We start from the raw sequence: 52,688 nt of genomic DNA, 5'->3' as shown, positions 1-52,688 counted from the left end.
GCTGCACCAGACCAGTTAACCCTGGATGGGTTTGTGTGCCTGGTTGTACTCCTCTTCAACTTTGTCATTTGCTAGTGTAAACTACCTGCCCTGAGCAGGGAGCGGGGTATAAAGGAGGAGCCTAAGCTGTCACAAAGTTAACTTTCTAGTGTCCATACTCCTCCAGCACCAGGTGTATACCCATGGTTTCCAGGGTTCCCCATGGTATCAGTATATAATTCAATAAGCCTATGCATTGATTATGTGCCAGTCTCTGTCTGAAGCTGTATTTCCTCTATAAAAGCTTTTTTTTTTTTATTCAAAGAGATAATGGGGTCAATCCAATTAGGGATAAATTGGGTCCTTTGAGCTGTTCTTGCGGTGAACTCGCACTGCATACTTCAGTTACAATCAAATTCCAAACATTTGTTTTGTGCGCACCCCTGAGCAGGTGAGGTTGGGAAAATCTTTATTTAAGCTAAAAATGGGACACAGTACAGAACCTCTGGTAGAACTCTCCCAATGAAAAATCATGCACTTGGAGTGGCTTAACTAGCATAGTTTGGCCAATAAAGACATGTCAGTTTTCAAATGAATTTCTCAAAAAAGCTCAATAGTGTATTAAATGATGTGGGACAGGTATGTGGAGCTGTAAATGATATGGGACAGCTATGTGTGGGAGTAAATTATGTGGGACAAGTATGTGGAGGTGTTAATGATGTGGGACGGTGTGTAGAGGTGTGTATTGATGGGAATTGGATTTTTGAACTTGCAGATGAGATAAAACCATCTATTTGAACATTTTACAAACTTGTTTAAAAACACTGAAAAATTACTGTACACGCATTTTCCTGTATCCCAATATGCTAAAAAAAAAAAATCAGATATTTAACACCTTTTAAGAACCTCCAGTACTTAACTTATGGCCACTAACAGCCTTCTATATGGTACTATCTCAGTTGCCAATTTTGGGGGGTCCAGGATGGTTTCCCCTCTTTTTCATGCTCTTCTAGTTCGCCTTTAGTACACAATTCGCACAATCTTGCTGCGAGTAGCGCAAATTGGCATTTCTAATTGGATCTCTTGTTTCTCCGGACTGCGCATTAACGCAAAGTGTGTGAGTTTCATGAAATAAACTCGCAAGTGCAAACTGGCACCTAATTGGATTGAGACCTATATGTGCAGCATAACCCATAACCGAGCAGTTTTTATATACACTATTCAGTAGAACATTTATCTGCCCTGGAGCACCTGCTGTGTTGCTGGATGTAGTAAGTTGTCCTGATTAAGTCTGGTCACATGGACAACAATGGGCCTGATTCAGACCCACTCGCGAGCGGCTGTACGCTCGCAAGTGGGTCGATGGTCTGCACTGAGCATGCGCACGACGGAGGGAGCTCCGTCGTGCGCATGCGCCAGACACGACGAGCGAAGGACTTTCCTTCGCTCGTTGTGTCCGATCAAAGGGGGCGTTCCCACGGGAACGCCTCCCGTCAGAAGCCGGCCCACTGACATCACTAGTGATGTCAGTGGGAGTGATTTTGGCTCTGATAGAGCCAAAATCACTCTGGAGCTTGCGGTTGAAAACCTCAACCGCAGGCTCCGGCTCGCAATTTCGATGGTCGCGATGGTCACGACCATCGCGGCCATCAAAATGCACGCTCGTATAGCCTGTGGGTGGTGACCCACAGCTATACGAGCGTCCAGGAGGACGCTCCATGAAAAAGGAGCCCGGCCCTCATGCAGAGCGTGCGCTCTGCTCAGAGCGTACGGCTCTGAATGAGGGCCAATGTACCTTAGTAGTGCAAAAATCTGTTCCAGTCCCTCTTTTGTTACAGATGTTTCTTCATACATCTTACACGATGCAGTGTGACTTGCCTGGCATAAGTGAGCCGCCAGATCCTGTGTTACTCTGCTAGCGTTGGGCATCATTTTGGCCGAAAATGTGTCTACGGGGTCTATTTATCAAGCAGTGAAAAGTGTGGAGAATTGAACCAGTGGAGAAATTCCCCATAGCAACCAATCAGCTCCTATTTTTTATTTTATAGATGTACTTGATAAATGCTACTTCAAAGCTGATTGGTTGCTATGGACAACTTCTCCATTGGTTCACTTCTCCAAACTTTTCAATGCTTGATAAATAGACCCCTAAGTGACTAGGATGCACCCAGCAGACTGTGCTGATTAATTTAATATGCAACACTTTTATTCTGTGTGCACCTGAGTCATCTGTATATGAACCACAACAGAACGTGGAATAAAAAAAAGCTGCGGTCACTACATTGTAGCACTGCTTATACAGATTAGGAACTCAGCCGCACACAGATATACAAGAGCTGCATATCAAATTAATCAGCAGTCTCCTGGCGCGTCCCAGTCCCAACGCATTGCGACGTAGACACATTTTCAGCGATAAAAATAAAAGACGCCCTGTGCTGACAGAGTTTCACAGGACCTGAAGTGACAGAGGGGCTTTTTAGCAAGACTGCAGCAAAGATGTATAAGGACACATCTGTACTTACTTGATCATATTTGGGTAGATCAGGGTAGATGGGGAACCTTTTTTCTGCCGAGAGCCATTTTGATATATATAACATTATTTGCGGGCCCGTTGCAGGCCACGCTCCCTCCGTGTGATGTCTCAGGGGCAAAGCCATAAATCACCGGTGATTACAGCAATGCCGGGGAGCTGTAAGGGCAGCAGTGTGGCAGTCTGAAGCATCTGAAGGACTCTCCAGGTGGCACTGCTGCATAGATTCAGGCTGCAGGGTGTTATTCTAGGTACCCTGCTTGCCAGATGAGGCTACCAGAAAAAAGCTCAGAGGGCCAGACCAAATGATTCCGGGGGCCTTATACGGTCCCCGGGCCTGAGGTTCCCCATCCCTGCAGTAGATGTATTACATAACGTGCGCTGATACCACTTCTGAGCTTCTTACATCTCCCCCAATATCACTTGTAGAACCATGTAGTTTCCTGGTCAGATAAAGAAAATGCCCATAACAGCCTGTCTGATACTTCCCTGAAGCAAGTTAATCCAAACAAATTTTTTTTCTATATTCTTTTTATTACAGAACATAGATACTTGCAGCTTGATGACTTCTGTGTTACAGTTGTAGGCACCGTTCTGTCCTTATATAGCTTTAATTCTGTTTTTTAAAACAAGTGTTTGATCAAGACCCACATCATTGTTTTCAAAGGCAGGAACTGGAGAGTTTGGCTCATGGTGATTTTCAGTGAAGAGGTGAAGTCCTTCTACCATCAATGAATGTCTTTATTATTCTGCTGCCCTGTGAGATATATCCTCCTTACTGGCATTCACCTCTCTAAGCTTTTGGAGGTAAAAAGGACTTTATATATACACAGCAAGAGACTGTCCATGCAAGCTCACAAAAGTATTGTCTCTAAAGGTGATATTGCTGTAGCTTTATTGCCTGTGCGTTCTATATAATCTGACTTAAAAAATATAAACACATTTTAGAGCATTTCTTTTTGCGAAAAGAAGGTATTTATGCCCACCTTCGGTTGCATGCTTCCATCCTTTCAAAGAGGAATATTTTCTAGGGACGGTGACTAAATATTTATTTAAGGCATACAAAAAATATATGTGAATAGCTTTGGCAATTGGTTAAATGAAAAAAGCATAATGCAGTAGCAATCTCTCACTTATGGATTACTTCTTCTTTCAGCTTCTCCGCTAACTGCTTCCTTTTCTGTAAATTCTTCATTTCTTCTTCGGTCATCTTTTGCTGCAAATGTAAAAGGAAACATTGTGACCTTAAAGGAAGCCGATCTATTTCCGCACATGTTAGAAATATGGACACTTGGCATTATATTAATCCTTACAGATGTTTATAGAATTATATATACTGTTCTAGACAGGGCCATAACTAGGGTAGTGCGACCAGTGCCATGGCACAGGGCACCGCAGGGGGCACTGTTCAGGTCTGTCAATTTTCTGTTTATTATCATTCTCACTTGTAGCTTCCTCTTCTGTTATCTTCAGCAGCTCATGGCCTCCCCTATATCTTCCCTGGCCCTTCCTCATGAGGCCATGGCCCTTTTTTGGGTGCATTTCTTATGTCCTTATTGGAAAAAAAAAATCTGCCAATGCTCTTTCTGGCACAGGGCACTAAAAAGTCTAGTTATGGCTCTGGTTCTAGAACAATAAATTATATATATATATATATATATAATTCTAGAACACTAAGCACTTGTTGGGCCAACTTGGCAAAGGTAGACCATATAACAGTCCTAACATAAAAATGGTAATGTCCTTCACAACAGAGGAAACATATTTGCAACAAACATGCATTCGCAGAGATTGAGCAGCACAACCCTTTACATCCAAAACTGCATTCTTACGACGCCAAAATGTTGAATCTGTGAAACTTTGTGAATGTATCAAGTGGCTGTCCGGCATAGGTGCTCAGCCAAAGCACCAAGTCTGATCTTGTACGATGTGAACTCACTGTGACTGGGTGACCTCGTTCCTCCAGGTGATCATCGATTTTTGACATGGAATAGAGAGGGTGGTTACTTGTCCCTGAATAGGCTTACTCCACCAGTCCTACGGATTCCTTCTCACCATCAGTAACTGACTCCTCCCACAACACAGTGATTGTGTAACTTGTTGCCACCCCCAGGCTCTTACACCGGCACCTGAAATCGCTTGTTCCACATATACCAGCCTACATCTGGGTATGTGTGGACACGCTACTGTAGCTGGGTGTCAGCTTGGAGACACTGGGCTCAACCCAGAACAGCTGGAGAATGCAGTAGCATTTGACGCAATTTTGGTAGCCACAGGTTACAAGCAGATGCTGGCATCTTAAAGGCAAGATGTTTATTGCTCAATGTCTTGCTAAAGGTGCTTGGGACACACACAGCATATAGATGTTACAGAAGCACAATCCTCTCTGGCTGGTCAGAGGACTCAGAGACGTTCTTTTTATAGTAAGGGGACACAACACAGCAGGTTATAATACTGTCCATATACAGCGAAGACTAGAAGGCAAATGAGGAAACTGTATCCCAATATAAATACAACCTAGATTTCACAGGGCTGCTCAATTGCATTCTTCCTTTGATAAATTGAAGACCCAAATCAGTTTGCCTTAAACACAATCTGATTTACCACATAACTGTCTTTTTCCTTAACACCTTTTTAATAAACTCCACCATACAGGAATACCCAATGGAATGCACTGAATCTAAGGAAAGGTTTGATCAGTTAACACTAGACATTTTGCTATAGCCAGGATAATTACTTCCTATGTCAGAAAACATGATGATTCCTAGAAATGGCAATTCCTTAGAAAATAAAATGCTAAATAAATAATAAAAGTGCACAGTCCATACACTTAAAAAGGCATTTCTTGAATTCTAAAACTGTACAAGGAACATTACAATAACATGTTAAAAACACTAAAACATTTTCATCTGCAATTTCCTGAACTTTGCTAACACAGCCCTACAGGTCTGGCTGCAGAGCTGCACATAAACTTAAATAAATCAGTTTATATTTTAAAACATATACACATTTCTTCACGGTTTAAATACACCAGCCCTAGCTCTGGAATTTGCCTATGCCATGTCCCAGCACCATGCAAAAGGACAGCCTAACACTTCAGCCTGGGACTATGTGCTCCCGGCTGCAGTAATGAGCCTTGCCCCTGGCTAACACATTTACTTTACCCAGACGCAGCGCACCGGGAGTTAACATTCCTAGCAACATGGTTGCTGGACTTAGGGCCTGATTCAGAGCCGGACGCTCTTTGAGAGCGCTCGCTCTGAATCAGGGCGTCACTTTTTTTTTTTTTAAAGACCGCCTCCTGGCTGCTGGCATAGCTGTGGGTGACTACACACAGCTTATGCGAGCGGCCAGGTGATGCTCGCGATGGTCAAGACCATCGCAACCTTCACGCTTGCGACGAAACCCTTGTGGTAGGGTCTCGTGGCCGCAAGCCCCAGTGGACTTCCTGCTCTAATAGAGCAGGAAGTCCACCTACTGACATCACGAGTGATGTCAGTAGGGCCGCCCACAAACGGCAGGCGCTCCTGCATGAACGCCTCCGTTTGCCCAGCCACCCCCTCTGCCCGCCTCCAAAACGGGGCAAGCTGTCTATCACCATCGACAGCTGCCCCGCTGTGGTGCGAGACCCGTAGCGACGGAGTGCCAGTCGCTGGCCGGGTCTCGCGCATGCACATGCCGGCTCCGGCGTACGCAGTGGGGTACCATCGACCTGCTTGGGAGCGCTGTGCGCTCGCGAGTCTGAATCAGGCCCTTAGTTCATCGCACACTTGAACAAAAAGTAAAAACACATTATTAAACATACATTTTCAGGGCATGGCATTATTATAAATGCATTCACAGTACCTAGAGTAGATAGTTCATATGAAAATGGCACAGCAGCACATGGGATTAACCCACTCATTGCTGTGGCTGCCATCTTCACCACATAGGCCTGGACTTTGGCCACACTCATATTTTCAGGTTGCCCTGTTCCAGTGTAAGCCTGGTGAGTTATGGATGTAATCCACCTTACAATGGTCTACTTGGATTGTGGCCAACCTTTCTTGTGCACATCATAAAGGACCAAAAATTCATCCATCCTGTGTGCAACACAAGTGCCATGGACATAGGTGCTCATAGTCCTTCCGGACCACAGTCTAAAGCTGGAATCCTAATGTCGTGATTTAGGTGGTACTTGGAGACCACTTTGGACTAAAAGGAAGGTTTGCTTGTCTTCATGAAACACAACGAGACAGAGCCCCCATTTCCGAATGTGACCCACCTGTAGACATACCTAAAAGAAAGTTTGCAAGTTCTAAGTAAGGAACGTTAACTCTACCAAATCCAAAGGATCAAAAAGGAGAATCTTATAGATTTAGATCCGAAGGATATATATGGGTAGATGTAGTGAGGTTGCATGTGCATCACTCCTTGTAAGAAACTCTGCAATTCCAGTAAAAGTGGAACTTTCCACATAAGGAAAACCAAGATGGCTGAAACATGGGGGAGCAAGCCACCAGCGAGGCATTCAGATAAAACAGTTTGTCTGGTGAGGCAGCTGCAAAGACCAAAGGCACCAGGCCATGCATCCCACAAAGAAGGGTCACTTGCCAAGACTCTCAGCATGGCTGATCTCCACTATCCCCAAATGTGACGAGCTGCATAAGAATAACAATATACTGTGCCAAGGATCTCGTCCAGGCTAGTTCTGTTATCTCAGGGGAACTCTGTTGCAGGTGAACGTGGCATGCAGTACATAAGGCATCATCTGTATAGCCACTAATTTGCAGGGACAATTTCAAACGGGGAAAAAAAATAAATAATCAGGTTAAAACCCCCCAGCTATCTGTATACGTGACTGACATCTTTGGTAGCTTTAGTATTTGAAAAAGGTTACCTGTCTCGAACAAGAGGCCTGTTCTTCACTTTCTTCAGAACTCTGTGATTCTTTCTTTGAATCTAACTTCTGCGCTAAGAGTACTGCTCTTTTCTGTTTGAGATATTCAGCACGTTCTCTGAGCTGTTCTTTCTCTGATTGGGTCAAGCTCTGCACAAAAACATTATTAAACATGCTATAATTAAAATGCTTGTAATCTTTAATTTTGTTCTGGGTATTTCATATCTTCCAATCTATATAATAAGCGAGAAAGCGTGTATCTGTCTGTCTGTCGCCTGTTTGCCCTTTATGCACGGCCAGACTTTTGGACCAAGCTCCACCAAATTTGTCACGGTGGTGTAGTTTGATCAGGGTTAAGTTTTTGCCTAAGTTTGAACTTAGTCAGGGCCACACAGTCTCTAAAATTGGCAACTCTCTTAAATTACACAGTGGAAATTTATCAGTCTGCCAAAAACCTGTGAGATAGCTACAAATGTATCCTTTTCACCTCAGTCTGAGTAAACTTGATGACTCATGCAAGTTTATATTATATCCAGAGCCTCTGTGTTTACATGCAAGGGTTAGGCTGGGTACACAATGGAGCGACGAGCATTCGTTCAGACAACGGAATGAATGCCTGTGAACAGTATTAAAGTCGTCCAATGTGGACGCACAATGAAACGACGAAACGATTACACTTACGTCATTCATTAACAATGCACTGGCTGCTAGCGATATCGCTAGGTTTGATGTCCAGTACATCAAACCTGGTGATCATCGCTAACGCCTGCGGGAGCGCGCAATCATGCGAACACACTGAGCGATGTAGGCGATATGTCATTACGAAAAGACATATCGACCCGACATCACTCAAGTGTGTACCTGGCTTAACTAGAACTTTGTGGGCCACCTAGAAAGATCTTAAAAGGGTCCCCCCAGAGGTAAAAAAAACCCACCTACATTTGCCCCCACAAAGAGCCCGTTCATGTTATGCCACACAGACCCCATTCAGGTTATGCCACACGCTGAATCTGGCACCGGCCGTGAGCCAATCGGAACCCGCGGACCAGCAGCCAATCAGGAGCCGCCACTGTTGATTAGCTGCTGGTCCACAAGCTCAGATTGCCTCGCGACCGGCGCTGCAGTTTCTCCATGACTGCCTGCCAGTGTAATCAGCTGACGGGCCGGCACCAAATTAACATCGCCGACACCTGGGCCCCCCTAGATGGCCCTGACTGGACTGACCCACCTTGTGTGCGTGACTGTGTGCAGAGGGAGCAGTGGGCCACAGAGGCAGCTCGGGCACCATAGTAGCCACACCCCTTGCACCCATGGTAGTTACGCCACTGTTTGCATGCATGTTAGCAAACAGTGGGGTCCTTTTTAGGATCAATGGAATGGGGTTATAGGCGAGGACAATGTCAAATAAAGGTTGCAGGTGTACTTTAGGGTTCAGTCTTCAACCCGGGCAACGCCGGGTATCCCAGCTAGTTAATAATAAGAGGACTTGCAAACATTAATGTACATTTTTCAAAGGCATTAATATCAGGCGATCAACAAGCATTGTTAAAGGTAAATGCGCACTGACAAACGTTTGCATTACATCATTTTTAATGTCGCCTTTGTTAATGCTTAGTACAATAGTTCTAAAGATGCAGTCATTGGGCAAAATTTACTAAGCGGCGGTTTGACAGCGGTTTCTATTCTATTCTAAACCCCGGGGGTTTGGTGGTGGTTTTGCAGCGGTTTCTAAATGACAGCCCTGTTCTATTCTATTCTAAAATGTGTTTTGACTGTGGTTTGGCGGCAGTTTTGCTATCTGCAGATTTACTAAGGACAAAACCTCTGCAAAACTGCCATCAAAACACATTTTAGAATAGAACAGAACAGGGCTGTCATTTAGAAACCGCTCCAAAACCGCCACCAAACCCCCGGGTTTAGAACAGAATAGAACCCGCCACCAAACCGCCGGGGGTTTAGAATAGAATAGAACCTACCGTCAAACCACCGCTTAGTACATTTTGCCCATTAAGTGCATACTGTGTACTGCGTTACACCAGGTGTAGGGGAGATTTGTGAAAACACGTTGAATGCACCATTAGGCCTAAGCATGAGGACAGGTACAAGGTTTTGTCTAACAGGTGTCACTTTTCAATCTCATGGCGATTGAGAATTTTGAAAGTTGTAGTCCAACAACCGCAGGAAAATGGTAAGCCCTAATCTAATATAGGCAGAACTGCAGCATTGATTACGCTTTAATACATTGAAATTGTTCAAACACATCCTAAACAGGCTACTCTCCTTCTGAAAGTTTTCTCCAGGTTCTATTTCAGAGCAGGAAGCATCATCCTCTTCTGGATGGGTTTTCTGTGCTGCTCCTATCAATTTCTAGCTATCTGGATCGGGGCTGCTCCTATCTCCTTCTAGCAATCTGTATAGGGATTCAGTGCTGCCATCGTCCCTCTTAACAAACTTGATAGCTCATTCATGCTCCTGGTGATGTGGATAGCAACTCAGTGCTACTCCTGTCACATTCTAGTGATCTCAATGTAGAGTATGCACTGCGCTTCTCACCTCCTACAGATCTGGATTACGGTCAATAAACTGGGGGAGATTCAATTGGCCGCGAGGTTCCATCAAAACCTCGTGTGGTATTATAACGCAAGTTACCCAGGAAGGTAACTTTGCTCGAACTCCATAGAGGTGCAAGCAAAAAATCAGGAGAGAGGTTTTCCCTATCATAATTACCAGCTAGAAGCACAGTTGGAACTTTGCACTTAGTTTATACTCAAACAAAAAAAAACAATTAAGAAGATGAAAAATACTTACAGTGACAGAACCTTGTATCCCAGCCTCTTTCCTTGCTTGCTCCATCCAAGCCTCTGCAGCTTCTGTATTACTAAGGTCTTTAATCCTAACAGTCTGTAGTTTACATGGAAGATCTTGTACTTTCAGGGACTGTATTTTGGCCTCAACGGGTTTGGCTGCTTCTGTTGGAAGATAAACTGTATAATGAAACCTTAGTACAAATGACACGGTATGTCTATATTATTATATATATATATATATACATATATATATATATATATATATATAGCTATCTCCACAAGTATCCTGCACTCTCATCAGAAAAACGTTTTATGGTGGTGCACTCCAAGACCAGTCCGAGATCCAAATATACATGGGTTGTATCCAGCGTTTCTGGAGGGAGGCACTCACCAACTTACATCAATTTAAATAATTTATTGAAGCAATAATAGAGTATTCATAATCCGGCACAATATAAACAATGTCATGTCAACGTTTCGGTTATACTTAATAACCTTTCTCAAGACAGTTGCTGTAGTTTGTATAGCAATATCAGAAAAACAGGAGATATGGTAAGAACGTACCTTTGTTATCTCCGTTTCTACGAAGTCCTTAGGGTCCACAGGGATACCTTGGGGTATAGGTCTTGGCTCCACAGCCATGGGCACCACAGAGTTAAAGATGTCCTCCCAGGATGCACTGGGCCCCCTCCTATACCCCGCCCCCAGGCCAAGGCACCTCAGTTTTAGTATCAAGCCATAGGCCGGGAGAGAGGAAAAAGGAAGAAGAAAGTCTGGAACACACAAGATTCACATTCTCATAGAAAAGGGAGACAGAAACTGGTGACCAGAACACCCCCCTACGGAAGCACAGGGCGTCAGGGTGGGCGCCCTGTGGACCCTAAAGACTTCGTAGAAACGGAGATAACAAAGGTAAGTTCTTACCATATCTCCTGTTTTCTACCTCAGGGTCCTTAGGGATCCACAGGGATACCTTGGGGATGTCCCAAAGCAGTATCCTTCAAGGGAGGGGACGCTCCTGTGCCGAGAGGAGAATCCGCCGCCCGAAGGAAGCATCCTGAGAAGCAAATGTGTCAAAAGCGTAATGCTTGACGAAAGTATGGACAGAGGACCACGTGGCCGCCTTACAAAGCTGAATAGTTGAGGCGCCACGTTGAGCTGTCCACGAAGGTCCCACAGATCTTGTAGAATGAGCTTTCACAGAGGGTGGCACTGGGAGTCCCTCGTGAGTGTATGCCTCAGAGATCGCCATGCAGATCCAGCGTGCCAAAGTCTGTTTATTGGCAGGCCAACCCCTCCTATGAAATCCATATAGGACGAACAAAGAGTCCGATTTTCTCAAAGAACTGGTACGGTCCACGTAAATCCGCAGAGCCCGTACCACATCCAAAGAAGCCTCACCAGCTGAGAGATCAGATGATTTAAAGGCTGGGACCACAATTTCCTCGTTAATGTGGAAACTAGACACCACTTTAGGAAGGAATTCAGGACGGGTACGAAGTACCGCCCTGTCCGAATGAAAAATTAGAAATGGGGGACGACACGAAAGAGCCCCCAAATCCGACACCCTTCTGGCTGAAGCAATAGCCAGAAGGAACACTGTTTTTGCCGTAAGCCATTTCAGATCCACAGAACCCAGAGGTTCAAATGGAGGATCCCGTAGCGCCTTCAGGACCACAGCCAGATCCCATGGAGCTACTGGATGGACATAGGGAGGCTGGATGCGAAGGACACCCTGCATAAAGGTACGGATATCAGGCCGCGTGGCAATCCTTCGTTGAAACAAAACCGACAGGGCAGAAACATGCACCTTCAGTGAAGCAAGGCGTAGACCTAAATCCAAGCCTGCCTGAAGGAAAGCCAACACTCTCGATATTCTAAACTCGCGAGGATCGTACGCTTTAGGGCGACACCACTCAAAATAGGTATGCCACACCCTGTGGTAAATTCTAGCTGAAGCCGGCTTACGAGCATGTAACATGGTATTGACCACCGCTCTAGAGAAACCCTTGGACCTCAAGAGCCACGCCGTCAAAGATAGCCGACTCAGGTCCGGGTAGAGACAAGGACCCTGAGACAATAGGTCCGGCCTCTGAGGTAACAGCCAAGGAGTGTCGATGGATAGACACTGGAGATCCGAGTACCAACTCCTTCTGGGCCACGTCGGGGCCACCAGCAAGATCTTGCCTCCTTCCTGCCTGAACTTTCGAATTAATCGAGGCAGCAGGGAGAATGGAGGAAACAGGTACGCGAATTGGAAGTTCCACCGTGCCGACAGAGCATCCACCAGGAGAGCTCCCGTGTCTCTTGTTCGGGATCCGTACGCCCACAGCTTGTGGTTGTGTCTGGAGGCCATGAGGTCTATTTCGGGAAGACCCCACTTGTCCACCAGGAGTTGGAACACCTCTGGGTGAAGAGACCATTCCCCCGGGTGTACATCGTGGCGGCTGAGGAAGTCCGCCTCCCAGTTCAGCACACCCGGAATGAAGACGGCCGAAATGGCCGGCAGATTGCCTTCTGCCCAAGTCAGAATGCGGGACACCTCCTTTAGAGCCGCTTGGCTTCGAGTTCCTCCCTGACGATTTAGGTAAGCCACCGTGGTGGCGTTGTCTGACTGAACCTGCACAGGTTTCCCTAGCAGGAACGGTCTTGCATGTTGCAGCGCCCTGAACACTGCTCGAATTTCCAATATATTGATTGGCAGGTTCGATTACTCCGACGTCCACCGGCCCTGGAAGACATGTGGGCCTGTCACAGCGCCCCAGCCCCGAAGGCAAGCATCCGTTGTTAGAAGGACCCAATCCGAAATCCAAAACGGACGTCCCCTGCTGAGATGAGACTTTTGTAACCACCCCAGAATCAGACAAACCTGGGTCAGCCTGATTAAGGACCTGTTGCGGGGGATACTGCATTACTATCGGTCCCGGAACTCCCAGAACAGGAGGCGGGACTACCGCCTGCTGTGCAAACCCCAATTGTGGAAACGTAGGAGGGGCTGCAAGCCTATTTACAAGAACAGTCAGGGCTTGTACAAAACAAGCCCAAGGTGGTTCCTGAGAGGTGCTGGGTACAGCAGAGTTACCAGGGACAGCCAAACATGCAGCACATAACCCATCCTGGAGTACCGACCCCTCCCCCACACCTGCTTTACATCTGGAGCAGGAAAATAGGAGAGGAACAGAGTCCTCACTGGACATAGTGGTATGTGACTCTCCTCTCACAGAAATAAATCATAAACTGTGAGGTAAATTCCTACCCTGACAGTACTGGCACTGAGAGGGCTGGTCAAGAGGAAGAAATAGGGATAGCTAAAATGGCTGACAGGAGAAAAATCAGGCACACAGAGCTAGCATAAAGTCACATACAATGCAGAAACGCTGCACTAAGTGCACTATCACTTACACAGACTTACAGCCTGGCAGTGATAGCGCTACATACGCTGACCTTTACTGGAGGAGAGGTATGTAAGGGGCACCCCAGGCTCCGCACCGTCACCACAGCGTCTGCATAAAATGGCCGCCGGAGGATGAAGGGAGGCGGGCCTGAGGAGGATCACTGCCTCAGCCCGCCAAAGCCTTAATGTAAGGCGCCGACAGCAGTGATGGGGAGGAGCCTCCTGTGCGCTACAGGGAAGGCATCCTCCCCTGGCAGGCCATTAACCCCCCGGGATGCTGGAGCGTGTTCCGCAATGCTCCAGCCCCGTATCCCTGGTGGTCTAGTGGAGAGCGCAGGCATCCGCCTGGCTCCACTATACTGCCGTCCCCAGGGAGCCCCCAGCCCTGGGAACGCCGGACTGTGATTCAGCGGGCGCCTACCGCAGACGCCCGCTGCTTACCTGCTGCCCCCTGTAGGTCCGTCCACAGTCCCAGGCCCCCGGAGGTTCCGCTAGCAGGAACCCCCCAAGAGCCCGCCGAGCTCCCCGGATCACTACCGGTGGTCGGCGCCGGCGGGGGTGTCGGAGCGGTAGCATGGACGTCCGCTGGACAGTCCTATGCTACCGCTCTTGAAGATCTTCAGGGGCTGTTACACAGCCCCCCTCTGCGATGACCCAGCTTCCCGGCCGGGCACCTACTGAAAACTGAGGTGCCTTGGCCTGGGGGCGGGGTATAGGAGGGGGCCCAGTGCATCCTGGGAGGACATCTTTAACTCTGTGGTGCCCATGGCTGTGGAGCCAAGACCTATACCCCAAGGTATCCCTGTGGATCCCTAAGTACCCTGAGGTAGAAAGACCATTTTTGTAGCTCAGTCTTTCCCTACTCCAGTCCTCACAGAGCACTAACAGTACATGCCTCCAGCTCTCCTGACAAGATCACAAGTGATCCAACTCTCAGCCTTCAAGTTTCAAACAATTGGCGCAGTACTAACTATTGTAATGTGGCATATAAAATGGATGCTAAAAAACAGAACACAATTCTACTCAGAAACATCTGTAAACCATGAAAACAAGCTTCTCTTTCTTCTTCAGGGTCCATAGAGATACCATGGGGTAATGTGGTTGGAGAGATCCAGGCACCAAACAATTAAAGCTGTCAGCTCCCAGGATGCCTTGGGTCCTCCTCCATATATACCCCGTCCCTAGCCACAGGCCTCCAGTTGTTCGTTTGGTGCGGCAAGATTCAGACGCACCTTTGTAACAGGGGGCAGCTCAGGCAGTCCTGAGCTTTATTTTAGGTTTTATCTTCTATGTTTTTATGTTGGCAGTACCGAGCTTCTTAATTAAGACGCATGTACTGCGACTCCATCTACCTCCACCGGGCCGCAACACCAGTAACAGGGCTGATTTCAGTGGGTGTCGGTTGAGCTTGATAGCAGCGATGCTGGGACATCTACATTAAGCTAGGTCAGTAATGAGTACACAGAATAAACACTGAACGATTCCCAGAAGCTCACTGATCATGCCCTTGCTGATCAATACTCATAAATATTTTTACCTGCCCCGTAGACAGCTAACTACATGCAAACATTATATTTTTATCATCATACTTTATTCATATACCCGAACATAATATGCTGCGCTTTGCAGAGAAAGTTTAATCACTCACATTAGTTTACAATCTAAATGCTCTACTGCAAAATAATGTCCATACTGAAGAAACTTTGCAGTTTTGGGAAAGTGACAGGTCCACTATCAATGATTGTGAATTCAGCTCATTATGGTTTAATAGATTTTATTATATGAAAGTCAAACTTTTCATCACACAGGATTAACTAAAATGCATTACCTGTCACTGGTGCTGTCATTTTAACATCTGTGGATGTTTTGGGGGATATTTCTCCTAAATTAGATGCACTCGTTTCCTGACAAAAGAAAAAAAAAACATTAAGATATCTATATTGCAGATTGTACAATTTTTCTTTATTAAAGAATTGACTTACCTTCTGGCGCAGCTGTTCCTGTTCATATTCTTCTCTTGATATCCTAGAATTTTAGATATAAACACATTTGCTGTGCTTTGCACATGAACTGCATCAGTACAAATCATACTTTAAAAGTACAGTTTGTATGGTAAATAAAAGATTCAAAATGCAAGAGATTTGAATCGAAGTTTATCACAGAGTAGTTGTAGCAGCTTTTCATATACTACAAATATACGACACAAGTGAATAGTAGAAGGATCTATTGATTGATCATGGAATCATTCCTGTCCATAAAAGCCATTATAGTGTATTCTACATAAACTAATACAAATCATTAATGTTAAACATATTAAAAAGACTAATGCAAATTGTATTAATTGCAATAGCAACTCAGGCTTCCTTCTGATGATCAAGTGCTCTTCCTGTCTCTCCTTAGTGCACAGCTAGACCAATCAGTGCCACAGTAACTAAAACATGCACGGGTGTGCTAAGAATGCCACTTCTATGTGTTAGCCTTGCAGCTTCCTTCCCCAAACACTACAGTGTGCTGTTCGTGACAGCCAACACAGCCGGGATATATTAGAACTGGTTCCAGACATTTAAAAAATTCCAAGAACAGTGTTCTATATTGTGCTTCTGCAGCTAATAGCAGTATCCAGGGCACAATGATAACCAGTGTTTTTAGTGGATGTGTCGGCAATCATAGTATAGTATTAGAACATTGTCATGGGAGTGGTGAACGCATGGAGAAGGGAAGAGGCCTGGTGCAATGGTCTGGGAGTCTTAGGATGGTGGTGCAAAGCTTTCAGGGTAAGCCACAGACTTGTAATGCAATGGTTTGGGTGGAGGGTCAATCTGGTTTTAACATACTGTGGGGTGAGAGGGTTACATGCAGCAGGCTGGTGGTAGTAAGTGTAGCAAAAGGCTTGTTTATCATGGGGAAGAAGTTTAGCATGATCTCGTTTGACTAGCGGCAGAACCCAGTAAAAATAATAAATGAACAATTGTAATCTACAAATGACAGATGAGTGTAGGATAATTTAGAAGTGCATGCCAAGAAGGCTTGCTAAGGCTTCTAAGATTTTCCTAAATTGTTGTCTTTTATCAGAGCAAATGGATTAGGCAGAATCATCGGTACACTTCAGCATATAATGTGTGCGTGAAGTACTTTATGATATAAAATAATTATATATATATATATATATATATATATATTAGGGATGTGCAGGCTCGGTTCTACTCGGTTCCGTTCGTTTTTTCTTACCGAATCTTATTGGGTTTCAGCTGTCACGAGTTTTGGATAGCCAATAAGATTCGGTAAAAAAAACCGAACGGAGCCGAGTAGAACCGAGATATATATATATATATATACACATACACACACACACACACACACACACACACCAACCTACACCGTACTGTGCAAACGTTTTAGGCAGGTATGGAAAAAATGCTGCAAAGTGAGAATGCTTTCAAAATAGAAGTGTTAACAGTTTATTTTTAGCAATTAACAAAATGCAAAGTGAATGAACAGCAGAGAAATATAAATCAAATTAATATTTGATGTGACCACCCCTGTGGCGTCACAAGTGGGGTGCGGGCTGCACCCGGGTGTCACCCGCCGAGGGGTGACACCAAGGTGCAGACGCCCTCCGTGACAGGAGCCGGGCGCTGCACTGTATAATTAAGTGCTGCACTCTGCTCCTGACACTGTGAGGGAGCCGGCTGGCACAGCACACACCTCCGCCCCCTCCCCCTTGCCTTCCAGTGATAACGGGACCACGGGGGTTTGGCGTTGAGGCCATGCCCCCTTTTTGGCACCACACGGCTTAGCCGCACAACACAATGTCTCTCCCCGCACTGGGTGACACCGTGGGGAGGGACGCCACTGGACCACCCTTTGCCTTCAAAACAGCATAAATTCTTCTAGGTACACAGTTTTTGAAGGAACCCGGCAGGGAGGTTGTTCCAATCATCTTGGAGAATTAACCAGATCTTCTGTGGATGTAGGCTCAAATCCTTCTGTCTCTTCATTTAATACCAGACAGACTTGATGATGTTGAGATCAGTGCTCTGTGGAGGTCATATCATCACTTCCAGGACTCCTTGTTCTTCTTTACGCTGAAGATAGTTCTTGATAACATTGGCTGTATGTTTGGGGTCGTTGTCCTGCTGCAGAATAAATTTGGAGCCAATCAGACGCTTCCCTGATGATACTGCATGATTGATAAGTACCTGCCTGTATTTCTCGACATTGAGGACCTCATTAATCCTGACCAAATTCCCAACTCCATTTGCTGAAATGCAGCCCCAAACTTGCAAGGAACCTCCACCATGCTTCACTGTTGCCTGCAGAAACTCGTTGTACCGCTCTCCAGCCCTTTGGTGAACAAACTGCCTTCTGTTACAACCAAATATTTAAAATTTTGACTCATCAGTCCAGAGCACCTGCTGCCATTTTTCTGCACCTCAGTTCCTATGTTTTCATGGATAGTTGAGTCGCCTGGCCTTGTTTCCACGTTGAAGGTATGGATTTTTGGCTGCAACTTCCATGAAGACCACTTCTGGTCAGACTTCTCCGAACAGTAGATGGGAATACCTGTGTCCCACTGATTTCTGCTAGTTCTGAGCTGATGGCACTCCTGGACATCTTCTGATTTCGAAGGGAAGCATGATATGTCTTTCATCTGATGCACTAAGTTTCCTTGGCCGACCACTGCGTCTACGGTCCTCAACGTTGCCAGTTTTTGTGTTTCTTCAAAAGAGCTTGAACAGCAGATCTTGACAACCCCAGTCTGCTTTGAAATCTTTGCCTGGGAGAGACCCTGCTGATGCAGTATAACTACCTTGTGTCTTGTTGCTGTGCTCAGTCTTGGGGGTATATTTACAAAAGGGAGAGTTTTTAGAAATGGAGATGTTGCTCATACAACCAATCAGATTCTACTTAACATGTATACCCCTTTTACACCGGCTGAAAAACCAGTGACCCGGGGATCCTACCCGGCTAGCTTGCCTTGCAGGGTTGAGCAACGGTCGTGCCCGTGTCACCCTGCAATGTAAACAGCGCGGCCCAGGTTATGATGACCCGGGTTGCGCCGAATGCCGCCTGATTGGCCGGCTTCAGTGGTGCTTGGACATGACATCATCTCCAAGCGTCCACTGCTGGGCCGACCAAAACGGAGCAGCACACCCCACCCGCCCTCTTTGCCTCTAGCCGGCTACGAAGTAAGGTAAGTAGGTCGCGGAGGGGGAGGGAGGGGAAGAAGCGCTGATCACCTGCGCCGGAAAGCCAGGTCAGTGCTGACCCAAGTTCGGTGTGAACGGTGTCGACCCGGGCATATCCCGGGTTGGCACCGCAGTGTAAAAGGGGGGCTGTCCCGGGTTGGAAACGTGTTCCAAATCCCGGGTCAGACCCTGGACTTTGGTGTAAAAGCGGTATTAACTAGCAGCTTCTAGACGATACTAGCTAGAATCTGATTGGTTGCTATTGGCAACTTCTCCACTTCTAAAAACTCTCACTATAGTAAATATACCCCTTGGTGTATGACTTATGACATGAAACTGTATTCCACAACCTCACCTTTGTAGCAGAGTTTGGCTGTTCCTTGCCCAGTTTTAAGCCTCCTGCACAGCTGTTTCTGTTTCAGTTAACGACTGTGTTTCAACTGACATATGAAAAATGATGTTCATTATCACTTGTTTGGTATGATTGGTTAATAATACACCTGACTATAATCCTACAAAATCCCTGACTTTGTGCAAGTGTACCTAAAAGAATTGATGCGGTTTTGAAGGAAAAGGGTGGTCACACCAATATTGATTTGATTTTGATTTCTCTTCTGTTCATTCACTTTGCATTTTGTTAATTTGATAAAAATAAACTATTAACACTTCTATTTTTTAAAGCATCCTTACTTTGCTGCATTTTTTCCACACCTACCTAAAACTTAGGCACAGTACTACATTATATATATATATATTATATATATATATATATATATATATATATATATACATATATACGCCCACAATTTCTTTTTTTCTTTTTTTACCTCAAGGCCTCGGATATTAGTTTCATCTCCTGTTGCTCAAGGTCAGAAATAATATCTGTACCGTTCTGCAGACATTCTGGAAGTACACCTGCATGGGAAAAACATTAAGGATATTATATCATATAATAGGAACATTTTAAAATAAAAGTTACAAGGGTTAATTTAAGCCTTTTATGATATTGGGGATTTAAAGCTAAATACAAAATCCTTTTCTTTTGTTTGTTTGTGGAAACAGTTAAATGAATAATAGAAAGAGCAATGTATTACCATTTCTTTGTTGTATTATTTGAATTGCTTGTAACTGCAGTTCAATATTCTTCTGTAGCATCATTTCTTTAAAGATAGCAAAATCTTCTACAGCTACCACAGGCTGCAACATACTCTATAAATAAGGACAAGACCATTCGGATTTATTAAAGAAAGGATTGCTATGGAGTTTGATGGGACATTAAATATGAAAGTTAGTTTTATTCTCTGATACTTCTGACCCGTCACTTTAACGCTTCTCTGGTGTAGTTCACAAGCAACATCACCGACTGATCTCCATGTGGATGAAGAAACCTAAGGTCAATGAGCAGATTACAGCCGCATTATCTCCTAATCTACATTATCTTTCAAAGATTGTCCGAAGAGGTTTATGGTGAGATAAAACACAGTGCGTGCTGTCTTGCCCTAATTGGAAACAATATATATATATGACAGATTCTCCTCTTTTCCAAAGTACCTTAAGCTTGGACTTTTAGAGAGAATACATTAGACTATACGAATGACACGCAGTGGAATTTGTTATAGTGACAAAACAGATCACTGACAATAATATTTGCATGAAATATATTAGTATCATTAAAATGGTTGTGTATACTAATGTCGAAAAGTACTAAAAACATGATTTAAAAAAAAAAAAGACAAAAATATACTGGCAGATGTTAACAGCTGCGTCATGCCACCATCATCTACTGGAAAAAAAAAAAAAAGAAGAATATTTGCCTTGTACAGAAAAAAAAAATGTGGCTATGTCGATGCACCATTCACCAGTGAAAGAGACTTCTATTCATCTTGTTATGCTAACCTCGACTCACAGAGCAATATAGCTACGAATTCTAGAGGAATCTAATCCAGTAACAAGCACACGGAGCATTATAATGCCTGCGTGCTCCAACATGGACAACACATCCACAATAATGGCCGTATGGATGTACCCCAAAGCTTTTAAGATGTGGTTAGCAGAAATACTCTTTTCCTACAGGGTTATGACCCTAAAACTAACTGAGCACTCTTATTGAGGGCAGGCTATAACTTGTATTTTATTTTTGTAATGAAAAGTGAAAGCTTTATGCATGAAAAGGCCACTATTTAAAATTGGTTATCCATTACGACTAACATACAAATAGTGGCTGTGTCCCTCAGAGATGTTACCACAGTGGGAGCAGACAGTCGGAGGAAGGAGAAGCTAATCAAGTCTCTTCACAGTCTGCTCCAGGTGGAACGCCAATACAATTATGCTGCTTGTAAAGAAATACCCGGCTCCGATGAGCACTTCAAACCAATTGATGTACTAAGAGGCCAATTGGGGTATAAAGGGGGAGGGAGCCAGAGCTGTAGCGGTTTACAGTAAAATGCCCAGTCTCCTTGTGACACTTTCTACACCCAATGTTTCCCATGGCATAAAGGAGAGATATAGATATATATATATATATATATATATATATACATACACACACACAGTACCAGTCAAAAGTTTGGACACACCTTCTCATTCAATGGTTTTTGTTTATTTAAATTATTTTCAACATAGTAGATTAATACTGAAGACATCAAAACTATGAAAGAACACATATGGAATTATGTTGTAAACAAAAAAGTGTTAAACAAATCAAAGTATGTTTTATATTTTAGATTCCTCAAAGTAGCCCCCTTTTTGCTTTGATGACAGCTTTGCACATTCTTGGCATTCTCTCAATCAGCTTCATGAGGTAGTCTCCTGGAATGGTTTTCCAACAGTCTTGAAGGAGTTCCCAGAGGTACTGAGCTCTTGTTGGCTGCTTTTCCTTCACTCTGCGGTCCAACTCATCCCAAACCATCTCAATTTGGTTTAGGTTGGGTGATTGTGGAGGCCAGGTCATCTGACGCAGCACTCCATCACTTTCTTTCTTGGTCAAGTAGCCCTTACATTGCCTGGAGGTGTGTTTGGAGTCATTGTCTTGTTGAAAAACAAATGATGGTCCCAGTAAGCACAAACGGGATGGCATGGCGCTGCAGCCATGCTGGTTAAGTGTGCCTTGAATTTTGAATAAATCACCAACAGTGTCACCAGCAAAGCACCCCCACACCATCGCACCTCCTCCTCCATGCTTCACAGTGTGAACCACACATGCAGTTTCATCACAGCGTTTGATGGCTTTTGCAACTGCACTTGAGGATACATTCAAAGTTCTTGAAATTTTCTGTATCGACTGACCTTCATGTCTTAAAGCAATGATGGACTGTCGTTTCTCTTTACTGAGTTGAGTGTTTGGTGCCATAATATGGATTACAACAGTAGTCAAATAGTGGTATCCACTGTGTACTAACCCTACCTCTGCACAACACAACTGATGGTCTAAAACACATTAAGAAGGCAAGTAATTCCACAGATTGACTCTTGACATGGCACACCTGTTAATTCAAAACCATTCCAGGAGACTACCTCATGAAGCTGATTGAGAGAATGCCAAGAGTGTGTCATCAAAGCAAAAGGGGGCTACTTTGAGGAATCTAACATTTAAAACATTTTGATTTAACACTTTTTTGTTTACAACATAATTCCATATGTGTTCTTTCATAGTTTTGATGTCTTCAGTATTAATCTACTATGTTGAAAATAATTTAAATAAACAAAAAAACATTGAATGAGAAGGTGTGTCCAAACTTTTGACTGGTACTGTATATATAATATTAAATACATATTTTGGTTATTTATCGGTACATGCACAAGTTAGTTGCCACTTACACATTGATAGTTATTTTGAATAAGATTGTCACCTTTACTCCTGGAGAATGAGCAAGAGGAGATAAACACGCTTGTTGAAACTGCTCTTCATTAATCCCTACTTCTTTTAGATGTCCTTGAACCAGCTTTTCCACCTGTGGAATTGTATTGTTTGTCCATGATCAGTGTTAATATGTGTACATGACCATTCATTTACAGATATCAATGCTGTCCTTCAATCTAAAGGTTATTCTTGTGTCCCACCATTGGTTCAAAAGCAGGGAAGGTAGTAGGGTGCCTCTCTCTTTGAACAAGACCTTTAAGACTCCAGCATACGCATGATGCAGCCATCAGCTGTATTCACTTATACTGGGTACCTTTGTTTCACAGTTGAAGGAGCATTCAATGGGAGAATATGGATCAGATGAACTGAATGAAGATTCAGACTTGTCATTTTAGTAGAATCCCCATTCTCCTGTATCTGTCCTCTGTACATTGGTATGGCAGCATGGCGCCAATGACAGATTACAACAAAGACCAATGTACTAACATCAGGGAAAAGGGGTTAATTTAACATCATACACCCCAAAGGTAAGAAACCATTTTCAACTAACCAGTTTTGCCTACACTTCCAGAATGTCCAGGAGAGACTGCCCAATTTCAGGCAATTCTCCCAGAAGCCTAGGAGAGTAGACAACCCTCCTGGATTTTCCCACTCCTGCAGTGAAGTGTGTAGGACGGTGGCAGTGATGGCGCAAATTGCTGTGGAATACTGCAGGTCAGGGGTTCCCAACCACAGTTCTCAAGGCACACTAACAGTCCAGGTTTTAGGGATAGCCATACTTGAGCACAGGTGACTTAATTAGTGTCTCAGTTATTTTGTTTAAACCATCTGTGCACAATCATGGATATCACTAAAACTAGGACTGTTAGTGTGCCTTGAGGCCCGAGGTTGGGAATGACTGCTGTAGGTGATCAATTCTCCCATTGCAAAATACTGCAAAGTATGGTATTTTGCAGTAGGGGCGCTATTGCCGCTGGACCTCCTCTCCAAACTCTCCCAGAGGGGAGTCCCATCAAAGACCAAATGTAAAAGCCGGTGAGTTGTGGGCGGAGGCTAGATTTTGTGATATAGCTGCTAGATTAAAGAGGCAATTTGTTTGAGGCTAAAACCAAGATGATATTGCCTAAAAACAAATTGCTGTTTTAAATCTGGCTATATAGCCAAAAGCTCTAATAATAAACTGTTTCTAACGCGCTGACTTGAGGCTGCAGGTGAGTGGGGTTGTCAAACCCACTAAAGCTCAATAATGGTGAATAAGGTGATACACCTGAGCTATAAATTGGTATGAGAACATAGACAATGAATACAAATAAAAATAAGCATGTAACACTGATAGAAAATTTAAAGAGTTTAATACAACAATGAGAATACATATAAAATATGCTCAATATGAGCTGGAAAAGTGCTCTGAATAATAAACAGGGCTGACTGATTGATTTAGCAACAAATACTGGAAATAAGCATGAAATCCACTTGGATCCGCTCCTAGTGAAAAGTTATTACAATCATTGGTAATTAGGACTGACTCTCATTTTTCAAGGTATGTGGTTAATTTGGCAACAGAACTTTACCAATAATGGATATGTAGTTCCTGGGGGAATCCTCTGGCATCCAATCCATCAAGAAGGGTGTTGAAGCACAATGGTAAAGAGTATCCCCCAAAGCCGCATATATTCCAAGATTGAGAGATAAAAAAAAGTCCAACAAATATCCAAAGTGTCACTGGAGTCCGGAAAAGTGTATGGTCTCAAATGAATCCCAGTAATTCTCAACGAGTTTCCCTGAGCAATGGTCGCTCAGCTTCATCAGGAGTGAATATCCTGGGTCTCAAGCTGCCTTTAATATACCCACTCATTGATTGAATGATGCAGAACACTTGTGATTAAAAAGCATTAAGAGCTGTCCATCAGTATATACATTAGGCATATTAGTATAAATAAGGAGGCAATCCTATTTAAACATATTGGAATACATAATAATATATATCCTATATCGTAAATGTCATTACCCTTATTAGCCAAGTACTTACAAAGTAGCGGGGAGTATAATTTCTGTCTCCTATATTCCGATCACATGATCCTGTGCGATCATGTGTCAGGGAGCTAGCTATATAACACATCATGTACCCACATGATAAGTTCCGGTCACGTTACATGCCACCACGTGATAGGCTCCAGTCACGTGTGTACACAACGACACGCGGCAGAGAGCCTCATCACGTGTGTCCGTCTGACACTGTATTGCCGAAAACTCAGCATGTCATACGGAGCAAGGTCGACAATCATATAAGTCCCATATAATAATGATGGGTACTTCACTGGTATCTATATACTTTCTCAATGGAAGAGAAAGAGAGAAGGGGGAAGGGAGAAAATAAGCTGACAAATGTAACGTATCTGTATTACGAAAAAAAATGATATATAAAACTATAAATTAATATATGAAAATCATGATTCAAGATGCTCGTATTGAGCATATTTTATATGTATTCTCATTGTTGTATTAAACTCATTTAAATTTTGCTGTCCATCAGTGTTACATGCTCATTTTTATTCATTGTCTATGTTCTCATACCAATTTATAGCACAGGTGTATCACCTTATTCACCATAGTCAAAAGCTCATTTAGGCTAAAGTCGGCAATTATACATGTACCAATTGAAAAGCTCATCATGTACATCATGGCAAATAAACTTCAATTCATCTTAATGTTGAGATATATATATATATATATATACACATACAAATATATTGGCTGGCACTCCACATATAGCGTACAGGAATGGTGCCTTCCACAAGTTCCCTAAGGAACAGCACATGCAAAATAAAGACGAGAGGCGGCACTCACGGGTCTTGAATAGTAAGGATACGCCGACAACTGTGTCACTCTTATTCGACGTGTCAGTCAAATAGACTTTTATCAAGAACATGGTCTTGATAAAAGTCTATTTGACTGAAACGTCGAACAAGTGTGACACAGTTATCTGCGTATCCTTACTTTTCAAGACCCGTGAGTGCCGACTCTCGTCTTTATTTTGCATATATATATATATATATATATATATATATATATATATATATATATATATATATACAATATTTTTTTTACTAAAAGCGGACATTTGGCCAATGTGGTCACCTAACTGTATAATCTAGGGATGTGCAGGCTCGGATAGGTTTGAGTTTGCACGTGGAGTTCGGATTTTTCCCTCCAAAAAAACGGAACTCAGAAAGAGGCAAAACGTCATCTTGCACGGACGAACATAATCATTCCTGGACTTTTGTCCAGGAATGATGATGTTCGTCCGTGCAAGATGACGTTTTGCCTCTTTCTGAGTTCCGTTTTTTTGGAGGGAAAAATCCGAACTCCACGTGCAAACTCGAACCTATCCGAGCCTGCACATCCCTAGTATAATCATGTATTTATCTTCCATTCACATTAGGAATAGACCATATTTACCATTTCCTTGTACTCATTGTGAATCTCTGTGTATGACAACTTATTCTCTTCTTCATCATCAAAAACTGCAATCAGAAATGTCAGTCGTTTAGTCATTAAACCAAAATATATAAATGAAAATACTGAAAACATACAAATAATCTATATTACATGGAGAATTTGGAGAAGAACTGTCAGTATACCACAGTCTGCATGTAAGAAATGTGCAATCTTATGGGGGGTATCCACTGAACGATATACAAACGACAGCAGGATTGCGACATTGCAATCATGCTGTCGTTTATATAGCTAGTGATGTGCCTAGACTGAACGTTCACTCGTTCAGTCCCGACACATCCCTCATCCCCGCACATGCAGAACCTGACGAGATCGTCAGGTTGACCTGCATGTACGGGCGATGTCGGAAGCGACCCGCGGGCACGCGCATTGCGGGTCGCTTCCGTCCAAAACATCCCCGATGCATGCACGATTTGCAAGCGATTGCATGACAACGTTATCATGCAATCGCTTGTTTAAATCGCTTAGTGGATACCCCCCATAAGGGAAAGACCACCAACATTAAATATCTTCATTAAATTCTCACTTTGTGCAGGTTCTTGGCTCTACAAACTTCTCTCTGCTTTAACAATTAAAAGCCGGATGGGTGTTTCACACCCTCACCAACAGCTGGACACAGATTCAGTGAGGTTCCCCACCATCACTATACAGCAGAATGGAGGAAGGGCGATTGGAGTAAGCTTTGCCAAAGGTGGTCAAATAAGATAAATATATATATTTAAGTTAGAAGCCCCTAAATTAGAAAGGGACTGGTTTATGCATTTATTGCAGTTAACAGACAAAACGGTAATAAAAACAGCAAAAATATGATGTGTGAAACTTGCCTTTGAATAAAATTAATTTTAAATACTCAATTTACTGTCTTGTAGCAAATTGATGATTAGTTTTGGAGCTACAGGTCTGCAACCTAAAGAAAGGCTGACATTAACACCTAGTTTTGCATGAAAGCTCCCTTAGCATTATTTAATATAATACTTTTACAATTTAAATATTTAAATACAATGAGTCTGGAATGGCTGAGGTTAGCCTTTATGTGTGTAATACAGACATTCCTCACTTAACGACCGAGTTCATTTCCTACGACTTGTGCTGGGCATACCCTACCAGATAAAATGTCTGTCAGACCGACAGACATTTTATCTGGCCGGCTGCCAGCCGCAGAAGTCGCCGGCATACACTGTGAGATTTCTCTCACAGTGTATTCGGCAGACATCTGCGCTCCGCCCCCGGGGGAGGAGACATTTCCCTGTTCCTTCCGTAGGAAGGAACACAGGAAATGTCTGTCTGTCGGCTGCGCTGGGCATACACTGCCCGATGCGGCCGACAGTTTAACGGGAAATATCGCATTGGACGGGCATGCTGGACAATCCAGCATGCACGACCGAGCAATATTTAACCCTCGGTCGCCCCCCCACACGCTACAATTATCGCGGCGATCCACCGATATCGGGCGGATCGTCCCGATAATTGTAGCGTGTATGGCCAGTATTGGTCGTTAAACGAATCGGTCGTTAAGCGAGGACATATAGTGGCCGGAAAGTAGCTGGTCCCAGGCTGAGGGTGATATGTGCCTGTGTGTGCCCCACCTCCTCCGAGAGCACGCCGCCGGCCTTGCAAGGTGTCCTGTGTGTCTCGCGCCACAGCCAGGGCTTCCTCTTGTGGCAGAGTCTGTCTTTTTTTAATTTTTTTAATCACTGCAATTCAGTTAGTTGGTCAGAGCGCCGGTCGTAAGTTCGAATGGTCGCTAAGTGAGGAATGTGTGTAATATATATATATATATATATATATATATATATATATATATATATAAATATACACATACACACATCTAGGCTACCCATCAGCACACGTTTCTGTACAAAGCACAGTTCTATGCTGACTACATCTGGGTTTACCCATCAGCACATCCTGTACATAAATCACAGCCATCATTATACCACTTCCTCCAATAACAACATTCCCCCATGCGTCTGTCTGTCCCACTGTGGGCCCTGTTCCCAGCTGAGCATGCTAGGACGTGTAGTTAACTTCTAGCAGTGTTGCCACCTCTGCTCTGACCATCTGCGGACAGAGCACAGTCACGGCATCACGGGTGGGTGCGGGCAGAGACTCCGTACGAGCCCAGCTAGTACCTGAGCATTTCTGTTCTATGAAGTCGCCCACAGGTACAGTCCAGACGGGGCAGCTCAGGAAGCCCAGCACGCTCTCCAGCACCCACTCAGCGTCCTCCTCGGCCATGGGCGAACCTCCCTCAGCCGCTGGCCGGGGCCCCTCCTCCACTAAGGAAGCAAAAGCGGCTGGCAGCAGTGGCACCGTAGCCAGGACCCCGGATGAATCGTAATGGACCCGTGTGTGCGCGCTGGCCGGGGCGGGTGCGTCTCCATGGCGACCGACGTCATGGTGATGCAGTGTAACACCGCGGGGCCGCGCATGCTGCTCGGCTCCTGTCCTGCTGTAAGTACTGTATACTGTGTGTGTATCATCCATTTCATTTGGGACATATATAAATTAAACCGGTTCTGTGGCTGGTTAAAAGCAGGTGAAATTGTGTTCATACTTGGACTAAATCACTATGGGGTCTTTCTACTTCAGGGTCCATAGGGTATCCACAGGATACCTTGGGGTATAGGTGTGACGTCAGTCGCAGGGCACCAAAGAGTTAAGCTTTCAGCCTCCCAGGATGCACTAGGTCCCCCTCCTATACCCCGCCCCCGGGCCAAGGCACCTCAGTTTAGTTTGGTGCCCGGCCGGAGTCGGGTGCACCTGTTGGAGTGGGGGCTAGAAGAGCCCCTGAAGCTTATTCTTCATGCAGCTGTGGCTGCACAACTGGATGTACAGCATGGACAGTCAGTCCTGACGTCCATGCTGTCTTCCCTACACCCCGCCGGTACCAGAACGCCGGTACTGATCCGGGGATGCTGGTGGGCGTCTGGGGTCACAGCTAGCGGTGACCCCAGATGCTCCGGACCATGGCCGGATTCAAGGGGGACAGAGGTAAGCAGCGGGGTCCCGCGGTGGGTCCCCGCTGATCACATGGTCCTAAGTCCCCAGGCAGGGGGCTCCCTGGGGACTGGCTGCAGCGTGGAGCCAGGCGACCAACCTGCGCTTCCACTACCCCCTGGGACAGCGGACCGCAGCAGAGCGGTAGCGCTGCGGCGTCCCAGGGGTTAAATGCATGCCAGGGGAGCGCGCCTTCCCTGTCTCACAGCCGGCGCCTCCCCCGCTGCACACAGCCCTCTCTGCATGCTGCCGACTGGTCCTGTGGCAGCGCTCCTCCCCCAGGCCAGCCTCCTCTCTGCTCCTCGGCGGCCATCTTCTCCAGAACGCATGGTGAACGCTGCTGGAAGCGCTGGACGGAAGCATCGTGGTCTGGGTCCCCCCGCATACCTCTCCTCCGCTGTGGTCAGGTCTGTGTATGCAGCGCTGTGTCCTACCAGGCCCTGTGTCTGTGTAGTTGAGTGATCAGCGCTGTTAGTGCAGGAATTGTTATTTCTCTGCATTGTATGTGACTGTGCTAGCGCTGCTGCCTGTAATCTTTTCTTCATCTAAACTGTCAGCTTTATTACTGTCCCTGTTCTTTCTGCTAAAGCCCTTGCGGTGCGGTGCTGCAGGGTGGTCTCTCGCCTATTTAATACTTAATTGGTGAGAGAGGTCACATACGTGGTGCCATCATGTCTGAAAGTGATTTTCCCCTCCGGCTACAGTGTACCACGTGCAAAGTACCGTTAGCGGAGGGGGAGGGTAGCGCGGAGGGCCTTTGCCGGCAGTGTTTGTCCATGGCGCGGCCTATTACGGTTACAGCACCGGTACAGGAGCCGCCCTGGGCTTGTTTCGCTCAGGCGTTAACAGCTTTAGTGGGCCAGTTAGCTCCGCAGCCCGCGTTTACTCCGATGGGTTTGTCCCAGCAGTCTGTGGTGTCGTCACCCATGCAGGGGTTCCCACGACAATTGGTGGTACCCCACAGTCTCCCTATTTCCCCGCTCCCGGGTTCTCAGGAGCCAGCGTGGGTTAACTCCCTGACGAGTTCTGTACAGCACTTGTCGGATTTGTTGCAAGGGGAGTCTGTGATGCGGTCTCATAAAAGGCCGGTGGCGTCTCTGTCCGCTCCTTATGAGGATGACGAAGGGACGTCTGATGATGGGGAGATTCTAGATCCTTACGATCAGGAACCTCTCCATACTAAGGACGCTGATGCTAAGTCCAAAGTATATATTCCTGGACTTATTCGGGCGGTCCGCACAGCCTTGGTGATTGAGGACGAAGTTCCCCCAGCGGCTAAATCTAAGTATGCCTTTTTCAAAGATGTGAAGGGCGATGCCACAGTCTTTCCTCTTTCGGGTCAGTTGGTGGACCATTTAGAGGAGGCGTGGAAACAACCTGGCAAAAGATACCAGCCGCAGAGACGCCTGGCGGTGGCTTATCCGTTCGCGGATAATTATTTTGCGAAGTGGGAATCCCCTCCACAGGTGGATTCTCACGTGACCCGTCTTGTCCGTAGTGCCACATTGCCGATGCCATCCATGTCCTCCCTTAAGGATGCTACGGACCGCAAGGTAGAAATCTGCCTGAAGTCCGCTTATTCCCTTGCAGGGGGGGCAGCACGGCCGGCTATGGCCATTTGCTGGGTTGCCAGAGCGATGGAGCGCTGGGCGGATTCATTAGAGGCTTCTTTTGAATCCGACTGTCCGGCCGATCAGGCGGAGTTGATTGGCAATCTCCGTGATTCGGCCACCTACATCAACGAGGCGGCTCTAGACATTAGTACTCTGGTGTCTAGAATTTCTTCAGCAGCGGTAGCTGCTCGTCGCACCTTGTGGCTGCGATCCTGGAAGGCGGACGCAGATTCCAAGAAAGGTCTGGAAGCGTTGCCGTTTACCGGAGAAGTTCTCTTCGGTCCGGATCTGGATAAGATTGTGGCCACGCTGGCGGCAGCCAAATCTGCCTGTCTCCCGTCGGCCGCTGCTCCTTCTGGTTCGGGACCATCGTCCTTTCGGTCATCTAGGGCCCAGGGCAGGCCCAAACCACAGTCGTTTCCTCGACAGGCTGGCCCTAAGAAATCGGTCAAGCCCCGGAAGCAGGCATGGAGTACCAGACGTCCGGCCCCCAAGCCAGATGACAAGCCTGCGGCCTGACGGTCCGGGCCTCCCTTTGGGGGATCCCAGGGTGGGAGGCCGCCTGCTACAGTTCGCCCAGTGTTGGTCGACCACTACGACAGACACTTGGGTTCTGGAGGTGGTTTCTCACGGATACGCCCTCTCCTTCCGGCACAGACCCCCGGCTCGCTTCTTCACCACGGGTCTCCCATCAGACCGGAACAAGGCTACGGAGCTGCGGAAGGTATTGCACACTATGCTCCAGGCTGGAGTTATAGTGGCGGTTCCATTCTCCCAGAGGGGCCAGGGTTTCTATTCAAATCTATTTTTGGTACAGAAACCCAATGGGTCATATCGTCCGATTCTCAACCTCAAAGCACTCAACAAGTCTTTGCGGGTCCCGAAGTTTCGGATGGAGACCCTACGGTCCATCATTCTGGCGCTGGAACCTGGGGACTACTTGGTGTCATTGGACATACAGGACGCTTACCTGCATGTCCCTATTCTTTGGCGCCATCAACAGTTCCTCAGGTTCGCAATCAGCAGCGACCACTTCCAGTTTCGGGCGTTACCTTTTGGCCTGGCAACAGCACCACGTGTTTTCACCAAGGTGATGGCGGTCATGGCGGCTTCTCTGCGGCTGCAGGGAGTCCGCATGTTGCCGTATTTGGACGACCTGTTATTGGTGGCAGGATCTCCAGAGCTCCTGTTACGCCACTTGGACCTGACCATTGCACTGCTGCAACGGCACGGCTGGCTAATCAACTGGCAGAAGTCCACTCTAATCCCGTCTCGGAGGATTCTGCATCTTGGAGCCTTATTGGACTCGGGACAGCAAAGGATCTTCGTGACGGAGGACAAGATCTCTGCTTTACAGTCAAGGGTGCGCAGTTGTCTGCACAGCCGCCGGGTGTCCTTACACTCGGCGATGAGGTTACTGGGCTCCATGGTGTCGGTGTTCGACATGGTGGAATACGCCCAGTTTCACTCCAGACCTCTGCAGCACCTGATCCTGTCCAAGTGGAACGGGCTGACTCAGTCTCTGAAGTCCCAGACGATTGTGCTCACCCAGGAGGTTCGCCTGTCCCTTACGTGGTGGTTACAGACGACCCACCTCAACAAGGGACGTCCGTTCTGGGTTCCAAATTGGGTCCTGTTGACAACGGACGCCAGTCTTCGGGGCTGGGGAGCAGTTTCGGGTCCACACTTGTTCCAGGGCAGGTGGACGCCGACAGAAGCGGAGCTTCCAATAAATATCTTGGAACTCCGTGCGGTCTTCAATGCTCTCCAGCAGGCACAGCGGTTTCTCCAGGGTCGCCCGGTGCAGGTCCAGTCGGACAACGCTACCACCGTGGCCTACATAAACAGGCAAGGAGGAACTCGCAGTCGGGCGGCTCTCGTAGAGGTCTCTCGGATCCTGGTTTGGGCGGAGCGCAATCTTCCGGCCATATCAGCGGTCTTCATCCCGGGAGTGCTCAATTGGGAGGCGGACTTTCTAAGTCGCCAGGACGTTCATCCGGGGGAATGGTCCCTGCACCCGGACGTTTTTCAACTACTGGTGGACAGGTGGGGTCTTCCAGAAATCGACCTCATGGCGTCCCGGCACAACAACAAGTTGCCGGTGTACGGGTCTCGCACAAGAGACGAAGGGGCGTCTCTGGTGGATGCTCTGTCCGTCCGGTGGACGTTCCGGTTCACATACCTGTTCCCTCCGGTCTCCCTTCTTCCACGGGTAATCCGGAAATTCAAACAGGAAGGAGGGACGCTCCTGTTGATAGCTCCCGCGTGGCCCAGACGGCACTGGTTCTCAGACCTTCAGGGTCTGTCCGTGGACATTCCTCTGCGGTTGCCGCTACGACCGGACCTTCTGTCTCAGGGTCCTTGCCTTCACCCGGACCTGACTCGGCTGTCTTTGACGGCGTGGCTGTTGAGACGGCCATGCTGAGGTCCCGGGGGTTTTCCAGCTCTGTGGTGCGTACCATGTTGCGAGCTCGGAAACCGTCTTCCGCGAGGATATACCATCGCGTGTGGCATACGTTCTTCCAGTGGTGTCGACCGAGAGGTTATGCACCGCGGGAGTTTCGTCTGTCTCGGATTCTCGCCTTCCTGCAAGCGGGACTAGATCATGGGCTTCGCCTTGCTTCTTTGAAGGTACAGGTTTCGGCCCTATCTGTCTGGTTTCACCGTAGGATTGCTACAATCCCGGATGTGCGCACCTTTATGCAGGGTGTTCTCCGCATTCAGCCGCCCTTTGTTCCACCTGTGGCGCCTTGGGATTTGGCTGTGGTCCTGAGGGCTCTCCAAGGACCGCCGTTTGAACCACTGGGCTCAGTGGATCTTAAATGGCTAACAGCTAAGACTGTTTTCCTTCTGGCCATTGCTTCGGCCAGACGTGTTTCTGAGTTAGGGGCTCTTTCTTGTAGACCCCCTTTCTTGGTTTTTTATGGGAACAGGGCAGTGCTCCGCACTCGGCCCGAGTTTCTTCCCAAAGTTGTTTCCCAGTTTCATATTAACGAGGAAATAGTTGTTCCGGCCTTTAACTCACCGGGTCTTTCCGTGGGTGAGGCCTCTTTGGATGTTGTGCGGGCCTTAAGGACTTATGTTGACCGCACTTCTTCGTTTAGGAAGTCGGACGCTTTGTTTGTCCTCTTTGGCTTCCGTAAAAAGGGTTGGCCTGCTTCAAAGCAAACTTTGGCAGCCTGGATCCGTATGGCTATTTCTGAAGCTTATCTTCATGAAGGCCTACCGGTCCCTCCTTCTCTGAAGGCTCATTCCACTAGGTCTGTGGGTCCTTCGTGGGCAGCTCGACGTGGTGCCTCGGCAGTTCAGATCTGCAAGGCTGCTACGTGGTCTTCTGTCCATACCTTCGTGAGGTATTACAGGTTTGACACCTTCGCCTCTCAGGATGCTTCCTTCGGGCGTCGGATTCTCCTTTCTGCACAGGAGCGTCCCCACCCTTAAAGGATACTGCTTTGGGACATCCCCAAGGTATCCTGTGGATACCCTATGGACCCTGAAGTAGAAAATATGAGATATGGTAAGAACTTACCCTTGTTATCTCTATTTCTACGAAGTCCATAGGGTTCCACAGGACTCCCGCCCTGTCGCACCTGTGCTGCAGATGGGCTTTGCTCTGGTCACCGGTTTTCCGTCTCCCTCTGGTGAGAATGTGATTCTTGTATGTGTCCAGATCTTTGTTCTCTCTCTTCCTTCTCCTCCTCCGGCCTATGGCTTGGTAACTAACTGAGGTGCCTTGGCCCGGGGGCGGGGTATAGGAGGGGGACCTAGTGCATCCTGGGAGGCTGAAAGCTTAACTCTTTGGTGCCCTGCGACTGACGTCACACCTATACCCCAAGGTATCCTGTGGAACCCTATGGACTTCGTAGAAATAGAGATAACAAGGGTAAGTTCTTACCATATCTCATATTATTTACTAAGCAGTGTTAGGAGACCTAGTGAAAAGTGATAAGGTGCCAGCCAATCAGCTCCCAACTGTCATTTTTCAAACACAGCCTGTGAGATGACAGTTGTGAGCTGATTGGCTGGCTCCTTATCACTTTTCACTCTTTCTGTTAACACCAGGGCGGTAGCTAGGGTAGTGCAGCCGGTGCCATTGCACAGGGCACCACTGGTCAGGGGGCGCTGTTTGGACCTGTCAAATTTCTGTTTATTATCATTCTTGCTTGTAGCTTCCTCTTATTTCATCTCCAGTATCTCCTGGCCTCTCCTATCTCTTCCCTGGCCCTTCTCCATGAAGCCATGGCCCTCTTTTGGGTGCATTATGTACCTTTGAAAAATGAGGGGGCGCCAATGCTCTTTCTGGCACAGGGCACCAAAAAGTCTAGTTACGGCTCTGTCTAACACTGCTTAGTAAATAGACCCCTATAAGTATGTCTTGTTGTGGCTATGAGAGGCTACAGTAGCTTTGTCTAGGGTGGGAGAGGATTAACAGCAATTGGCTCTCAACTTTTTGGTCATAACGCAAATTACCAAATTGGCAGTACATTAATCCATTCCCTCTAACAAATTTGCATACACATTGTGCCTTATGATTCATTGTAAGGCTAGTACAGACTTGGGTCACTCTAGAACTAAAGATTAACTACATACTGTGACTAGGATGGTAGGAATGGGATGTAGTCATAATCCTGGCGTGAGGGATGCCGGCGCCCAGAATGCCAGCGCTGGCATCCCGATGGTAAAGTTGTGGGGTTAGGGGGAGGGTTAGCTGTAAGCGGGGAGAGAGGTGAGGTTAGAATTAGGCACTAGGGGGGAGGGTCTGCCTGCTACCATTAGGCATACCTCCCAACATTACTGAATTTAAAAAAGGGGAAAGGGGGTGGGCCTAGCATTGAAGGGGTGTGGCTTAGCACTGGGGCGTGGTCTCACAGCACCCCCTCCCCCCATTTCGTCACTCTGGGGGCATTCCTAGCACTCCCGGAGATGCTGGGCTGCCCCCAGAGACTCAACCTGCACAGTACAGATGCCGTGCGCATGTGCACGGCATCTACTCACCTGCTGCTCTGCTATGCACAGCAGCTGTGCGTGCTCTCCCCATCTCCCCCCCCCCCCCTCCCACGGGACACTGCAGCTCACGGGTGGGACAGCAGGATGGTCCCCGAAAAACGACTTGGGAGGTATGCCGTTAGGGGCTAAGAGTCCTGGGAGGGAGTGTTAGGGGTAGGGTACCTTCCTACAGGTGTCGGTATCCTAACCGTCGGGATTCTGACCGCCGGGATCTCAAGAGGCGGCATCCCGTACCCATCCCAGTAGGAAGATTGCACTGCAGTCCATTAAACACTGGTGCGGTGCCTCTTCAGTGTTCTCCCCATGCATTATTTCTTGGCAAAATTTCCCTGCTGCCCGGAACTTTGACATGGCCAAAAGTCACGCAGAGCAACTAATTGGCCTTGTCAGATTGGAGGGGAGAGTGGATCCTTCCCCCAGTGTAAAAGGAAGGGCATGCGGTTGCCAAAGGTAACAGACACAGGTGAGCAGTGAAGAGAGTGGACTGCCTGTGGTCACTCTGCATTTTAGCCATGTGTTTGTTACTGTGGTGCTTTTGTTTAGCCAGCAAGTGGGGCAGTATCAGGACTAGCTATCAGTCCAGCCTACAAATGGGACAGTATTTGGGCAGCAATACCATTTTGTCCAGCCAGGAAGTCGGGGTGGCTTTCTGTGTCTAGATATCAAGAGGGGAATTATCTGGTCAGCTCTTAAAAAAAAAAAATATCTGTGACCAGATTGCAAGTGTGGCATTGTCTGGTCAACTCTTAAAATATAGATTTGTGTAAATAAAAGTGTGCAGATATGTTTTTACCCAAGTTTGGGCTCCCAGGTTGAGTGCTGAACTTAAGCTGGGTACACACGTAAAGATTTTCTGTCCAACCATCCAACTAGTTGATTGGTTGGAATGAAAATCTGGTAAGGTATGAAAGCAAATGACAATCAGCAATATGCTCCCAAATGCTGGAAAATGGACAAAAACTGTTGTTTGAACAAATTGTTTAGATCAAACATTTAACAAACTTGCCTGAACGACCATTTTCATCTGTTTTCTGACATTTATGAGCAAATTGCTGATCATCAGTTACTCCCATACGTTACCAGATTTTCATTCCAACCAATCAACTAGTTGGATGATAGGACAGAAAATCTTTACTTGTGTACCCAGCTTCTGACCCACGTCCCCTCTCTTTTGAGTTATATTTACACGTGGACCCATGGGCGGAAAATAACCTCTCCTGTTCACTCCTTTGTTTTCATCCGCCTTGTTGTCTTCTCCTTTTCTTTTTAAATGCTTTTTTTGTGTATTTATCTTTTGATATGGCTTCATGACCCCTATCTTCCCCTCCTCTTGACCTTATTCCCCCTGGGTCCCCCTTTTCCTTCCATGACTTACCTGACTTTTGTTGTTTTTATTTTGTTTACTATTGTATGTAAAATTTTGTCTGTCTTGGGCTCCTGTTGCCCTTTTTTTTTATTGTTTTGACTGACCATTTAAAATAAAGAATTATAAAAAAAAAACAAGTTCAGTGTCTGGACAGCTCTTAAAAAATGTATTTGTGTTAAAAAAGCAAGTGGGGTAGTATCTGGTCATGCTATTTAAAAAATGATTGTGTCCAAAAAGCAAGTGTGCAGTATCTGTGCTGCTCTAAGGATTTTCTATTCTAAAATGAATTAAAACTTGTTTAAGGAATCACATGAAGTAGAGCACACTAAATTATCTTTTGCTGATTTCACTAGATGCAGAGGTTCTCAAACTCTGTACTCAGGACCCCACACAGTTCATGTTTTCTAGGTCACCCAGCAGGTGCACAAGTGTATTCATTACTCACTGACACATATTATAAGATCCACAGGTGGAGCTAATTATTTCCCTTGCAATTCTGGGAGGAGACCTAGAAAAAACATTCACTGTTTGGGGTCCTGAGGACCGACTTTGAGAACCTGGGAACTAGGGGGTATATTAACTTAAAGTCAATTTTGATTGATTTTTATTTGATGTTTGGTCGTTTTTTGGTGTTTCAGAGTCACAGGGGCCTATTCATCAACACTAAAATAACGTTTTTAAGGACATTTTCCTTAAATAACGTTATTTTGGAATTCATGAACAGACTTAGCACAGGAGATATCACAGATATCTCCTTGCTAAGTTCCCCTGCGTTAATTTCCACACTCCCCATACATTAGTATGGGGATGTGGAAATTGTGGTATTCATCAAATTCCGAAAATTATGAATTTTCGGAATTTGATGCAGTTACTATTTGCCACTGTGAGGTGGCGAATAGCAGAATCGACTTACCTGTATCCACGTGTGCAGGTCCCCCGACGAGTCCCTCCGGCGCTCTGCTCCGTCCTCAGGCTTCGGAGGCTGGTCGGACATGTGTGCTCCCCAGCAGAGCACAAGAAAGTTTTGAAAAAAAAAAAAAAAAAAATTTTTTTTTTCTTCTAATCTGTCATGTGGTCTGCTGGGAAACCACATGACAGACCAGCAGGACGGAACCGGAGGCTGCTGCACGGACAGGTAAGTCGGGGTGGGGGGAGGTGAGCGGAGGGGGGGGGTTCGAGGGGGGTACACAAACTTAACGCATCTGTAGGCAGTGCTGCGCATGCGCTGGTTTTACAGATGTAACAGCGCATGCGCAGCACTGTTTCCAGATGCGATAAGGTAGTGTAGGCAGGGAAAAGTATCTATTTCCCGAAAAGCTGTCATCGCAAAAATGACAGCTTTTCGGAATAGATACTTATGGAGAGGTGGAATGATGAATTCCACCTATAATTAGGTTGAACTCCATGCGAGTTCTAAACCTAATTATCTCTAGAGAATTTTTAGGTTTAATGAATAGGCCTCTAAATCACACATTTACTAACATGATTTTTGACATCCTTTTTTTTTTTTTTTTTTTTAATTTAAAAAAATCATCTCTAAGTAAATGTGTGATTTAGACCCTAAAACACAAAATTGACCAAAAATCGATTATACCCATAATTCACACATTTACTAACATGATTTTTGACATCCTTTTTTTTTTTTTTTTTTTTTTTTAATTTAAAAAAATCATCTCTAAGTAAATGTGTGATTTAGACCCTCAAATACAAAATCGACCAAAATCGATCTTTAGAAAATGCGGCATATAGAATTATCATATGGCAGTACAAGAAATAAGAAGACAATAATCAAAACCCCCTAACAGAATAGGAGCATAAAAGTACCCAAAGACACCATTCAGGTTTCCGAATCCTGAAAACGAGGACTACAAGAGACAAAACAGAATATTTAACTACACTGCCAGTTGAAATCCCAAATATAATAACCGCATACCCCACGATAAATATCTGGCAGGATATCAAAAGAAGTACACTCAAAGCAACCTCCCCCTCCTGTATAACCTAACCCAACCTGGGTATACTTGGATCCCTAACATACATCCTTCCCAGACTACACTAAACTACCTAAAAGCCCCCAACCCCCAGACCCACATAGAGGATAATAATAAAAAAAAACTAGATAAATGAGAAGGGCAATAAACTCAATGACCCTAAGCTAGGTTAGACCTAGGTCTCCCGCACTATACAGAAATGGAGTTCCTCCCATAAAGAATTACAGATTTTCAACAGACAGTAGTCTTCATTCTAGCACCCTGCATCTGTCACAACCCATGCAGTTCCTCTTTCCTGCCTGGGGTGTCGCTCTCTGCTTTGGTGCTTCTAGCACACTCAACTGATGCAACAAACTTCTGATATACAGTACAGTTTGTGCTAGAAGCACCAGGGTAGAGAGCGACACCCCAGGCAGGAAAGAGCAACTACAGATTTCAAAAGTAGAGAACTGTCCGGGCGCAGTAGAACACAACAGCTGCCTGGATCTAAACTAGGGTACACTTAAACCCACGTAATCACAACATGTATATAGAAAGTTGTTTAGATACTTGGCGCTGGTTCTAATGTTTTTCTAGCTTACTTCTTGCACATATATCAGCAGACAGATGAACACACAGCACAATAGTTTAACGTGGGGGGCGTGGCCTAACTGGCAGAGTGGACAGACGTGGCTTTATACAGCTCCTGCCTTACCTGTCCTTTATAGAGAAGAGCCTGCGTCTTACCCACTTGACACATCGCTGCTCAGACACCTGTGGGAGCCCACACCACCCTGGCTCCATAGCCCGGACTATTGGAGCGATTTGAGCCCCCTGCTCGATTGAGGCCTACTTCTCCCCCTGAAGCCGCGGCCTCGAGTTTGGAGCCTCCGTGGTCCGCGGGTTGTGCCTCCGCTAACGTTGCCGCTCCTGACCCCAGCTATCTTCCGGGGTGTGCCGCTACCTTCCTCCGTGGGGATCCTCCGGTGAGTGCCTCTCCCACTCCGTCTTATAAGGCCCCTGGACACCGCTTTAAGGAGCGCTGTTTTAATCGCGGCTGCCGCCGCCGCTGGCTCCTGCTGGGCCCCGTGAGGTGACACATCAGCCCACAGCTCTTTCCCCTTTGAAGAGGCTTTAACACTGGGCTCTGCCCCACCGCCCTCCTTGGTGACCATTTAAGGGGGTCTTGCAAAGCCCTGCAGGCCGCACGGATGTGTCCCCCTGGCTACATGTACACAGCCTCCAGCCCCAACTGAAACCTATAACACCCCTCCCAGTCCATACTCACTATAAGTGTGGGTTGTTGTCTCCAGGGAGTCGTCTGCCTTAAGGAACATTCTGAAGAGATGACTGGGCCTTCTTTCTCTGTATAACCCTCTGTGGTGTCCGTTATCCTGTTTAACTTGTGCTGGACTCAGTAATTATTCTCCATTACAGTGTTCTCTGATCCAGTGATACTGGTGCTCCCCCCGGTGGTCATAGCTTTTATTGCATGCCATAACAGCACTTGGCAGTAGATTTATATTTTTCACCTTTGTCGACAACACTTTTGAGCGATATTTATGTAAAAAAGGCTCTTAACCACAATGACTGTCTCTAACATACTACCATGAAACAAGGCGTTATACATCCATAATGGCTATATAATAATCCCCTGGCCTCTGGGGGTTGGTGATCGACTGCCTCAACTTTTCATATGACATCGTAACATTTAAACGAACGTTTACTGCCTATCATTAACCTACATTTTCAGCTACCTATATGCCATGGGCAAAACCGGGAAATCTGCTCACAAGAAAGAGACTCCTCATCCTAGAACAGAACCATCTCAATCTGACCTACGTCCATTTCTCTTGCCAACTCCTGCTAAACAAGACTCTATCTCTGACTCAATAGCATCTTCACCAGATCCATCAAATCCTCCTAGCCCTATGTCAATGGAGACCCCAGCAATGCAATCCTCTGCGAAGTCCAACAATGACATACAAGAACTTCTGACATACGTCAAGACATTACCGACAAAGTCAGACATCCAAAATACTCTTCGTCAGGAATTGGCGTCTGTTAAGCAAGATCTTTCTTTACTGTCGGACCGCCTTACGTCCCTAGAAGATAGTCAAGAACACACAGATTCCTCTTTGTCTAAGTTGACAACAATAGTTGCCCAACAATCAAGGGAACTACTCTCGCTTAAAACCAGAATGGAAGACTTGGACAATCGTGGCCGAAGAAACAACATACGCGTCAGGGGCTTGCCTGAGGATGTCCTCCCCTCAAACTTAATCGATGCTTTAACAAAGATTTTCAATGAAATTCTCGGCAATAACCCAAACGACAAGCTACAATTTGACCGAGTACATCGAGCTTTGCGGCCGCGTGGCTCCTCATCCGACCGCCCGAGAGATGTAATCTGCCGATTACACTACTTTGCCCAAAAAGAGGAAATAATGCGGAAAGTCAGGCAACTAGATGGTGTGGATTTTAATGGCGATGTTATTCACATCTTTCAGGACTTATCGTGGCACACTCTGCAACAGCGCCGAGCTCTACGCCCACTGACTGATGAGTTGCGCAAACGCCAATTAAAGTACAGATGGGGATTCCCCTTCCACCTGCAGGTGACTCTCTCGGGCAAATCGCACACTCTCTATAACCCCTCTGACCTATTATCCTTTTGTTCTGCTCTGGGCCTTCCGAAAATTGAAACTCCTGATTGGAAAGAACCATTAGCTCAATGGGACTTGCCCTCAACTGAATCACGGCCTTCCTCTTGGCAGACGGTCAGGAATCCTCAACGTCGAAACAGGTTTTCCCCAGATCATTCCGCAGCAGAAGTTACCTGATTGTGTATTTCCATTTCCCTTTTCTAGGACAGTGTTCACTATAGAGAGCTAATTTATATTTAATATTGACAGTGTTATATTTTCCCATAATGTAATGTTCACTAAACTTTAATATGTCTTGATGTTTATATCTAGAGTTTTATACCTTGCTAACCTTTTGAGGTTGAAGTTGACACCAATCCCCTGTGCCCCCTCACCCGCTTAATGTATATTACTACTGAGACTTCGGACCATAATTGTTGTTCCGTGGTTTCAGTCGCGGGTTTTTTTTCTTTATTTGTTTTTTCTTTTTTTTCCCTTGGGTCTTTGAATGCCATTATTTTTTTGCCATCCATAATGTCCCTGCCTACTAAAATTTTAATCTCCTCCGTCAATGCCCGAGGATTAAATTCTCCAGAAAAGCGTTCTCAAATGTTGCGCGCTCTATGGGCAAATAGAGTTGATGTAGCACTGGTTCAGGAAACACATTTTAAAATTGCAGCGCGCCCTCAGTCTTTGTGTGATAGACATTATTCTGCTGCCTATTATAATAATAACCCAGAGGGGAAGTCGAAAGGCGTCGCAATTATTTTCTCACGCAAACTCCCCATTTCTGATGTAAACATACATAGATTGATTCCGGGTAGACTCCTCTTACTTACATGCCACATATATAATCAGGTCTTCACTTTCATCAATATTTATGCCCCCAACAAGGGCCAATATGATTTTCTCCGGTCTGCAATGGATATGGTTGACCCCCTACTTCAGGGTATTGTTCTTTTGGGAGGAGATCTTAACTGGTCCTTAGACCCCTCACTAGATATATCTAAGGATGCGCCTAGGTATCCCCTTGCTAAGTACAAAAAAGTCAAGACTTTGTTTCATAATTACCAACTGGCAGACTCCTGGAGGACATTATATCCCACGGGCCGTAACTACTCCTTTTATTCCCATCCTCACAACACATACTCTCACCTGGACTATCTATTCCTCAGCCATAGACACCTCCACATGCTCGCTGAAGCTGACATTGGGCCAATAACATGGTCAGATCACGCTCCGGTCTCATTGACGTTGATCCTTCCACATTTTTCCTCTAAACAATGGACGTGGCGATTAAATGAATCCCTCTTACAGGACACATACTGTAAAGCCGAAATCGATACTGCGCTATCTGACTATATTACCCACAACGACTTACCAGAAACTTCCCCAATCTCAATATGGGAAGCACACAAGTGCGTTATCCGTGGTAAGCTTATACAATTGGGCTCCTATATTAAAAAACAAAAATCCGCACAGATTTCGACCCTTTTACAACAAATTAAATTACTAGAGGCGTCGCATAAACAAACCATGTCTAAAGAGGACTATCATAAGCTTATGGAATCTCGTAATATTCTTAGCAAATTACTTTCGAACAACATACAGTTGTCCGTTAAAAAGTGTAGAAGTCGCTTTTATCACTGGGGTAATAAGCCGGGACGTCTTTTGGCTAGAGCGCTGAGAGCCCAGCGAGCATGTGGATTCATACACACACTTAAGGATAGTGGGGGTAGGCCTCAAGTTGAAACCTCTAAACTTGCAGAATGCTTCCAACAATATTATTCTTCTCTTTATAACCTACCTAATACTAATCCTGTATCCTCTAATCCTCTTACTTCACAAAACGTTCTTGATTATTTGGCTTCCATTTCCTTTCCTACTATCTCACCTCTAGATAAGCTGGCGTTGGAGGCTCCATTCTCTGTGCGTGAGCTAGAGTTAGCATTAGCCTCTTCACCTACGGGAAAGTGCCCTGGCCCTGACGGCTTAACCATAGGTTATTACAAGAGTTTCCAGAATAAACTAATCCCTATGATGTTGAAGGCTTTCAACCATATCTCAGTGGAATCGCAATTTTCTAAACAATTCCTAGAGGCACACATCTCAGTCATCCCCAAAGCTGGTAAGGACCCCTCCCTGTGTTCGAGCTACAGACCCATTTCATTATTAAATATGGACCTTAAATTATATGCCAAGCTAATAGCTAATAGGCTAAACCCCCTCATTCCTCAGCTGATACATACTGACCAAGTCGGATTTGTTAAGGGACGGGAGGCACGTGATAATACCACAAAAATCCTCAATTTGGTACACTTTGCTACTACTCAATCAAAGATCCCTATTATCCTACTCTCCACCGACGCTGAAAAAGCGTTTGATAGAATTAATTGGTCTTTTATGAGGTCTGTGCTGGTACACATGGGATTGGGTCCCGTGACACTGCATAGAATTCTGGCCCTTTATTCCTGTCCTTCGGCGAGGGTGAGGGTCAATGGTGAGCTGTCTGGATCTTTCTCCATACACAATGGCACGCGACAAGGCTGCCCTCTGTCGCCATTGATTTTCATCCTTTGCATGGAGGCTCTGGCCGGATCTATACGCGCCAATCCACTTATTTCTGGGATTATGGTAGGTGAACAGGAACACAAACTGGCTCTTTTTGCGGATGACCTATTGGCTACTGTTTCCCACCCGGTGACGTCTCTGCCTCACTTGATGCATGAGTTTGACCGTTTTGGAAAGTTGTCCAACTTTAAAATTAACTTCACAAAATCTTGGGCCTTAAATCTGTCTGCGCATGCTTCTGTAGTTTCGGGTTTGCAGTCGGCTTTCCCATTCCCTTGGCACCCTTCTCATATTACCTATCTAGGGGTTAAAATTCCTAAAAACATGTCGCATCTCTTTAATATTAATTTTTCTCCCATCCTCTCCTCCATTCGAATGGACTATTCCCATTGGCATTTGAAACAACTTTCTTGGCTGGGTAGAATAAGCGTGGTGAAGATGAATACGCTTCCTAAATTGCTTTACCTCTTTCAGTCTTTGCCCATTCAGATTCCAGATTCCTGGTTCCGTTCGCTAAATGTCTTAATTCAGCAATTTATTTGGTCTAGGAAACAACCTAGGATTAAACGTACTCTTCTAACTCGACCAAAACAACTGGGTGGTCTCCAACTCCCAGATATCAAAGCATACTATCACACTATCCACCTTAATAGAATTCTTGAGTGGACTAGATATAGAGAGGTGAAGCAATGGGTTGCCCTTGAAGGTCGCTTCATGAAATTTCCCCCTGAAATAACACCTTGGCTTCCTTCCATTCCTAAACTAGATTTCCATCATCCAACAATTTCTCCTTCCCTTTCGGTGTGGAATTCTTTAAGAAATCTCCCTTATATTTCTTCACGCTTTGGACCTCTTACTTCTTTTTTGGCTAACCCGGATTTTCCCCCTGGTATTGATTTTAATCAATTCCCTAACTGGGTGCGGGAAGGTCTTTTTCGGACTGGCCAGCTGGTGACTAAGTCAGGTATCAAAGCATTTCTTGATATCCAGGAAAGGTGGTCAATACCTCATTCAGATTTTTGGAAATACCTGCAAGTTCGCCATTACCTGTCCTCTGCGGGTAGAATGAATGTTTCTAGTCGAGATCTCACTGCTTTCGAAAAACTTTGCATTTCACCAACCGATCCATCCCACACAATTTCTGCTATCTACCAGATACTCCTTAACAACCCTTCCTGTATCATACCTCCTTGGGCTAAAAAATGGGAATTAGATTTAGGCATTACCCTCACAGAGCAAGAATGGCAAACAATATTTCTCAAGGCACACTGCAGCTCAACTTGCTCAATTATCAAGGAAACGCAATACAAAATTTTGATGAGATGGTATAGACACCCTACACTATTACATGCCATGTTCCCAACAAAATCCAACTGTTGCTGGAGATGTCTTAGGGCTCCAGGGTCATTACTACATATATGGTGGGACTGTCCACAGCTATCTAAATATTGGTTGGAGGTCATTTCCGTTTCACAACAAATTTTAGGCGCGCCTGTCCCCACTGATCCAGCATTTTGGTTAATAAATTATTCTGAGTCCTCACTGGGATACTACAAAAAGTCCTTGCTGCGCCATTTGAGTAATGCCGCAAGAGCTGTCATTCCAATTCTTTGGAACTCTTGTAACCCGCCCACACGTAGGGACTGGTTCCAAAGACTCGATTACTACATGTCAATGGAAGACTCTTCAACCCTCTCCATCAATAGCCCTTTTATTCTCACTAATACTTGGCTTCCATGGTTGGAATACAAAAACTCTATGGAATATAGAAATTATATGTTTCCAGCCGTAATTACCCCGTAATATAGACTGCAGCTTCTTTATATTGGCTAACCACTTACTTTTAAAACATGAAGACCCTTCCCTGTTCCCCCATTTTTTGTTACTTAGTATATAGTTTTTCTTTTTACTTTACCTTCTTTATACTGTGTGATGTGTTTATTGAAATGTAAAAAAGTGGTTTCTAATTTGCGTACATTTGGACACGTACACGTTGATAATGTTTTGCTTCTGTATGATGTACGTTCTTTGTTTGAAACCTCTAATAAAAACAGAATGCAAAAAAAAAAAAAAAAAAACAATAGTTTAACGTAATGAGATATATAATTAATCCTTTCCTTAAAATGGCGATTCTCCTCCTGGCGCCTTATAACAGTATGATGAATTTTGTATCGTATATATGAAAGAAAAAAGAATAAAAATTCTCAGTGTATCATATAAAAAAATAATATTTAATATGTTCATCCATGAACCTAGTTAATAGCATATAAGTGAATGCTTCCTTATAAGTTACAAATAAAATAACAAATATGAAAAAACTTCAATCACAATGGTACAGATGGGGACCAGATGTATGTGATTGGTGTCGCAAGTGGATAGAACTTATTCCAAGTTGGGGGCTCCGGAACCTCCAAACCTCGCTTGCTCCTGTCACATGCAGCAACTCCTCCACCACCGTAACTACCACAGAATCTCCTGTCATAGGCCAACGCGCATCGAGCTTAACTCTTTGTCAGGGCAGTATGACAGGAGGAGAAAAATGACTGTTCATTTATAAGATGGATGGTAACCACTTCCAGGTCAAAGTCATATGTGCCTGCTGCACTAAATCACACTTTTGACTAATAATAACTATAATTATAAAATAATACACAATTATTAATATGAGACTTTAATATATATCCACCATACCAGATTAGAGGAGTTCTATTATTAATCAGGATTAAGCCTATTTAGGTCCTATGTCGATCATGTCCATTCCTTCCTAGTTAGATTCTGATAGAGGACAGTATTTTATATAGAAGATCATATTAGGGATGACTCACTCACTTTTTAACTTTATTCCAGTACAAAGGTGCATCGGAGGGAAACATCTCTTCAAATGATGTGAACATAAAGTCAAAGTCGCACTATCACGTGATGAAACCTGCTATTTAAAGTATGGAGCAGGGAGGAATGAATTAAGGCATTGCGTTATCTTCAGGGATTAGAAGAGGAGACACGTATTCATTCATGGATTGAGGGTGGGGTTAGGATGGTATTTGATGTTCTTGAGTTGGGTGGATGCGCCTCTCTGGACTCCTTACAGAATAAACTGGATGTATCTTCTGTAAACACTTTTGCTTATATTCAAATACGACATTTCATTAATTCTCTTCCCATTAATTCAATTGATAGATCTCTAACACCTTATGAGTCTCTGTGTCTCCGCAACCCTATCATGAAAGGTATCATATCTGTCATTTATAACCTTTTACTATATGTTAAATTACCAGATACACCAGGCCATGAACTTCAATGGGAAAAGGATCTGGGGAGTCCACCTGATGAGGGCACATGGTCTGTGGTGCGGGAGAGGGTATAAAAGTCTTCTATTTCCACCTTAATAAAGGAAAATGCCTACAAGGTATATTATAGATGGTACTTGGTACCTGCCCAATTGCACAGAATGTACCATCTAGCCTCTGACCGATGTTGGAGAGGTTGTGGCGAGATAGGTACGTACATACACATATGGTGGTCATGCCCTAAAATAGCCAATTTCTGGGATGAGGTTACCATCCTCCTTTCGGAAATTCATAAAGTACCACTGACTAAGTCTCCCTGGTCTTTCCTTCTTGGCTGTCCACTCGAGGGCCTTAACGTGCATGCTGATAAGCTCTCTTTACATATTTTAAATGCAACTCGATGCCTAATTGCAAGACACTGGAAAGATATTGAACCTCCTTCTCGCCAACAACTCATAAATAAAATCTGGCACGTGGCGGCCATGGAGAAGATATCAGCTTATCTCCACAACACCTCCCATAAGTTTCTCATAGTTTGTGGTGACTGGTTCCTATATAATAGCACCACGCCACATGGAACCCTGCCCTCAGGCTTTTCGAACCTACTACTTTAACAATTATAATTTATTCGTTTATTTTATTTTTTATTTTATTCACTATGCGTTGGTGATTTTTAAACAGGCTTTCCCAATATACTATATAAACCTGGACTCGGTCTCCTCCCTACTTCCCCGGTCCCCCCCAACATATTCTTCCCCTTCCTTTTTCCGCTTTCTCTTTCCATATCCCAAGTGGTTCTGTTTTCCACTTATATTTTCTCAATATCATATATTTTGTATTGTTCTATATGATCTATTCTAATATGTGTTTTAAATTAGTTTGTTAATATATGTGGCAATATGATATGCCATACCATGCTATTCTGTTTGTATATCCCAAATACCTCCTTTTTTTGCCTATGCACGTATAGTTGTATTATTTTACTTCTGTAAAATCTAAAATAAACTTGTTGAAAAAAAAAAAAGAAGAGGAGACACATAGCGTCACTTCCATTTAAGCGCTGTGCCGCTCAGAAGCGTTCCAAACACTGGAAGTCAAGGTGGGAGCTGCATAACGTTGTGTAGGATAAAATAAAGAAACTGAAGATCGATTAAGGATGAAAGGCAAAGAATTCGAGTTCCCAACCTAGGAACTTTGACAACAAGATTTCCTCTGTACACCTGCACCTGTGGGCCAGTCGAACCCTGCTGACACATGTAACACAGAGCCAGCTTGAGAGATAAGCAGCACACTAAAAGACAACACAGAAACTGTTACATGAAACACTGGAGGTCATCATGAGGGCTGAAACAACACACTGGAGATACTTCGTCAAAAACACTGGAGAGCATAACAATCACTGGAACAGCGAAGTTGGACATCATCTTTCTGTTCCTGGAGTGAACTATATACCCCTAGGTAGCTGGTCATTGGATCAGAGGATCAGCTGAATGACCCCAGGGCTACCATTGGGTGAGACTAGTCAGATTATATGGACCAACATGGCTGCGCCCATGTCCGCTACCATGGGAACCAGGACGCACACACGGAAGCACTAGCAGACCCAGGGGAGGATAATCATCCACCACTCACCTCCACTCCCAGCGACTGAACACCTAAGCACAAGGACGTTGTCGTGGAGGTGAGTACTGGCCGATCCCAGGCCGCATCCTGACAGGCGGTGGCTAGCAAACCGCGCACCTCAGACACCGGAGATCGCGGACGAGAGCCAAAGAGGAGACAAGTTACAGGAGTCAGGAGCTGGCAAAATGCTGCCTACACCAGGTTACTCCAGGCCACCCCAGTAGCTCAGTTCTGTATTTAGCAGTTTTCATTTTAAGGGGACTATATATTAATGTGCTAAATGCGGTCAGTCCTACAAAAACATCCTTTTTGGGAGGATTTCTAAGCTTTATTAGTACAGGGACTATTTAACATAAGGGTACCACCATATATATCTGAGATATCTGTCAGGGTCCCTTTGTTTTTGCACATATAAGCAGCCCCCATAACTTTCTATTTCTTTTTGGGTTGTGAATGCCATGTCTCAAATCACAGGCAGACTGAAACAGGTTTTGCTCAAGAATAACCCTGTATTTAGCACCATCCATCCTTCCCTCGACTCGACAGTTTCCCAGTCCCTGCTGCTGGATGGTGTTCTTGGGGTGATGGGATGTGTTGGGTTTGCGCCAGACATTGCGTTTTCCTTGGTGACCGAAAAGTGAAATTTTAGTCTCATCTGACCAAAGCACCTTCCTCCATACATTTGGGGAGTCGCCCACATGCCTTTTGGCAAACTCAAATCGTCTCTTCTTATTTTTATCACTAAGTAATGGCTTTTTTCTGGCCACTTTTCCATAAAGCCCAGCTCTATGGAGTGTACGGCTTATTGTGGTCACCTGCACAGATACACCAGTCTCTGCTGTGAAACTCTGCGGCTCCTTCAAGCTTACCTTTGGTCTCTGTGCTGCCTCTCTGATTAATGCCCTCCTTGCCCGGTCTATGAGTTTTGGTGGGCGGCCCTCTCTTGGCAGGTTAGTTGTGGTACCATGTTCTTTCCATTTGATGATGATGGATTTGATGGTGCTCCAGGGGATCATCAAAGATTTGGATATTTTTTTATAACCCAACCCAGAATTGTACTTCAACAACTTTGTCCCTGACTTGTTTGGAGAGCTCCTTGGTCTTCATGGTGTGATGCCTCTTGCTTAGTGGTGTTGCAGCCTCTGGGGCCTTTCAGTTAAGGTGTGTTTATACTGACAGATCATGTGACACTTAGATTTCACACAGGTGGACTTAATTTCACTAATTATGTGACTTCTGAAGGTAATTGGTTGCACCAAAACTTTTGAGGGGCTTCATAGCAAAAGGGGGTGATTACATATGCACATGTAAAGTTTCAGAATTTTATTTATAAAGATTCTTTTTTTAATATATTTTTTTCTCATTTCACTTCACCAAATTAGACTATTTTGTGCAGATCCATCACATAAAATTCAGATAAAAAAATAAATAAATTACAGATTGTAATGTAACGAAAAAGGTAAAAAGCAAAGGGGGGAGAATTCTTTTGCAAAGCACTGTATACATAATTACAAACCTGGATCTTTGGATAGTATAAATGGCTTCCATCCCAGTCTGCGTTTACACAGAAGCAGACTTATCAATGGAGACTTAAAGGTCAGAATTTTGACAAAAGCTTTCTCAAGCAGGAATAGGCCATATTTTGTTGATTTTAGGATTGGAATGGGCATCTGCTTCAACCTGATTACTGGCAGAAATCTTGTTAACAAGATAAAGCATCTGTGTGACATCACTGATTAAAAAAAAAATGGTGTAGCCAGGGAATTCCCTTTGATGAGTACCACTAAAGCAAAGGTTTTGACTCAAGCCTTGCAGCTCTAGCAAGGTGAAGAATACCAGCATTTTGACAGTTGCTGATACAAGCATTGCGTCTTAAAAAGTGGCATGGAGTTGTGCTCTTTTTGCTTTGTTCAGCATACAGATATGTCTCTTCAGTTATTTTTTTATCAAAACTGGTGCATTTTTTTCTTCCTGAGACATTTCCAGAAGCATTTTTCTTTTTCCCTGGAACAATCAAATTGCTGATGGATGACAATCCAGCATTATATCAAGATGGATAATAGAGCTGTTGCCCACCCCTGCATTAGAATGACAATCACAAGAAATCCAGCAAGATTTTTTTATTTTTATTTTTTTTCAATCATTGAAGACTCCCGAAAGCTGCCATTACAGTCCAGGTTATAACAGGTGAAATTAGTATTATTAGAAAGGAGAAAGGATGTAGGTGCCACCAAGAGTCACTCCAGGAAAGTTTGAAATATTCAATCTTAAAACCACTCATTTGCTGCCGTTTAGAAACAGGGTAGTCACCCACAGAATAAACCATACACTAAAACAAAAAAGTGAAGAAATGATATATAATAAAAAGCTAATCCAAGGACTTAAAGCAAATTGACTGTGGTGCTAATTAACTATCTGTACTTATGCATGGATATCCTTAAAACTTGGACTGTAATGGCAGAGTGTGGGAACCTCTGCACTATGTCGTTCAATCAGCTGATGGACATATCGCATAGTGCATCTGTACAGAAGAGAAGTCTGAACGACATCGTTCAGATACATATCCCATCGGCCCTGCAACACAGGCGATGCCAATATATCTTGCAGATATTGGTACATCTGGCTGTGTGTACGGTCGAACCGTACACCTCAACTAGGCGGTCAAATTTAAATGCCCGCCCAGTTGTGATGTCAGACCAGACACAGAGAGCAGCCGATTGGTAAGTGCAAATGCTTCACTTAGTAGGAATGTTCCTTCTGTCTTTTTCCACTTATTCTCCTCTTCCAAAACCAGTTGGTTTTCCCCCAAGGTTCTGTTCTTGGTCTTCTTCTCTTTTCCCTTTATACTTTCTCCCTAGGTGAGCTTATCAGCTCTTTTGGTCTCAAATATCTCTATGCTGATGATATTAACATCTACCTCTCCCCTCACTCATGTCTCTCCATTTCATCCTGGATGTCCCAACACTTTAAGCTTAACATGTCTACGAATGACCGCATAGTCTTCCCACCATCTCGAGTCCCCTCACCTCCCTCGATTTCACTATCCATCAACCTTAGCATCTCTTCTATGCCACACGTCAGAGGTTTTCAAACTCCGCCATTATAGACCAGGTTTTAAGGATATCCATGCTTGAGCACAGATTACTTAATTAGTACTTCAGTCAATTTGATGTAACCATTTGGGCTCAAGCATGTAAAACCTTAAAACTGGGACTGTAATGGCAGAGTTTAAGAACTCCAAGACAAAGGACTTATGGCAAGTTTTCAACTCCACCCTCATATTCAAACCCCAAATTCAGTACCTCTCCAAATCTTGTCACTTCCACCTTCAAAATACTCCAGGATCAGAGTCTCCCACCCTGGAAGCAGCAAAGACCCTCATCCATTCACTGGTCATTTATAGACTGGACTACTGTAACCTCCTCCTTTCTGGCCTCCCCATCTCTCCCCTCC

At 45.1% G+C, this 52,688-nt stretch overlaps 1 protein-coding gene across 3 annotated transcripts; it reads right to left on the bottom strand.

Moving 5' to 3' along the window:
* Positions 1 to 3,039: 3,039 nt before the first annotated feature.
* On the bottom strand, positions 3,040 to 28,541 carry CFAP36 (cilia and flagella associated protein 36). 3 transcript variants are annotated; one of them, XM_088477560.1, is made up of 11 exons: positions 28,286 to 28,539; positions 26,097 to 26,161; positions 22,627 to 22,728; positions 19,873 to 19,987; positions 19,606 to 19,693; positions 15,572 to 15,614; positions 15,418 to 15,493; positions 10,197 to 10,357; positions 7,389 to 7,538; positions 3,643 to 3,725; positions 3,041 to 3,307 (listed from the first exon to the last, which is right to left on the bottom strand). In XM_088477560.1, exons 1-11 carry the CDS (start codon positions 28,389 to 28,391, stop codon positions 3,295 to 3,297), a joined length of 1,002 nt encoding a protein of 333 aa, XP_088333686.1. In that variant the 5' UTR covers positions 28,392 to 28,539; the 3' UTR covers positions 3,041 to 3,294. The 3 variants fall into 3 exon arrangements, with proteins under 3 accessions (XP_088333688.1, XP_088333686.1, XP_088333687.1); XM_088477562.1 differs by lacking the exon at positions 7,389 to 7,538 and having other exon boundaries at positions 3,040 to 3,307; positions 28,286 to 28,541; XM_088477561.1 differs by having other exon boundaries at positions 3,041 to 3,725.
* Between the last annotated feature and the right edge of the window lie 24,147 nt (positions 28,542 to 52,688).

Source organism: Taudactylus pleione, unplaced genomic scaffold (assembly GCF_031769625.1).
Source record: "Taudactylus pleione unplaced genomic scaffold, aTauple2 ptg000201l, whole genome shotgun sequence".
NCBI lineage: Eukaryota > Metazoa > Chordata > Amphibia > Anura > Myobatrachidae > Taudactylus > Taudactylus pleione.
Note: the sequence above shows the minus strand (reverse complement) of the source record. Positions and strands in the feature narration are given on the sequence as shown.

What these genes read in the sequence shown, in the direction of transcription:
- CFAP36 (XM_088477560.1), bottom strand. Translation starts at nt 28,391, where the DNA reads ATGGCCGAGGAGGACGCTGAGTGGGTGCTGGAGAGCGTGCTGGGCTTC. An exon ending in CATAGAACAGAAATGCTCAG is followed by an intron (nt 26,162 to 28,285) that starts GTACTAGCTGGG and finishes TTCTGATTGCAG; the next exon opens with TTTTTGATGATGAAGAAGAG. An exon ending in AATGACAGCACCAGTGACAG is followed by an intron (nt 10,358 to 15,417) that starts GTAATGCATTTT and finishes ATCTTCCAACAG; the next exon opens with AAGCAGCCAAACCCGTTGAG.